Genomic DNA, 72,089 nt, shown 5'->3' with positions numbered 1-72,089 from the left:
GGCGACTGTGTGTTAATGCACATAAATTACTCTCTTCAAAACAGAGCCAGTGCCAAAACGCTTTGATACCAAGTCCTACCAGATATCTGCGGCACTGCTTAAGGCATTGTAGCGGATATGCGCTTGAGTATTTGTAGTGCTTCTTATGAACCTGCCATAGAAAAAAATTCTAATTGCATGCTCTTTAACAAAGACACGACATCACGAATGAAAGCGATGGACGAGAATAAATGAACGCGGCAGCGAAATAAAGTGAACAAAGGATATGCGCGGCCGCGATAACAGATCGGTACGAGACCTTGACGACGTTATTGTTTTTTCTCCCACATTCGGCAGATACCTTACCCGACTCGCTGCAATTCTCGCGGTCTTCCGAAAAGACGGCCTTCAACTGAACTCCACAATGTGTCAGTTCGGGCGCCGTCAGATTACCGTGTTGGGACACCTCGTTGACGCATCCGGTGTCCAACCAGATCCGGAAAAAAGTTCGCGCCGTACGCAGTGTCCCTGTGCCACGTTCTGCTTCTGACGTGCGCGGCTTCGTCGGCCTGTGTTCTTACTTTCGCCGTTTCGTCAAAAACTTCGCCGACGTTGCTCGGCCTTTGACAGATCTTCTAAAGAATAACGCGCAGAGCAGGCTCACGCGTTCGCCGCTCTCATCGGGTTTCTGACCACCCTTCCCATACTTGCCCACTTTGATCCAACTGCACCGACCGAAGTCCACACTGACGCAAGCGGCCATGGCATCGGCGCTGTAAGATCTCGCCCAACAACAGAATGGTACCGAGTGTGTGATAGCTTACGCCAGCCGCCTCCTGTCACCTGCCGAGAGAAATTACTCCATCACCGAACGGGAGCGCTTGGCTTTACTTTGGACTGTGGCCAAGTTCCGGCCATATTTGTATGGCCGCACGTTTTCGGTCGTCACAGACCATCACGCACTCTGCTGGCTGTCTTCCCTTCGGGACCCGACTGGACGGCTTGGTCGCTGGGCTTTGCGACTCCAGGAATTTTAATTTAGTGTCCATTACAAGACTGGACGCCTCCACAAGGACGTTGACTGCCTCTCGCGTCACCCTGTGGATCCTCCCGATCCTGTTGCGTATGATCCGGTGACCTGCGTGATGGCTTTGACTGACATGACCGACATGCGCGCTGAACAACAACGCGACGCATCCTTACAGTCCATCATGGCCGGAGTGCAATATGGCCGCACCGACGGCACGTGCCGCATGTTCATGCTGCATGACGGCATCCTCTACCGCCGCAATATCAACCTTGACGGCCCTGAGTTGCTCCTTGTCCTTCCTCGTCATTTGTGATGCGTCGTTCTCGAACAACTTCACTATGCACCGACGGCGGGACACCTTGGAGTTTCGCGTACATACGATCGTGTACGAGGCCGGTTCTCGTGGCCGGGTCTCTACCGCTCTGTGCGTCGTTATGTCGCAACTTGCGATATATGTCAGCGCAGGAAGAAACCTCCCCTGGCACCTGTCGGACGACTCCATCCAATTGAAGCTCCCTCTGAACTTTTCTTTCGCGTAGGCCTTGACCTGCTTGGCCCTTTTCCGACGACGACTAGAGGGAATAAGTGGATCGGCGTCGCTACTGATTACGCGACACGCTACGCGATAACAAAGGCGTTGCCGACTAGTTGCGCAACAGACGTCGCCGATTTTCTCCTCCACGACGTCATTCTCCATCACGGTGCACCTCGACAGTTACTGAGAGACCGCGTTCGCTCGTTCTTATCTAGAGTTGTCGACGACCTCCTCCACTCTTGTTCCACTGAGCACAAGCTGTCCACCGCCTACCACCCACAAACGAACGGTCTTACGGAACATCTCAACCGAACAATCACAGAGATGCTGTCGATGTACGTCACCAACGATCACCGCGACTGGGACGCCACGCAAGCTTACGTGATGTTCGTGTATATCTCGTCCCGACATGACACCGCGGGATATTCGCCCTTTTATCTCTTCTATGGTCGCGACCCCACATTGCCGTTAGACACCATCCTCCCTTCTGTGCCGCGTGTTGCAACTGAGTACGCTCGTGAAGTCATCGATCGCGCTCACATGGAACGTCAACTCGTCCAATCTCGTTTATTAGCTTCGCAGCATATACAAAAAGAGCGTCACGATCGCTGCCATCGCGATGTTAAGTTCGCGCCAGGTGCTTGGGTGGTCCTCTGGTCACCATGTCATCGGGTTGGCCTCTCCCAGAAGCTTCTCTCTCGCTTCACAGGGCCTTATGAAGTCCTACACAAAGTTAACTACGTAAATTACGAGATTTCGCCGCTACACTTTGATGCACCCTCAAGTCAGACGCCTGTTGACGTCGTGCAGGTTTCGCGGCTGAAGCCATATCTCGCTCGCCACTCTTCGCCTACCATGCGCCGAGACGGCGCTTCGCCAGCCGGGGGTCCTGTTACGGAAGGATGAAAAAAAGACAGGACGAAGAAGATCGGAGACGCTGGCTGCTGCCTGTTGTTGGTGGTCAGCCATCCTAACTACTCTGACTCAGCCTGTATATATATTGTAAATATAGTCTTTCTATACTCGCAACATCCCCGTAACAATATATCCGCAAGTCCCAATGTTCAACTTTCCTTGACACAACAGGAGTAAGGTTTTTCGCGGTCTCTACCCACGCCTGCCCTGGGGGCAGCATCCTCGCGCGTACCTCGCGCGTAGTCCACGTGCCACGAGCGTCCAGTAAAGCAGGCGAAGTTGCGCCTACATTTGCGAAGACGTCAGGACCAAGTTTTCGGTTCCAGCTGTGACGCACCGACGACGTTTAGCAGCTCCCACGGATCAGCGTATTCGAGAAGGCGAAGAAGCCGTCGGCTCATCTTCGCCACGGGCCGCAACCCGCACGAATAGGCAAAAAGAGGACCGCGCGCTCCTCGCTGGCCGCCTTAATCTCGGCCGCTGAGCTGGGCAGCGTTAGGCTTGTATCAGCCGCGCACCCGAGCGATGCTATATAACTGACCGCCGCCCGTCTGGCACAGTCAACAAGTAAACACGCTCCCTGCTCCTACGGCCGAAAGATGCGCGCCTTCGGCACCCTCCTGCTGCTGCTCCTAGCAGGTGAGCCGTGCCGCTCGCGGTAATTAAGGGTCGCGCCTACAAGTATGCGACAGTGTAGAGCACGTAAAGAAACATCTTTGGTAGCGTATGTGTCAATTCCTGTAGCACATCGCAGTAACACTACGCGAAAGCGTCTACACGGTGTCGCCCTTCACCTTCGTCACAAACGCGCCGATACTCGTTTCCGGCGAGTAGGCTTCACCGAAAACAAGCCCTTTTATCGATTCTTATCAAACGAGTCCTCTTATCCATAACAAGGCTCTTATCGCCCCGCTGACAGGCGCGTCAAAAAATTATTTGAGTAGGTTTGTCGTTCAAATGCCAATAATATTCTCTTTCATTTTCTCCCAGCTGCGGCGAGTGCCATCCTTTTAGGTATGTGCTCGAGCGCATAGGAACGCCCTGTCAGAATCTAATATCGAACAAGTATTATTCTAAGGAAACAAACGGTGCTCGCTTGATCCCACTGTAAAGTATCAGTAATGTGTAAGGCTATGACAGTGCACAACTGAGCAGGTTCATTTAAGTCTAGCTTGGACTGAACACACCTGCACGCGTCCCATACGGTCACGTGCTGTCAAGAGACAACCTACAAATGTGTCCAGCGTCACGCAGTATATTACATAAAGTGTCACACAAGCTTGCTAGATGAAACGCCTAACATGCTTCAACCTTTGAAGCAACAGTTCCAAATTGCATTTACATATTAAACATCAATCTATGCGTCAATCTGGACTGGATATATATAGCAAAAGAAAATGCGAGAAAAGTTTCATTCTTACGTTACTCGCCGCGACACCACGGCACCAGTGACGTCACCGACACTTCACACACTTCGAAGTTTTCTCAAGCTTTGCACCTTGGACTAAAATCAATCGAAGGTCCTCGGTCTCGTTTTCTAAATGCAGTTACTTTCTTCTCCGGCAATAAACGATTGACTGAACTTAGCCAGTGGTTCCTGTAACGTCACAGACAGCTCTGTCAAAATTTTAAAGGTCACGTCGACACATGCCTTTCAGCTTAACGCATTCGCCTGGCATGCAAAGACCTCTCGTCCCGGTGAGAACTGTTTCAAAAGTGTAATCCACAAGTATCCCATCAGCCAAACACGTTCCCTTGGTACCCGTTAACACCAGAGAGAGACAGCATGACCGCTAACAAGTGCCGCTGTTGTAGATCCGGTGCCTACGTACCAATCACCGGGCAACGTGGTTTACGAGGTTCGCGCCACCGTGTCCTTGGAAAGCCTCAAACCGAACGTGGCCAATGGCACGGGACTACAGTACGTGGGAGAGCTGGCTCTCTACCCGGTCGGACAGGACACGTATCAGGCGCGCTTCCTCAACTTCTCGGTGATCAAGCACGAGTCTCCAGCGAGAACAACCTGCCCACGTTGCAGACTGGAGACGCTGATCATCGCGCCGCCCGAAAGGCGTTACCCACCTGCGAATGCGGCCGAGGATCTTGACAGCCTGCAGGGGTCGGTGGTCAAGAATGAGTCTACACCATTAACCGCCTGCCCCGGTTGCAGCCTGGAGACGCTGATCATCGCGCCGCCCGAAAGGCGTTACCCCCCTGCGAATGCGGCCGAGGATCTCGACAGCCTGCAGGGGTCGGTGGTCAAGAATGAGTCTACACCATTAACCGCCTGCCCCGGTTGCAGCCTGGAGACGCTGATCATCGCGCCGCCCGAAAGGCGTTACCCACCTGCGAATGAGGCCGAGGATCTTGACAGCCTGCAGGGATCGGTGGTCAAGAATGAGTCTACACCATTAACGGCCTGCCCCGGTTGCAGCCTGGAGACGCTGATCATCGCGCCGCCCGAAAGGCATTACCCACCTGCGAATGCGGCCGAGGATCTTGACAGCCTGCAGGGGTCGGTGGTCAAGAATGAGTCTACACCATTAACGGCCTGCCCCGGTTGCAGCCTGGAGACTCTGATCATCACGCCGCCCCAAAGACTTCAACCGCTGGTGGACGCGGTCGGCGACATCGACTACTCGCAGGTGCTCAGCTACCCGGTTCAGTTCGTTCTCAGGTCTGGCAAGGTGAGAACGCGCATTCGTGTTAAAAAAATTACTGTTGGTTTTCGTTGGCATATGGTTGAGGACTTGCTGGCTTATACGCAAGCAGCATACAAGCACTGCGTCAATAACACTTTATCAACACATTAAAGTTCAACTGTACTTCGTCGAGAAGTGCGCGGCTATTTTCGACTCCGCTCATCACAACTGGCGTCGTAATTCAATGGACTTTCAATATACTTTCAATGTTGACGTTCATTACATTATCAATGATAAAACAGCAACTTACCAAACTGAAATGTCCCGATAGTATTTCAACTAAACTTAATGTGCAAATCTTCTACCTCTGCCAAAAATTTCAGGGGTATATTTTAATTCATTGTCAACATTCTTTCAATTCATTTTTTTAAAGATTGACAAGTAACGTTTCAATGACTTCTCAAGAAACAAATCCTTAAGTGTCAGGAGAACAGTGATAATCTAGGACACTCGGTTACTCATGCCGAGTATTCTCTGGCACTGACAGAAGGACACAATAAAACACACGAGGCACACGAGAACGACGTGGTGGACGTACACAAGGCAGGAGCATCGCGCCGATGACCTCCTGAGATTTGAAACCTTAGGGAAATAATGCATGCTATTCAATTGCATCTCACAATACATTCTATCGAAGAAAGTGAATAGAAAAACAACATTATTTCTTTCATACCTTTTGCAAGAGAAAGGCAATTCTCAGGGACATAATTGTTCTTCAAGTCGGTTTCTGTTACCGACTGATATATGTTAAGAATGTGAAAATGCCTTTTATTGTTAAAAACAAACAGTACAGGAATGCTCAATACAGCATCTCCTAAGGACACATATAAAGTAATCGTCTCCTCACGCCTGCTGCCGTAAAACCCACTCCTTCTTCGACTAAACCCGGAAGTGACGACGTAACGTCGTGCGGTGGCTCTGCATGTTGATGCGATATCCTGTATTTTTTACTTCATCTCCCGCTATCCTAACCGCACCTCACAGGTGGTATATCGTCGTCTGTGACGACACGACGGTCTAGGCAAAAATTAGCGCCAGTTTTCACGAAGGCTCACGACAAGGATGCGATTAAACCATTTCCACACACTTCCACGCACGCACCTGCAGACTTCATAATAGGGATGCCATTTCACGCAGGGTCTTCTCAGTTCATATTGAAAAAAAAAAGAAGGATTTGAGAGCAATGTGCTATACAACAAAGAAGGAGTTCCAGAAGAATTGTGTGAGATGACGCAAGGCATGACTTCTGGTTGTCCCTTACCCGCTGCTCATAGGGACAGGAAGTGAAGGCGGGAAGATTAGCTAGATGTACTTGCTGTTAAAATATGTAAATAAGAACGCGGATGAAGAGTGCAGAGAGAGAACGTTATAGGTGTTCGTACACGCGGAGTTGCACGTTAGGTCGCGGAGGTCAGTCGGCTTCAGAAATTGCCGCAGTGACCGCCATACTTTCTCAACCTGCGACGCACGAGGTCAGAAACTCGAGCTGACAACGGTCGAGTGGTTGTCTGGAGTAACCGGCTCCCAATATACATATTACAGGAACCAGGTAGACAGCACTGCTTTGTAGACTCTTTCTTTCTCACATGTAACGTGCGGTTAAGCGGTACCACAGAAGGTAACTTTAGTGATGATGTCAGAAAAAAACGCTCATTGATGGAAAAAAAAGTTTTCTAGCACCTGCATCCCCGAAAAGAAATAAGCTAACTTTTTTTTTACAAGCATATTATATGGCATGTAGCGCTGACGGTTATACGCGTAACAAAATATAGAACACATAGAAGTTCACACAAAAAGGCAGTTTCGCCCGAAAGACAAAGCATTTAATACGATAGCAAGGCTTAGTGCTTTGGAGGCGTTTTCAACAGTACGTGGGGGAGACATCCCACGTAGCACAAACAGCTTTAAAGAACGTCAAAAATAATTCTTCAAAGAATAATCAAAACATCTAAACGATATGTCTCAGTTTAAACTTTATTTGAATGCATACTTCTGGAAAACCTCCTGCAGCTGTGCCAATGCCACGTTACTAGTGGCCTAGAAAACTCCTTGAAGGAAGCTGAGAACTTTTCAGACTTTTATCCGTATTTGCGAACAGCTCAATGCCAATAATTTCAATGAACTTATATCAGAAATCAACGGCAATACGCGTTTATACAATAATTTAAAAAGGCAGGAAAATATTGGCTGCAGCGCAAAACTTGAACTTACACCCTCGTGAGCCAGATGTTCCAGTCACAAGAGCACGACAGATTTTTTCTTCTTTCTTGCATAAAAAGTTTGTCAGTAACGTAGGGCGAACATTATTTACATTTCCTAACACACAAGCCCAAAAATACGCACGCAATGCTACACAGTCATACGAAACTTGGGCAAAAAACACCAGCGCGCGGAAGCGGAAAGCCCTTTGCGAGAGGAATCAAATATTTCCACCACGCTACGCACTTGAGCAACAGCTTTTCGAAAGACGGACGTTATCCAACGGGTGGCTCAACGTGTACGCGTCGATCATGCAGCTCCTCTATAATCAATGAAGTCCAAGTAACGTAAACAAATTGTGGTATTTTTGAACTGGAGGAACCGGATACCATAAAATGTGAGAAAGTTATTTTGTGATGATTTGTTGTAAAATGCCCAAATAATAAAATGCGATACGAAAAAGATAGCCTCAGGTTGGTTGAAAGGTCTACACTTTACGTGCCAGTTACGCTTCACTGCACATTATAATGCTACTCCTTTTTCAAGAAGCCATGGTCTTGCCGTTAACCTTGAGCAAATAGAAACAAAACTGAAATGATCTCAAATGATTTATTCAAATGATTGAGTTGAAATAGGTAAACATCGACTCAGGGAAAAGGCTATGTACAAGTGCAGCATTTAGCGCCATTCGATCGACATTGAAAACAAAATTCTATAATGAACACACCTTTTAAAAATGAAACAGTGCCGTAGATTTCCTATAAGAAGCCGCATAACAGCGATTATTGAGCAAGGCATGCCGTGGCAGAAAGAAGAGGGAGGCGTAGCGCAAAACGTGTTCGAAGGGCAGCAGCAAGCGTAAACTGGCGATGGAGGTTTTTGAAGTAAATGAATCGCGTGACCAACTGTCGTGTGACCAAGTGTCGCACAAATAATTCCTTCTCAAGTGGAATAAGGTTGTCCACTCACATGGCCTCCCGTGATAAACACGAAACAAAATATGCATATACCTCATGAAATCCCTGAATATGTACACGACAGCAGTGCAACACCTGCAGAACATAAAGAACCTTTTGACGAAAGGAACACGTTGCATTAGCTATAGCAAATATGGAGAGGTCACGTCCCTGCCAGGTTGACACTTTTCAACGCATAGTTAAAAAAAATTACGACGTTTTACGTGCCAAAACCACGATATGATTATGAGGCCCGTTGTAGTGGCGTACTCGGGAAATTTAGACCACCTGGGCTTCGTTAACGTGCACCTAAATCTAAGCACACGGTTGTTTTCGCATTTCTCCCTGCTCGAAATGCGGCCGACGTGGCCGGAATTCGATCCCGCGACCTCACGCTTAGCCACCCAACACCGTAGCCACTAAGCAACCAAGACGGGTAGTTTTCGACGCATAGTGATTATCGCGGGCGTCCAGTGAAAGCAACTGTTAAGGAAGTTACCTAGGAACACAACCAATGTACGCAGCGGAAACTGATTCCAGTTTCGAGTATTTCAGTTTTAAATGGTCCACTTTTATCAAAATTTTCATCAGGTCATGCAGTTTCATAGAAACGCGAAGTGTCGAGCGTTTCTATGAAACAAACTGACGGTGTGGTGCTACAGAGATGTCATCGCTACATTCACTCAAAACTAAGGTAAAGAGACAGACGTGTCCAATAATTGCATTCATTCCGGAGAAAGTTTCTGTGCAGCACACTCACTTCTTACGTCGGCTGCAGTTCCACGAAGGAAGAACTGACTTTCGGCATGTCGATTGCACAGTCCAGATCTCCAGAGACTGTTGAAGCCCCGCAAAATTGTGTGTACAAGTGTTTTGAATGAGTGTGTAGCAATGTTATATCTGTAGTATATTTTCGGGCTTTCTCTTTTCCACCTATTAAACAAAGCAAAAATGCAGCGGATCCAACGAGTTGGAATCTATATACAGGATAGCTTTGTACACGAGTACGAGTAAACACGAGTACACAAACACGCATACAAACACGGAAGCACGAGCACACACAAGCGCACACGAATTATACCGAGCCTTTCGTAAAGCGGAGTTGCTGACTGCTATCAAGTATACGACGGACGCCTTGAACTCACCATGGTTTCAGAGGCAGCCTGTGCATACGCACGTAGCGCAAATCGAATCCATCCTATCCGTAAGAGGAGTTTACCTCCTCATTACCGTGCAGCCGCGGATTCGCGCGGGTGAGCTTTCTGGTTCTTTTTCCTCCACGGCCAGGGCCTCCGCTGGACAGATGGCCGGATGGATAAGGCTGAACCCTTTAAACCAGGTGGCGGCACACGTCTCCTAGCCGTAACTAATGATACATTTTATACTTAGTGGAGGGTGGAATTTCACTCCTGCCTCGATAGTAGCCACCAATCAGATAACCTCCGTTTTGTTATTTCTATCCGCGCTTAAAGTCAAATTTGCCTCCACTGTCCCTAAACCCTACTGCTTTGAACTTTAGGGCGAAGCCCTTTACAGAAAAGTATCCGGTGTTCAGTCGTTTCCTCTTCCTCTCCACACGCACCGCATGGCGTGTCTATTCCTTGGTACTTGACTCGGTACGTCTTAGTCGGCAATACTCCTGTACTGGCTTCAAACAACAAAGATCTTCCCCTAGAATTGTCGTACATATGTTCTTTATCAGTTTCCTGCTTGAAAGTTCGTGTGTTCTCAGTGCTGATTTCATTTGCGTTTTCCACAGACCCCCTCTCTGTTTCTTTAACATTTTTCTGAATCCATGTTTCTTGAATTGCTTCCTTGCTGTTGTCCAAATATTCGTGTGACAATTTTTTGGTTCGCTTCCTCCATTTTGTCTGTGGCATTTGCATAGCGTAGGATAAGTCGCCCTTCTGCCAGCTTTTGGTTGTCTCCCATCATTTTAGTCCGAAAAAAATGGTTCCGTGCGAATATGTCGATTAGCGAGCGCTCAATAAGATTGCGCGCAAGGATGTATACCCCATGTCTCACATTGGCGATGCCCTCGATTTCCTGCAAGGTGCCTAGTACTTCTCCAGTCTCGATGTGCGTTCTGGTTACGGGCAAATTCCCATGTACGAAGACTACGAGGAAAAAACAGCATTTGCGATAACAGATGGCCTTTTCGAGTTCGTCATGGCCTTCGGCCTCTGCAATGCTCCCGCCACTTGCGAGAGCATGATTGACGCCAGTCTGAGAGGACTGAAGTGGCAGACTTGCTTGCGCTATCTGGATGATATAGTTATTTTCTCATCGACGTTTACCCAGCACCTTCCACGCCTGGACGACGTTCTCGCGTGTCACGCCAACGCTGGTGTTCAGTTCAACACCAAAAAGTGCCATTTTGCAAGCAAGACAATCAAGATGTTAGTGTGAGCATTTATTATGTACTTCTTCCTCACCTGTATATTATCATCCTCACACATGCGCCTTTCTTCTTCATCCCACTTGTGGACGCATTATCAGTGTGGACTGTGCCTGACGCTCTTGGCCGTGTATATCGGGTTCAATAAAGGTCATTGATTGATTGATTGATTGATTGATTGATTGATTGATTGAAAACTATTATTCCACCGAGCTGAGGTGCCCGCGTCTTAACCTACACGTAGGTAGGGGGGAGGACGAAGCCGTAACCGCGCGTTGAGGACGGCGAGTCTTCACGGCCTCAACGGCCAGGCGGATTGCTCGACGCTGGTCGTGGTCAATAAAGGTCAGCCCTTACCGTGACGTCACACTTTCTTCTTCCTCTGACTCATCTCGCTGCTTTTGGCTGCTCCAGCGCGTCTCCAGTTATATATAGCCCGGCCATTGCTGTACGTGGCGCAGCTGAGCGGCGGCCGCACACGCGCCCTGTTTCGAAGGTAATCTTCGGCGGGTAAAATGACCACGCAAGCCGAGATGGCTTGTGGCTTCCTGTGGGCTCTGTTCTCGCACGCCTAGTTTTGGATTGCCGCTGCGAATGGCGCTCCGGTTTGTGCTCCGGTGACGTTAGCAGGAGGGGGGTGGGGGGTGGAAGACTCTTTTGTCTTCTGCTGCGCTCCCGCTAAATTAGCTGCATTTTCATGCATTTGCTTGCGCTGCGACTCGGCTCGCACACTAAGGCACTCTCCAATTACTATCTGTATTTCTTGCGTTAGTTTTAGAATGCCAGCATTAGCAGGACAACAATCGTTATGTACTTAATGCACACAACTACCCTACATGGAAGTCCCGTGGCTATGGCATTGCATGCGCTGCTAAGCTCAAGGTCGCCTATATTCGACCCCGGCAGCGGTGGCCGCATTTCTATGGGGGCGATATAATAAACAGCTCGCGTAAACTTAAATTTAGGTGCACGCTTTTGGTGAAACTTATGCTTCGCCTTTCGGGCGAAACTGCGACTTTTTTTTTTCTTAGGAAAGCATAATCGCAGCGGTATACTAGTGCAGGCTCCCCGAATACTATCAGTATTTCTGCAGTTCGGTGACCTTGCCAGGTTTGTGCAGGGAGTGATGGGACAGGCCCTTCCGTCCTTCCCCGATAGGTGGTGAAATACGAGATCAGCCTTGGTGCACCAGCCTGGATCCACTACGTGTACCAGTCCGTGCTAACGCTCCTCCAGAACCAGGTTGATACGCCGCGGGAGCTCCCAGCTGTGGCATCTTACTATGAGGTAAGGTGCTGATACAAGCCTGTTCCTTTGACTGGCCCGGTCTGCCAACTCCACGGCACGACGAATGCAAAAGGAGGCGTATGCGCTCTGACACCGTGAGAGGCCCAAATTGAACAAGATGGGAGCTGTGTACGCGAAGAGTGAGTTCGCGAAAAAAAGGAAACTAGTTTTATTTTCCTTAAGCTTATTATTTATAGCAATCAGACGGTGTTGTGCGTATGGTAGAGACGGAAGGGCATATACGGACGACTGATCAATCAAGAACCCCGCATATGCGCGCGCACGCACGCACACACAAAGCTAGCGACCTGCGGCACAAAGCAAACCAGATGCTGTGACTATCGATCAGGTTTTTTACATATACAGTGAGAAAGGCCATGTCTGTGGTACACTGGTGTGAGAGAGCGCATCGCGTGTGTATACGTACAATATACCATCACGGCGTGAACCTATATATATATATATATATATACTCTTTGAATGCAGACGAGAACTCTCACGCTTGCCCGCACTTGAAGATAGCACGACCGGTCCCGATTCCGTTTAGCAAGGCGGTACGATATTTAGTTTATGTAAGATGAAATCCTTCTAAGAGCAAATCAAACTCCTATGTGACATCATTTTTCTGCGTTGCTCATTTCTGGTCTTGAAGAGATTATCGTTGCCGAAACATATATAGTTGCCGAGACACAACAATCACTCACATTCTGCAGGATTTGTGTTTTACCCAACAGCAATGCGTGTGAGTGACGCTTCTGTGGTTTTCATAATGCAGAAAAGTAATTGCTGTACATTTTTTTTTTCTGTACATTCTTGTACAGCTGTTGAAGAAGCAGAGACGAATGAATGCGCGTGCTGCAGAATTCTGTCTCTTCTACATCTTCGTGCTGAGCAAAACTAGACCTGATCGTCCACAAAGTTGGGATCCCCAGCAGCCTTTAGAAATGCTATAATACAAGCAGCGTTAACTGTTGAGCGGCTCAAAACTTCGTCATGCCGCATGCACACAGGACGGACACCCTTGGAACCTTATGTAGCTGTTGACGGCTGTTTCGTTTCGCAGGATGGTGTGTCGGGATACTGTCGCGTCACCTACGAGGTGCACTCGCTGGCCAATCTGCACCACGAGCACAAGGTGTACAACATGACCAAGACCAAGCACCTGGACGACTGCCAGCCTCGTCGAACCGGAAACAGCACGAGCGGCGCTCAGACATACCGCGCCGACCACTCTGAGCGTCTATCCAACAACTTGCTACCGCTACCCCTGGATAACACTTCCACAGAACGTCCCGAAGATCTTGACACGGTGGGCATGCACATTTCGTTGGCCCATATTGCAACCTCCGCCTTAAGAATTTGTGCGAATGATGGATGCGAGTGCTAAGTAAGGCGATTTTTGCGGAAAACATTCGGGAGGGAAAGAACGTTTATTAACAGCAGAAGGCAGCCAGGTTGATCTGAATCTTACTGAATGTAGCTGGAGGGAGGATGCAGATTTGCGTTGGCGAAACAGGAAATAGAAAATTGGCAGGCGTGCCATATATGAGACGACAAGGATAGAATTCTGGAGTGAGAAGTATAAGCATTTAGCCGATGGATCTACTCACACTTCAAGTTCGGACTTGAGGGGGTGGGGGCGGGGGGCGGAGAGGCCATTCGGAAAGTGTCCATTTAGTGGACATGTCCATGTTGTCTGCTGCTCAAGTGCTGATTGGCTGGGGGCGCCTGTCTACTTCTGACAAGTACTCCAGCCCAACCAATCAGAACTCCAGCAGCAGACGAAATGGACATGTCCGCGAGGTGGACACTTGCAGAATGCCCCGCCTGTAGTTTGCAGAAAATGAAGGCTTGTATGGCACACCATGAACATACAGTTTCAGCAAGGGCTTATGCAAGTCTTTCAGAGCGGTGTAGTTCGTCGAAGTGAGCCAGAGAAGCGGCCGATAACTGCTGTTTACGCGTGTACTGGATTAAAGACTCGGTCCATGTGTTTCAAGCAAGTGGCACAAGTCCCATTCCGGAGGTTCCATGAGTCGTAAAAGATGTACATACGGTTATGTGAATACTACTCTGGACGACGCCAAAATTCCGAGTTGTTGGCGTTCTGAGTCAATCGGAAAAGGCATAGCCATCTTGTGAGCCAATCAGAGATGAGAAAGACGGCCGTTTTAACGTACGCGGAAAAGCATCGCATGACTTCTCTGGATGGCAGGTATAATACCGAACATTTATTTCATTCGCTCCTGTCAGGGCGACTCCGCGGTAACCGCGCACGAGGTCTCCTACTACAGGGTCAACGGCAGCCTCATCGAGAACGCCCTCTCTGAGAGTCTCGTCACGTTGCCCGTGCTCGGAGGCCCGGTCCTGGTGCGAACGCGCCTTCAGCTCGAGCTGGCCAGCCACGGAGCGCCACCAGCGGACACCGCGGTGCAGTTCGACGGAGAGCAGCGTACCTCGCTGAAGCTAAACTTGTCCGAGGTGGCCGAGCACTTCAACAGGTACGCCTACGGCTACCTCATTGGCAGCCCCGAGAAAGTCAAGCCTGAAGTGTTCGCCAAGCTCCTTGATGAGGTGGCCGACGAGCTCGCCAGTCTCGAGCTCAGCGTTGAGACGAAGAGAACTCCTGCGCTCATGCTGAAGCTCGTCAGCATGATCTCGCTCCTCAACACCGAGCAGCTGAAGCAGGCTATGCCGCCGTCCCTCCTCAGCAAGACCAGCGACCTGGAACCCAAGGAGCAGCTCCTCAGGTATACGGTTGCGCTCGTCCCGAGTATAGAAGCCTGAAACTGCCATTAATGTACAATGCTGCAATGTGTTAGTGCCTCTAGAGATGTGCGCGAAACGCTCACATAGGGTATAATTAGTGCTTACAAAGCAGAGTGGGGCATCAGCGATAGTATATAGCATGTTCAAATGCGCGCCCACTGCCATTGTGAATACAGATGCGAGATCTTCATTGCGACGAGATCTCGTGCCACTTGACCCAGCTCAGAGTAAAGCAGTCATTGGGAGCAAATGGAAATTGTAAAATGTAGTTACAGTGCTCAAGACGACGATGACAGGAACAGGAATATATTCCCGCTCATCAGTAAAGGGAGACCAAACCAAATGCACAGGACAGGCAGATAGCATAAATTGGCCTTACAGCATGAAAGGTACACCCGTGTTACGCATCTTTTTGCTCAAGTAATGGGAATCTCGGGCAGAGAAATGGCTAACTCGCGAATACCAAGTTCCTTCTGTGTATTTCTTCTGTGATGCAAAAAGAAAGAATAAATTGAACAAGAGGGTGCGTTGTGCGCGCACATGATGAGCGATACGATTTACATCATGTGACGTATTCTCGAATTTTGACGTGAGTGTGCCTTTCATGGATCTAATAATTTGTGCAGTAAAGTCAGCTGATGTCCAACGCCCGTTGATGTTGATGTTGGTTCCCTTTCAACATCGTACACAGGGCAACACAAGTGAGAAATTAAACGGGTGTCTATAAAAATTAAGACTTTCCTAGGCGTTCAGTTTTACTTCCTTCTTCTTAGTTCTATAACCGTGTTTCATAATGCCATCAACCAACTACAATTAACCAACTGATGCAAGGCGGAAGACTGAAGTTTCTGCGAATTGCTTCTACTTTAGCTTGCGGTGATTTCGGCTGTTAAGCTCGATGTTCAAGTATGGATACAGACCTCAAGCGCTGCTTTGCTCTCTTCTACAGGGCTCTGTACATCGATCTTCTGCGCAACGCCAGAAGTAGGTCCGCCGTCGAAATGGCCCTCCACCTCATGAATGAGCAGCTTCTGTCCCGCCAGGAAATCGCCCGTTTGTTTGGCGACCTGTCAGTATTCTTGGCGACCTTCGTTGACACAGACACCCGCGAGCTGCTCCGGGTGAGCACAATTAATCCTACATAGTATATTTCATGTGAAGGCTCATGTGAAGTGTGCACTCCACGATGCGGGTCCAGTTTGTTTGACATGTTTTTGTAAGGTGCGCAAGAAAAAAAAGCTATAAATAACAGACTTCAATACGAACAGTTTGAAGTGACAATCTGCGTATCTGTTTGTTTGAATATTAGCTCTGTACACATACTAAACACTCTTAACCGTCGAGGCTCATCTTGACCCACAACAATAATTGCCATCTGTCTTGCGCCTTTCCCTTTTTTTAATGCTGCGCGCCCGGTACTTCCAGGCCATGAGCGACATGCTCATCAGCGAGACATAGCGTTCTCGAAAGTAGCGATCGAGCGCAGAGTCTTCAAGAATGGAAACGCAAGCAACACAAATGACGATTCTTGTAGGGCAAGGTAAGCCTCAAAGGGTGCAAACCTTTTAAAAAGTTTGTGGTACAAATTACAGCAAGGAGGATTGGCGTGGTATAAAGTGAATTAAGCTTGGTACAATTTAGAGCAAGGTCGATTAAAGTGGATTCGTGAAGGTCACGTGGCAATGTACACATCACGTATCATGGACGTGACCAATTAATTAGTGAAGTTATGCTTTCGCATTCAGATCATGTAAGGAAACATAAGCGACTCAATTTTACTTGCTTGAAACGCTTGCGTCCTGCGCGTGCGCAGTACTGTGGCCCCAAGCGCCTAGGTGCCTCAACTTCTGCGTCCCCCTAATCTAAAACTCGCTAATTGTTGTGGGACAAGCCCCGAAGGGTTTCTGCCATTGCCGAGCCGGCGTTTCTGCTGTTGAATGATTCCGTAAAGCACGAGGAGGTTTTGGCAATAACGTGCCCTTTAAAGGAGCCCCAAGTTTGGGCATTACAAACAGACAAGCGCGGTGCGCAGATCACGCGCTGACGATAGTGTCGGCCAAGTATCAAACTGCTTCATTATGCAAACAGCTAAAAATTCAAGTGAACTTAACGAAAGCCCGCGCGTCCTTCCTGTTGAGGGCGCCTCGCTTCCTGCCAGAAAATCAAGGTCACACGCACAAACACCTCTGCGACATACGCAGTACCTGCAATGTCTCCGAGTATGGCACGTGACTTCGGTAAATTAATGCAGAAGGCGCAGGACAGCCACTGAAATGCGCCACGCGGCATTGACAAAGGGAAAGGAGGCGGGGCTTGTGACGTAAAAGTGGAGCGATACCTCGGCTCTGGTGTGCGGGAAGGCAGGGAACGATTGAGAGAGTGGTCGTGGAGAGGAAGAGGCGCCAGTATTTTCTGCAATCATTTAGGGAGCACGGCGCAGCCAGCGCCTTAAGGAGAGGAGGACGTTAATGGAAAAGAAGGAATGTTGTCGCGGTCACAGTTCGCTTGCAGAAAAAGCTACAGAAGTTCCAAGAATCGTCTACTAATGCGTAAGCATCGTTTGGCTCGGTTGTGACTTCGTGTTTGCTTAGTTTTGCTTGCTTTTCCTAGTTTATACAAGTCTACCCATGGTCTTTCCGGTGGCAAAGAATGCTTAGGCTTTAGGAGACAATGGTCCGATTTTCACTTCACGTCCGGCCCTTTCAAAGCGATCGTACCAAATGAGTCGGAACGCCGGGCACGAGCACGCCTCGACGGAGCAAGGCGGGCGAAAGGTAACACCAACTGCCGCCGTAGCGGGCGAGGTGTGTGAAGGAGAGTGCACCGCCGCGATGCCATGTCCCCCTCGCTGTCGCTCTGGCAAGCCTGTATTCTGCGCACGTTCCTTGTCCATGCAAGCTCTCGCCCGCACTCTGACTCTGCCTCGGCAAGGCCCAATCAAAACGCGCCAAGCGTCTCAACGCACTCGCTTGTCCGCGAGGTGTTCGTAACGCGAAGGACGCTCAGCAGCGTTCAAATGGAGATTGGGCCACCCCTATATCTGAAGTTGGCCCACACCCTAACTTCAAGTTCGCCCAACCTCACATTTACTTGTGCCATACCCAAATTTCATGTAGGCCGACCCCGAAATTGAAGTTGGCCCATCTCCCACCCCAAACTTCAGGTTGACCCACCCCTAAATTTAAGTAGGCCCAGATGTATACTTCAATTTGGCCCATCCCCAAATATTAAGTTGACCCATCCCCAAATTTCGGTTGGCACACGTACAAATTTCAAGGTGGTCCACCACCAAATTTAAGTTGGCCCATGTCAAATTTCAAGTTGGACCACCCTTACTGTAAGCTTCCCCATGCATATTCTAAGGAGCCCTATGTATCTCTATGGGCAGTCTCTCTTATTTTTTTTTTTTTTGCTCTAAATTGTTTCTTACCCTCCGTGGTTGCTCAGTGGCTATGGTGTTGGGCTGCTGAGCACGAGGTCGCGGGATCGAATCCCGGCCACGGCGGCCGCATTTCGATGGGGGTGGAATGCGAAGACACCCGTGTACTTAGATTTAGGTGCAGGTTAAAGAACCCCAGGTGGTCGAAATTTCCGGACTCCTCTACTACGGCGTCTCATAATCAGAAAGTTGTTTTGGCATGCAAAACCCCCTAATATGAATTTTAAAAAAATTTTTTCTTATCACTTAAAAGCTACCAATCGTCTACATTTACACTATCATAACGATTAAATGACTTAACTTTGCAAATCACACATTTTTGTGCAGACGCAAGGCATTACACTTTTTGCATGACAGGGCTGGGGAGCTCGCCAAAGAATGCTTACACGTTAAAAGGGCGGCTTATGTTGGCCTTAAAGTTTGCCTCCTGGCAGCATGACAACATTTCAGTTCCTCTCACCTCCTCAAATAATGAAGCAATTTGAAAAATTACCGCTATAAAGCAACCCCTGGTTATGCATTGGAACTTTACTAGTTCGGGTCCTTTGAGCAGATAGGCTGTTTTAAGCAATTGCCACCCTCGGTTCGGATGTAGCTGACCCTCCTTGGCGTTCCTCTTCCACAGGACCTGTGTAGGAGCACTGAGGGGTTTGTGGATATTCGTCTCAGAGCAGCCGCATGCAGCCATCTTGGAAATGCGGTGACTGGGGGTTGCTCACACGATGCCTGATACAGCTCAGTGACCGCGACGCCATATCTCAAAACTCTGCAAGTCTACCAAGAGGCGTGCGACTGGCCACACAACTTGTCTTGCACTTTGCTCATGGCATCTAGATGTTACAAACAATAGTTTAGATGATTTGCATTGCCCTGGCACGATGAGCAGGGCAAGTTAAGATTTTGGGAGAAAAAGACTATCACATGGCCTTGACTTGTGTTAAAAGTAAAATTCACTGAAGTGTTTCCAGTCTGCAACCCACAATCATGTTCTTTCTCTGGTTAGCTGTATCTGTTTGTGAAAATCAGGACACTAATAAATGACATGTAGCATATGAAGCTATACGACTGTTGTGAAAGCATTCATGTATGTATGTGTGTCATATACACTTACCTCTACCTTAGCAAGCTGTGGCCTTCACCTGTGCAAGGACTGAACTCATTACAATAAATTACACACATGTGCACACAAAACAACTGTTATTGTGTTAGTATTTCTGTACACTAGGAGCGGAGGCATATTTTGCAAGTTTCCCAAGTGGCCAGGATGATGAGCAAAATGAGAACAAGGCAAAAGCGGGAGCCAACATTTCGAGAAGTAGACTTGTCTTTTTCAAAGCGACATGTGCTTTCCTCAGCACAGTATATATAGGTAGGCTTCTAAAAGGGAGAGGGGGTAAGGCGGGTGGGCGAGGCAACGGCTGAGGGTGTGTTAGCGGCAAGGGTGTACAACTGAACATAAAGGAGTGCTATTCAGCGTCAGTGAAGGAATGTGCGGTAGTGCTGTGTGTCAGCCGACCATGTGTTTTTTCTTGGAAGGGGCCTGGACGACAGGGAGGGGGGATTATCTGCTTCACTGGAGGTCAGTGAGCTATCGTCTCTTTGAAAGAGAGAATAAAGGATGCGGCAGAAAATGTTGCTCGTGGAAAAAAATGTACTAAAATGGATTTAGTATATAAATAAAAGAAGAAACAAAGGGGGAAAAAAGAAGAAACAAAAAAGAATACACTAGGCAGCCCAATGAAACATAACTAAGTGCTGTTGCCTATAGCTTGAAATTTAGCACAGCGAATAGATTCTAAAGCTCCCTTTGAAAACATTTATGCCTATTTGCAATGTTTTTAACTTATGGATGAGGTATGATTATCTGTACTTTCTGTCTCGCACAGAATGGAAATTTGACTGTAGGATGTAGAGTTCAAGTTCATCAAAGTTAAGCCCTGGTTCGTTTAAATGCTCGGCGACAGCTTTGGGAAGCTTTTTAGCTGTGCCCGTGCAATGTCCATTTAACCTGACATTCACTGATTGTCCCGTTTCACTGATATATTGCTTCTTACAGAAGGAACATTCATGTATATAAATCGCATCAGAACTAATGCAAGTAAAGCTAGTTTTCACTTGGTGTGTATATCTATTTGTGGTGCTTTTAATTTTAATATCACCTTGAAGGTGCCTGCAGGTTTTGCGCCTGAGTGGACGACATGCTTTTATTACGGGGAAATGATGTTGGCTTACTTTTGCGTGCACTAACATGTCTTTAAAATTGCTAAAGACATGTTAGTGCAAGCAAAAGTCAGCCAACAAAGGCAACTATACTTCAACTGGCAAGAGAATGCCACATCAACACAAAACTATGCACATAAAATTTTAGAGTAAATCATAGGGCAATTAAAAAAGTGAATGCTCACTCTTGGAACATCAAACACTAACTATGGCTGCACATGGATCTAATGTTTGTCTATGAAAAATTTTCCAGGCGATCTGTACAGATGCTTGTTACTCAAACCTGTGACACACGGATACAGGCACTTGTTGAGCAAGGTTCACATGGCCAAGTCTGCAAATTTAATTGCAAAGAAAGCAACAATAAAGTGCTTCCTGCGAGTAGTAGCAAGTTGTGTGTTTTTGTACCCTCAGTAATGCTGCACTGGTTTGGCTTCACTTATGTAATAAGTTAGATACCCTCTTAGGCTGCCAGCAATACAGTAGGACCTTGTTGATACGGTCACATTAAAGGGGCCCTGAAACACTTTTTATTAAAGTGGTAAAAAGGCATTCGAAATGAAAATAGGCTATTTCAGAAATACTTTGTCGCAAAAAGTACTTTAATGCGTTCAGCAGAAGTGAAGTTATTGGCAATAAAACATGGCCTCCACTGTGTTTCTGTTCGTTGTTCAATGCCTTGCACTGTGAAGGCTACGGTGCAGTGGGGCATGGCCACAACAATCTGCCTTCTAATTGTTACTGGCGCACAGTTCAAATTTAATTTTGGATGTTAGCGTTAGATGCCACGACTTTTGCCTTTGGTGCGTACGATGCGCTAAACATAAGCTAAACACGGTTATCCTGAGTGAGCCGCAGTGCGCTTAGCCAGTGGATTCGTGGCGGCACCCTGCGGCGGCCGCATTATCTACGCCATGTAGCCGATCGCAGCTTGATGTAAGCAGTTGGCCAACAGCAGCCGTCTAAGGAAATGCAGAAATAAAGCATCCGATGACGAAATCAAGCTTCCAGAAGAGAGTGAGGACAGGGCCTTCCATTGAAAAGAGAGCGTTTGAGAGAAGGGTGACTTCGTGATCTGCTAGCGAGCTCCATGCACTGCATATGGAAGCAAAACTTGGCTGAGATGTTCACAGCAGCGTGTGTACCTGCAGACTATGTTATTTCACCAAGCCCAAGGGGTGGTTCAGGGCCCCTTAAAGTATGATTTCCTGGCGCGAACGTTCACAATTGAGAACACAAAGAATGACCTACAGTTACACTTCTTTGTTACCAGTCCCCAGAAAACACGATCTATCGGTACCAATGTTAAATACATTGCCGAATTGTGATTGTATGATCCGTCTTCCGGCCGCTAAATCCCATGTGAACAAGAAAATGGTTAGTAAGATTTTTTCTTACATTTTTTTTACAAAATATAGGAACAAGGTTTTACTGTACTTATTTGATACCTCTATACTAATGGAAGGCCTTGCATGTATCTCATAGCTATTTGGGGGATTTAGCAGGATAGCATCACTTTGATTATTGTAAAATTTGGCGTCAGTGCACCTATTTAAAAGTGCTGCAGCAGCTCACAGTCACACTCACAGTCAAGCACTCACAGTCAGCTGTCAGAGCTAGAGTGAATTTCAGCTTGACCCTGGCTGACCCTACAGAAGTCACACATCAATCCACAAGCACAAAGGACAGAACGATTGTACTCATAGGTGGATCGTGTCCTGGTGTAAATAGGGACATCGATACACAAACACAAGGGGCAGAAAGGTATATGGTGGACTGTGTCCTGGTGTAAGTTGGTATATCAGTACGCAAGCAGAACGGACAGAAAGAATGTACTACAGAAAGCAGATTGTGCCCCATGTTAGTTAGGGTATCAAGTCATTAGAAAGAAAAAAAAAAAGAAATCCGTGGGGTCAAAGGTGTGCGGGAAGATTCCCTGCCACATGCATGAAAATGAAGACAACACACACGCTGAACTAAACCTCTTGCTGCTCTTCAGGAAGCACCTGTTGCATTGAACACTGAATCAAAACTTAGGCACTATGCACTTCTGCCCCACAGTACTATCGGTGAGGCAAGTTGCAATGGGCAAAGTTCTGCTTAGATAAAAATAAAAGTTTATTTAACTGCACGGCAAACAGCATTCAATGTAAAGAGGGTAAAAACACCAGGACAGCAGTGTTAGAACATGTACAAACAGCAGTACACTGCTAGAGCATGGAATGTGACTGGATCACTGGGATGCAAACATGCTAAAAATGGACGGATGTAATGGAATGTCACGCACATGGCCACATGGCACTTGATAATACGGTGGTGTACGTCCACAGTCGAGCCTTGCTCCAGCATCACATGCTATATACCGAATATTGCTCGAAGTGGTGTAGCATCACAACACACGGCCACATGCAAGAGTTGTTTCCACTAAGAATGCCAGAAATTTATTAAGACATTGTAGTAGCGATCAGTATGCAAGAACTTTCTTGTGCTGCGTTATCTAAGGCAGTGGATGGTTTTTCTGCATTTCTTTAGTTTGTTTCTGGCTGTCTAAGACTGCTGCTTCTCTCGATGGGCCGCTTCTCTGTCAATGTTTATAGCGTTCTAGAGACTGAATAACTATACCCCTACACTTCTTTCTAATGTCACATTTCTGTGTGAACTGTGTACGCACTGTTGCATACTCATGTCACAGACCCCACCACATTTCTCAGATCACAATAGACCATCACTTGATGGAAAAATTGCCACTAATTCTTGTTTAGGGCATTTGTCACATACTTGAAACAATGACATCTTTGCTATAGTTGACACAAAAATTTAAACCAGATAACATGGGGGGGGGGGGGGGAGTCCATTACCTTTGCTCACGAACATACTTCATTGAATATAGTGATATTTTGCTTTGGCGTTACCCTCTCATATTTCCACCTCACTTCCAGCTTCCTATTTTCATGTTCCAATCTCTTCTTTGCTATACCTTCTCTCCTTCTCTCCATTCAGGCAAACAGACATTGTACACCTTCCAAAGACAGTTGCTAGCCAGTCTTCAAATAGTATTTTGTCAATGTTTGCACTAAACAATGATTACCACAGCAACACCTGAGTGCATCAGTCAACAGCTAATAAGTTAATTACCAAACTTTACACTAGAGATACCCTAATTAACCACTTAATTATTAACCTCAAGGCATGCATTGCAACTGATGAATTGATGACAGATTTTACAGTTATGTGATATATATGGGTGCAACACAGAAGCATCGCTACACATTCCATGGACGGATATTTTTGCACTGTTGCTAGTGCTATGATTTCTTGTAAATGAATGTGCTTTGAGCATTCGCTCGCATTGATTCAATAACTGCAATATGTGCCCAAGGGTAAACGAACGGTTCTTCAGCTAATTTCACAAAATTAATTGCTTTCTTTGCGACCATCACATGCTATTTAACGTTCACTGTCCTGAACATAGCACTGTTAAAAAGACTGCCTATCTGGATTTTGTCTTCAGAAAATTTAAAGCATCTTTGCAGAAACAACTCATGTCAAGTGAACATTACAAAACTTTCACCTCAAGAGCACAGGCATTTCAAATATGATATATCTTTCATAACACCACTAAAGCTTCTGTATCATACAGTGTACACATTAATGCACCCTTCAACAATGCACTAATATGTGCACAAAAGTAAATATGAGATTCCACTTAAGGTTGGACTCAACATGGGTTTTGAAAAACACTTCCATCATGCATGGTGAACCAAACATATTGTACACAGGACAAACATACTGTACAGATGTGTAAACACACAAATGCATTAAAAGAAACCTCTATTATGTTTAAATTTTTGTAGAAGGTGGAGAAAAGCAATGCGGTAACAAAAAAGAAAGATGTAAACAAAGAGAACACATGTAAACAATTATTACTATGATCTCAACAGCAAGCAGAGTTAGCAGTTTCAATGCTAACCGGTATGTCACAATCAACAATACTGCAGCCACACATGAAGGTACTATTACACAACGTCGATAATAATAATCTGACAGCCATGTTCATGGTCCCAATGATAAGAGACTGCTGCAGTCGGTACATTTAGACCTCAATATAACAAAGTCAGTATATTAGGTAACTTACGTTGTTATACCTAACTTCTGTGACATTCAGATTCAATTTTTTACGCAATAAGCAAAGTCGCCGACAGATTTTTCCTGCACAGAAGGGTCCGTAAAATATTTTGAATTACAGGGCAATAGGAAAAAAATGAATTTTAATGAGAAAAAAAAATTATTTCATTAATTTGAGAGTCAGCGACTAAAGATGTGCTTTCATGCCGTGTCGATGACATCTTTACATTGGCAGCACAAAGCGAAGCCTGCGCAAAGCCTGCGAAGCTTTCGTGGCAACTCTGCTGTTGCACGATAGTGTTGCACCCAGTGGGTTGACAATATCATGAAGAGTGCAGGCAGAGTTGAGCCAATGCTTCATCTGTCTCTTGCTAAAATGCATCTCCGGAACTTGAGATTAGGTGGCCTCGAGCTCTAAATGCACAGGAAGACACTCCCATCTTGGCTCGCCCAATCTTTGCACCCACTGCAAATTGTCTTCAACATAAGCTGTGCTGGACTCCCAGTCTCCCTTAGCGATCGCTTGAATCAAGTTGCCCCCCCCCCCCCCCCCCCCTACGCTTTTATCCCACCATCTGCTTGCACAGGAAGAGGGCACGCATCAAGCCACCATCCTTTTCGGTTCGCCCACGCACCCACAACGTACGGCGCATGGGACGCGATAGGATCTTATTGCTCGCGGACTTTATACAGAACACCGAGCGAGAGGGTCCCACTGCTATGCTGCTCCGCTTTGGCGACTGCTCTGTCATGCGGCGGGCAATTTGACAGGTGCGCTTCACCAGAAGCCGCTTGTAATTTAACCGTTTGAACATCTGTGTCTACAGCGGTTTCCATATATTGCCTCGGTATTCCTTCACAGTGGCAGTGAAATATTATTATATTGAATCCATGTTTAAACACACTTCATTATACTGAAGTTCAATATACTACATGGTGTTCTATGGACAAGTTAAAAAAAGTTGAATGCTTTGTTATATCGATGATTATGTTATATTGAGGTTTAACTGCATTAATAAGCAGTAGTAGTAGTCATCTAAACCCTAAAAAAGAATTTGAATGTAATGTACCATCAGATCAGAAAGAAGTACTATGGTACGTGGACAGAATGAAACCCATAAATACTTTCTGTCACTACTCGCATGCCTCATGCAACACCAACCCCCCTGTAACGTACTGCAGTTTCCCAGTTATTAGAGCAGACGGTTGGGCTAGCTGACGCTCATTCTAGGAGACATCGCAACTAGTATAGTGCGATTGATCAGGATCAGAGTGAGATGAGCACGGGACAAAATTTGGCTGCCCTGCAATGGCCTTGTTAGGATGATGACAGAGAGACAGAGGGAGCTTCCTGTATTCAAAGAGTAGGCCCAGCTATCTTTCACCTTTTGCCTGCCTAGCTAGAGAAAAGAAGTCTGCATGACAACATACAGCGACGGCTTATTGCTTTGAAATAAAACGAAATGTCACTTTGCATGTTTATTCTGCTTATCCCATGCCTTGCATGTTCTCAGCAAGATAGACAATGATATGACGTCTAGTGATGTGTTCTGCACACCTCCCCGTATGGTCCTGCACCTTTACCTTTTTGCACTGCACTTGATGTCTCAAGCCAAAATGCCAGTGACAACACAGTAAATAAAGACAACCCCTCAAGCAGCTTGTTTTTGTCAGCATGCTCTTTTGATAGTTGCCATTTCTGCAAAGGCCATTATCACCAGAGCCATTAACTTTCTGCTGCAACAGAGGAGCACTAAGGGACCATTACATAGTTCAATAAAACAAGTGTCATGCATCACTTCATGTGAGATTACAAAAAGAAAAGGGAGAGAGAAATAACAAGAACATGCATCAAAAAGACCTGCACTGTAAGCTAGCCACATGATAAAAAAACAATGGACAGTGGTGTAAAAAGCCACAAGCATTTCAATTTCTTCACTGTTGCCTTGTTAAGCAACTGGAATGCTTTTTCAATAGATGTAACACTAACACTTGTTCTCACACACCTTGCTTACCGAAAAACAAGCACCTGTTCCCCATATCACAATTAAACTGCGGCCAATGGAGAGTTTTGTCACCAAGTTAAAGAGTATCAACATGTTGCACGTTTGTTTTAGCCTTACCCAAACTTAAATCAGTTGTTAGTAATCCTGACACTCAAGTCAGCTTAGTCTGAGGCCCTCTGTATGGAATACGACAGAACAGATTGTTGATTAAAACTTCTCGTACTGGACTACAACCATATTTTACATATTGTAGTCCAGCTATAAGTGCTCAAATGCGAACTTAAGTCACTATGAAGATAGCTACTCTTGCAGAGATGGCACGGAAAAAAAAGAAAGAGAGAGAGAGAGAGAGAGAGAGAGAGAGAGAGAGAGAGAGAGAGAGAGAGAGAGAGAGAGAGATCAAGCTTACTCAACTGGGGAGGTATTCTGCAGGGTCCAGCTAGTGGACTATCTGTTTCGGCCACTACTGATTGGCTGGGGCCGCTCGTCTCCCCCTCGCTCGTACAGCTGCATCCAATCAAGAGTGGCCGAAATGGGCAGTCCACTAGGTGGACTCTTACAGAATACCCCCCCCCCCCCCTCCTGGTCCCACTTATTTCACCCCACTTCCACCATGGTATAGGCTGCTCGTAGTCGTAATTTCAGTGGACTGAATGATTTGATTGATTATATTTTGATTGACAACATGATTGATTGATTTATGTGGGTTTACACAACAAGGCAGCGCTTGAACTAGTACATAGACGACAGCAGTCAAAATTATGTCAACATGAGACTCGATAGCACACACGAGATGCACAGATACTTTTACTTTCCCTACCAACAAAATGTAGCTGCCCATGGATACATAACAAGCTTACGACCTTATGCTCGGTGGCAGCAAGCCGTAACCCCTGAGCTGCCACGGCAACTGACCGAACAATTTTAATGACAGATTTTTCAGGTTCTTCATCATAACGCTGAAACTAGAAAATGAGGGACCCTGTCGTAAATTGTTGCAGGTTAAATTTCGACTACTTTGAAGCTTTGTAGTAAGCACCAGAGATCTGCTACACGGTTGCAGGTTCGATGGCAAATTCAGGAGGTCTACTTCTACTTCTATTTGAACATTAATGTGCGAGGACAGAGAGCAAGTGACCTCCCTATACTCGGTGACAACCTAAGAATTCAGCACAAGCCCTGCCCACAGAGCCCCACTGCAACTGCTTTCTGTGCCTTCGTGCTCGAAAACGCACTGTATCATGTAAGGCCAGCCTTGGTGTAAGGCCTGTAGCCCCACTTTGGAGTGCTTAAATTTGGAAAAAGAAAGAGTGACTAAGCGTACCTATTACTATATAACTACTGTTGTAGCTTCTTTTGTTATTGCTCATGTTGTTCTGATATGTCAAACATGCTTTGTGCAAGACCACAGGTACGGAAGCCTTTGTCAAGTGCATGAAGCACGTTTTCCTTCTGTCCCTTTGTGCATGTACGCAAGAAAGAAAATCTACTACTACTACTATTACTACTACTACCAGCCATGTGCATGGCCTCTGAGCCATGCTCATGTGCTGGTTATTTCTGCAAACTACTACTAGACGGCACTAGTTGCTGTCCTGGTGACGATAAATCGTCGTCGTCACTATATCCCTGCTTCAGCGGTACAGTATCAAAAGTATTGGCTCTGTTGGGGCACACTGTTTGGTAGGCTTAGCTGCAGCATTATGCTTTCGAGCAAACTAAGAGGGCACCATTACAAGAAGTGTGTGCTGTTATCCAAGACTACTGTCCAAAGTTTCGTGGTGACATGAATCTCAAATAGTAAGGGACAGCACAGAGGACAACCACTTTTAGGAGAGCACCAATGATGCTAGCTGGTGAAACGAAGACAACAAAAGTGGCGAGGACGACTGAATAAAATTGATCATAGCTGGCTAATAGTGGTTGCATTATTCTGCATAGCAGTTTGAGCACAGTTCCAGGCTTCAGTGAGTAGGCTGCCTCGTGTAAGACCTGCAGCCTATGAAAAATCAGCAAAAAGTGCGGGCATTGTGTGAGTAAATACGGTAGTTGCCAAGAGATACTGATGTTGAAAAATGCTCAGCTCCAGCGTGACGTCATGAAGATAAGTAAACAAATGTGTCTGATACACTCATACAATTTCGCCTTGTGCTGGACAGCAATGTATTTACCACTGCTTTCTTAGGCTGTCACTGACTATAGACACATCGTAGTTATGCCCCGAGAACACCGTTTAAATCACATTGTGGCTAGCTTTAAGGCTCAAGGATACTTTGCACCTAAACAGCACAAGGTGAAAGAAACTAGCTGGCACTGCAGCATTGAGACCATATGCGTGCCCTAATACATTGCGGAGATGACATTTCAAGCTATCCCAGGTGGTAAACTCAATTCAAACTAGATTTCTACCTCCAACACGCCAGCCACAGGTGTTTAGGGCACTTTTCAGGTGCACGGGACAGACAACATACCGTACGCATGACATGGACATATCTTACAGTCTTAAGTCTTGAGCCTCTTCAGATCCACAGCATATAATCCTTGCTCTATCAGCTGCTTCGCAGTCACAACAAGGAGCGCAGACATACCAGAAGCATAAGCTGTACGAGTGATACGTGGCTCGTGAGGCTAGTTGCCGAGCCCATCAGAATTGCCGCCTGCTCGGCAATCTGCTGATACGGATTGGATCCGTCATCGAAGTACATCGGGCAGTCATCATCTGAAATGTAAAGACAGCAAAATAAGTACACACTCGACTCGTGTTAGCTGGCTGAGACTCATACTTGAAGTAAATTTTGACCACCTATAGTCTTTTTTCAACATGGACATAACTGATGAAAAAAAACGAACATTTTCGTATTCTTTCCCGACTGAAATGCTGCTAGGAATTGAAACTGCAACCTTGTGCTTAGTAACAGAGCACTATAATCATGAAGCCATTCAGGCATTTCAACTGCATCCTATGCGAGTGACACACCACTGCCTGCTGAAATCACCATAGACCATGCCGCAATCATAACGTCAAAATCCAAGTACAGTCGTCGACTGATTTTTCGGACTCCAAAAATTCGGACATGCTCGATTATTCGGCCTGCTTCGCGGCACCACCATTCTCCCCATAGACCATAATGTATCACAACTGCCGAAAGTTCGGACACCTTGCAACCTCTCATCTGATTTTTCGGACACTCCTTGAGCCAACTCGATCGAGAGCACCATGCACAGACTCTGACCGGTGCATGGTTCGACTTGCTGAACGCCATTTTTGTTATGAACGGAGCCTCCTTGCTGCTCCACGAAGTGGCGCTACTGCAAATCCCCACTCATCATCATCGTTTCTGCCTGGTTCATAGCTACAGCAGTTCCGGTCTCAGCTTAGTAAGCCATGTCAAGACAATCCAGCAGCTGATTTGTTTCTTTCGCGCACGACGCTGCGAGCAGGCCACGTTTTTCGTTTGTGCGACTGGTGTCGGGCACGGTGGTGTTTGCTTTGTGTGCTGTGTCGAGGTTTCGGTGATCCAATGCAGCGTACGGAAACATCGCATCAAGTGTCTAATGGTGCCGACAGTGCCCGCGCAGACTGCGCTGGGGAATGCCGGCAAGCAGGTGCCGGGAGGGCTAAGATTTGTCGCCTTCCGATGTGCTCCCTACTGACGTGGAAAATGTTCTGCCGAAGCCTGCGCAGTGGTTGCATTGCGATTCCGGACACCGTCTCATTTGACAGTTTCACAGGTGCCGACACTGCTTTACTGACATGCGCAGAACTCGACGACGGCTAGATCATTCGTCAGGTTTCTGCTGCACCGCCGGACGATGACTCCGAATCAAAAGATGACGCACCATGTGCTACGCCGCCGTCGCATGCGGAGCGTGCACAAGCAGTGACTGTGCTTTCAGCTGCCTATAATGACCCTACGACCCTCTCCGAGATTCAGGCTTATCTGATTACGCATAAACGGAACAGCGTGTAACGGCGCACTCACGATTTCTTCAAGCCTACTGCCGAGCCCGAATAAGTGCGTGGAAATAAAGGATTTCATTTTTTTTTTTCTTAATCTGCTTTTTCAGACACCTGTTTACTCGGACATTTCCGCAGTCCCCGTGAGGTCCGAATAAACGGTTGGCGACTGTACCTAATAAAACAAGGAAATATGACTTTCCTCTCAGTGCTCTTTTAAAGCACACTGACCCCCAACAAGACAAGCAAGTACTTTGTGCATATTATTTATTCAGGTGCTTTGAGAGACGCTGCATTCAGTGAGAAAACTGCGAAGAGTAACACGTTAGGACTGCAGTCATATACAGCTTGCCAGTAAATCGGAAAGTTTGTAAAATCGAGAAAGGAAGTTTTCGGGCCTTCAAAATCTGAAATCGTAACGTAGTGACACGCAAAGGCTACTGTGGCATTGTATTTGCCATTTTTCCAGCCATTTGTCGTATAAACGATTAAATAATGAAAGCAATCAGCGCCACCCCTACCGAGGTGGTGTTGAGTCGGCTGTTCCGTGCATGGGCGCGGTGTGCAGCCTCGTCACAATAAAGCTAGGGATGTGATCATGGCACCTAGACATTTTAACGTGATAGCTTTAGAGCACATGCTTAAAGAAGAACCCGTCTGTGTCAAAATTAAAAAGTAATCGCCGCTTTTTCACTCACTTACTTCAGGAAAAACTTCACTACATCGAGTTTGGCCAAGTTTGTTTCGTTAATTTGGATGGATGATAACATTGAACCCTGTGGGCACCTGCTAGGAAATGTAAATTTCTTCGTTAGATTAGTAACATCGTAAAAGCGGGTTTCATTACATCGAGCTTTAACTGTGTCACAGAAAGTGAACCACAGAGGAGCAGGGTCTCTATAATGTTACTTACGTTCACGCTCATATTCGACCATGTCCAGGGCAACTTCAGCGCCTTCAGTGTAGTTGTTGGAGGTGACATCTTGCAGGACGTGGCAAAATGCCCCCACAGACTGGGACATGAGGACACGGTTTAGGTCAGCTCGTTGGTACACCTGCCAAGCAAGGTTCCAAGGTTACCATTACAGTCCAAACCAGGCTGTCAACTAAAATACAAAACGCACTATAGTGTTAAGATGAATGTACGAGCCAAGCACTCTCATTAGTTGAGCAAGAAGCGGAATAAAGTGTTGCTACCATCTGAATGAAATGAAGCGACGGAGTACGCATTCTTGCAATCACCGCTCAGAGAAAAAGGAATCAACAGCAGAGGTGCTTTTTGCTTATCCATTATTGCATTCTGCACCACGCATCGCACTACACCAGCCACAAGCCTAGCGAGCTCTGTGGTCACTGTTGCTGCAAGAACGGAATTTTCTGTAATATTTGCAACAGCAGCTGGCTTCTGCAAGCAGTCGTTTTATTTTCGTTTAGCACAAGGCATGCAAAATGACAAACTGCAGAACCTTTCAGGGATTAAAAACAATTCTACTGCTGGCATCAAGCTCACCGGATACATCAAAATCGATGATCAGCCACAGGCTAGCTCGCTGGTATTAAAATAACTGGGATGTGCACACGGTAGTGGAAAACGCATCCATTTATACAAAGACACCTGTGCTGCACCACTGTCCCATTACAAAGGAAAGCACTAAGCCCTCGCTCAGCCCGGCAAGCACTTATCATTGTCATGAGGTGACGAATAGTGCAGTTTCTGCGCTGCCTTTGTGCGAAATTGAGACTATGGTAATGCATACCTTTAGTATATAAAGGGGTGCTGATACAGTAAAGACTTATTGTTTTCTTGGTCCATCCAATAACCTAAGACGTATATTTTTTTACATTTCTTCCAGCCTCATGAAACCTGAATCAACAGGATTTGAACATACACGCGGGCATTTCTCGTGATTTTGGTGCGAATTAAGTTTTAGGAACCCTGCGCAGTCAATATTACTCCATAAATCTTTATTGCCTCCTTTCTCGTAGCCCGGCTGTCACTTTGGAACACCTAACTACGCTAGCTTTCTATTCAGGCCTGAAACTTATGCTCAGACACAGGACAGCACCACTTTTAGCCACCGTGGCTTTGAGAGTGTACAGAGGAATGGCCCCAACAATGTAGACATGGAACTACAAGGCAACCTTACCCAGCACCGATATTTGCTGTAAGCATCCTCCTCGTTGTAGGTGATGAGGTATGAGCGTAAGTTTTCTTTCCAGAAGGCAATACACTTGAGCTCGTAGTCAGGTTCACCTGGGCAGAAGAAGTACAGCACCCACATTAGTTAACATGAACTTTACAGATGTCTCACACTTTAAGAAAAGAAGCAAGGTGAGACTCCTTAATGCGCAACTATAATTACAAGATCATTTTACAGTCGACTTCTATGAATTTGACCCTCATGGGACTGACAAAACTGACTGAATTATCCAGCAAGTCGAATTAAAGATGAAGGAAAAAAGTCAAAACAGAATGCTGATTCGTTTGGCAATATTTGCCAGTTTCTAACATGCTTCCGAATCAAATGCATGCCCGCTTTCCATGTGCCCAAAGTAGAAGAGTAATGTAAAAACTGACACTAAAGCTCGTGAACAATGCACATATCTAACGCACACCTGATATACAGTTAAGATATAACGGAGTAGGTAAAATTGGCAAATTGCTTTGCTATATCGAAACTTTGTTCTACTGAAATTCAACCTTTTATGCAAATAAGTACAGTCGTCAATCAGTTTCTCTTGCATGGAAAGGGGCGTCAGAATTTTTCGAAATATTGGGCAATCAAACAAAGCAAATTTGAATGAGGAAACAAGTCATTTGATGAATTTGGGAGTCAGCCACGAATGATACGGTTTCATGCCGTGCCGATGATATCTTCACATCGGCGGTACGAAGTAAACAAGACGTCAGCCATGCTTTTGCGTGCACTCAGCCCCCGTGGCTGATAGCGTCGCTCGCACTGCGACGACGCTATCATGGAAAGCGCTGGCAGCGGGGAACCAATGTTTGATCTGCCTCACGCTCCAACATGTCACGGTAACTTGAGATTTACAGAACCTTCAATACTAAATGTGCAAGGAAGGCAGCTTACACGATGCCACACCGTTTCAGCGCGCTCGCTCTTTACAGACGCGGCAGATTGCCTCTAAAGCAGGGTGCCCATCTTTCTTGCCTCACCCTCGCACACTTTCACTCGCATCTAAAGCACAAAGTGCACGGGGTACAATAGTTTCTGATCGCACTTGGACTTTATGAGGAAGATGATGCGGCTCCACTTTGGCAGTTGTTCTTATTTGTGTGCGTTTGCAAGCAGCCACTTGTAATTCAATTATTTGACCATCTGTGTCTGCGGAAGTTTCCATTTATTGTCTCGGCATTCCTTTGCGGCATAAGAGAAATTTCGTTATATTGAAATTGCATAGAAACACACTTTGTTATATTGAGGTTCTAAATACATGGTGTTCTATAGACAAGAGGTTCTGAAAAGTTAAGTACTTCTTTATATTGAAGTTCCTTATATCGAAGTTTAACTGTATTGGCAAGAAAAATAGACACCGGGGTTTCACTATGATGGCCAGTTTCCTAAAGCCAGCTTCACTGAAATACATTCATGTTGGGCAGTAGCAGACAAACGGCATGAAGGCGATTTTGGTTTCGTATCCGACTGCAAAGACAGGCAATAATCGGCCAAATTCTCCAGAAAACAAAAAAGTGTGCATTAGAAACGGGTGAGTACCGTAATCAGGCAATGTGAGCTATGGTATCACTAGAAAATCTTCCCAGAGCAGGACGGAAATAGGCGTCTTTAATGGCAGGTTACCCAGCAAAGGTCAAGTTTAGGATTGAAGTAACAAAAGTTTGGGATCATAGAAAAGCATAGGCACTGGCAGGGACTTTCCCTCAGGATCACATTAATGTAAGTCTACTGTACTGCCAGACATCGAATCATGAAAGGTCAGTTCTGAACTTTGCTTACATCAGTGTTAATTCAGAGCCACATATTGTGGCATTAGAATGACATGCTGGATTGTAACTCTGAAAGGATTCCCAGCTCACACACTCATAGGTATAGCTAGCGGATTCACAGCTGTTAAAATAAAGTACAAATCCACTCCAACTTGCCTTAATTTTACAGGATGCCAGCAGTGAAATCAGAATAAAAATTCATAAAATCCTAGAGAAATTTGCAATAACAGCACTAAATAAAAAAAAAGCAGTAATTCAGGTAATTACATTTCATGCAGACCCAACAAAGTTGTGAAGCAGTGTGCCAACCCTAAGTCAACATTAGTCAAGAAATTTCGAAGCATTGAGTGAAGTTTGAGGGACTTTCTTCACTTCAAGCTCATTGCCATTTTTCCAAAGTGCTCAACAAGTTATTAATGGTGCACTTCATATTACAGTACCTCAACGACAATGTCTGAGCAATAAAAGGATACATTGTTATTTTAAGTAACTTCACTTCCAGAGGACAGTCCTCGTGGAAATACTCGTGACAACAGATAGGCAGACAGATGAAGAACGAGAATTTAAAACAAAGTGCTTACGGCAGAAGGAAAGGGAAAAAAGTCGAACGTACAGGAATATGATCGTCGGAACAAGCTGGACATCAAGATTTTCAAGGTCTAAACATATTAGGTACAATAATTAAGCTTTAATTACAAGCTTGTTCTAGTTACACATAACCTAAACTGGCTGCAGTGTGAAACACACAAAGCAACTAAATATTAAGCAATATTTTATAGTAAACAGGTATTAAGGGCTAGTTGCTTGGGTTTTAGATAGCCTTCTTAAGCATGACAAACACCACTACCTTTGGGATCAGCCAATGCCAGAGAGGAAGTAAAGGATGCAAAGAAGGTATATTACAGATGCATATTGACGGCAAAATTCTTTTCCAGAGTTCATGCACTTTAGACCAATTGCGAATACTGAAAAAAAAAAAAATCTTCCCCAATGGTAGGCAAGCAAGCGGAGAGGATACAGTTGTTTTATACTAGTACATAGCATAGTGGAGCATGATGGCTTTAGCTCCTTGCACGAATGCATAAAATTTTGAAAGCTTTTGCAAAATAATGCACGTTCCCGGTGCAGATCTTCGTGCACTAGTACGATTTGAACCAACTGATTGGAACAGCTTTATGCGTGCTTAATGTACGGAACCCTGTTCTAAATCTACGCCACGCTGCTGCAACATCCCTTCTTGTGCCTCCAAATGCATTCAAATGAGAAACACAATGCAATAGGCACAAGATGAAGAACAGGAAAGGAAGAAAATGAACACTCCGTCTGTTTTTCAATTTTTTCCTTTCACACCCATTGTGTCACACAGCCCACCTGAATGACAGTGAGGGCATGGTGATGACAGCGCCATCCATTTACACCAAGTGCTGCACCAGAACAGACAGCCAAAGAAACCGAAGCTACTAATTTGCTAAATGGTCAAAGGCGAAATGATGCCTTCGCAGTAACTCACTGTAGATGTCCACAGGCCGGCCGTAGTAGTCAACAGAAATGCAGTAGTTGGCATCGATGAGGATGATCTTCTGATCCTTGTCGCACACGGAGAAGTCAGAGATGTTCTCCTTGCAGTATACATTGGGCCGCGGAATCTGGGTGACCCCTCCGCGGATTCGCGTCTCGAAAGGTATGTCGCCCGTCTGGTCGAACCGGAACTTTCCTGCCACCGGGCACTTGATGGAGACCGGCTCTCTCGCTGCAAACAGAAGCACCTCAAACATTCAGAAGGTTGCGTGAACTGAATGAGTTATTGATTCGTTCATGAGGTTTAACTCCGAAAACGTCAATGGAGGGCTATGGAAGGCACCGAAGTAAAGACCTCCAGACCAATTTTGGTCAACTGGAGGATCTTAACGTGCACTTAAATCTACATACATGAGCACTTTTCCATTTCACCCCCCCGTCAAAATGTGGCTGCTGAGGCCGGAAACGAAATCCATGATTAGCAGCAGAATGCCACAGCCACTAAGCCACTACGGCACGTTCTAATGACTGATGCAGAACAGAACAATGCAGATTAGAAAATCATACTATGGTTGTCCTAAAGGTTGCAGGAATTTACTCAAATTTAGATAAAGAAATTGGGCTAGCCAAGGGAACAAGGTGTATGCGAAGAATGTCACACTATTTCTCCAGAATGTAGCTCACAGTGACCTCGTGAAAGCATCAAAATACATGAACTTTCTTGCAATACCATTATGTTAGCAAAGGCTATTACCACTCTGATCATTAAGTGCCAGATTTTCGAAAAACTTTGCATAGTACTACAGCTGCTTAGTAATAAGTAAGAATTCACTATTATATCCTGAAAACTTGAAACAGTTGTTCTTGAAGGCACACTAAATGTGGCAAAAAAAGAAAAGGCATTTTTAACCTTCTACTTTGCAACACCAGGAACTGACTTAAGCCCTGCATCTCTCACACCTGATTATTCACGACCACACGTATTACCAAACTCTCTACAACTGCTTCATATGATTGGCTTTCTGATATCTTACAGTCGTATAGTTTCTCTAATGCGTTTTTTTACTCCATAGCTCTAGATATATTTTTTATCTCTGCTTGCTATCTTATGCTGCACGAACTTCACCTATTCACTCGATGTTAGATTGTCACACTAAATACAGAACAGAGGGCGTTCATGCAGCCCAGATAATGGCACCATGGTGTAAATACTATGGGTATGTGAATATTAAAAGTTTTCAAATAATGAATCGAATAATACCATATTAGCTTTGGTAACTGAATCAAATAATCCCTATGTATAAATACAAATAACTTTTGAATAGTTTCCGAATATTTCAGATCACCAAACACGTACGATAAAGCATAATATTGCAGCAAGAATGCAATAAATTCATCCTTGTGGCCAATGTAGCTATGAAATACAGAAAGTTTTGTAGCAGAGCATGCAAGGTTGCTCAGGAAGCCAGACTTTTCCGCATGAAAGCACTACCATTTACATTCATCAATGAGTCCCAACTATGCAAATAAACTCCTCAGTTTATCATAATGCTCCATTTATGCTTTTAATAAACAACGCTCCATAATGTGCAACGTGATGACCGAAACTTCAATGCGATGACTCTCACACATCTTTATATTTGCTCTGGCTGTGAATGCTATGACCCGAAAACTTCTGGCAACATACAGCATGCATCACAAGGAATAAGCAATTTGGCATCCAGATGATTAAAGCTTGGAGCTACAAGAGCAGTTTATTATTAGAAAGTTACTTTATTAATTGAGCAGTTGATAATGTGAGGGCACGTTAACAACTCAAAGCACATGAACATTGGTTAATGAAATTAATACTGCAGAAGCCCCCCAGCACGGAGCAAGAGGTTCATGGAAAGGAAAGGTTTACATCCACCTGAAAGCAGACCGAAGCTACAATCCATCCTGAGAATTTCTGCATGACTAAATATAGAGTTGCTGTTTTAGAATATAGAGCACCTGTGTACACTACAATTACTAGGGGTGTGCAAATATTCAAAACTTTCGAATAGTGAATCGAATAATGTCCTATTCGATTCGATCTTCGAACCGAATAGTCACAGTTCGTAAATGCGAATATTTTTCAAGCTGTTTTCTAATTTTTCTAAACATCAACTGCCCCCAAATAAACATAACACTGGAGTAAATGTACAGTAAATGTTCACCCCTGCAGGCATAGTACAGACATAAAGCATGAGAACTTGTGTAATGGAGCAGGCTACGTCACTTATGTAGCCATACTTTACAGTCTGTAGAGCGATCATTTGCACTCTCCGAAGAGCCATGTGAATGTGAAGAACCTACTTGTTTGCTCCTTATGCTCCATTTGTGCTTTTAATAAACAATGCGTCATAGTGTACTATGTGATGACATAAGCTTGCTAACCTTAAGAAAACTGGAATGGGAACGTTGTTTTATATTAATTTTGATAACGGTTATTCATTATTCAAAAACTATTTGAAAAGTATATTATATCTGATTTGCTTCTGGCACTATTCAATTCATATTTGATCCAGTCTCAGAAATCACCATTCGCACACCTCTAACAGTTACTTAGTACCTTTCCGATTAGAATCTCACTAAGCTCATTAATTGCAAAGGAAGAGCTGACCAGTGATATTTCTTGTTTTCAGTGGAGATTTCAAATGCAAACACATACATGAAGTGCAACTGAGGTGCATAGTACCTACTTGAGAGCTATGAAATCAACTTAAACTATATGTACACTTTTTGTCACATCCATCCCGCATAAAACCTGGGAACACGAAAAGAACGCGTGATTGCGATTTCATAGTCGGAAGGAAAAAAGAAAATGGTGGCTCACAGATGAGGATGTCATAGCGCCATTGCTGTTTGTCAGGGAACATGGTCCATGAGCAGACAGTTGAGAACTCATCTGTGATCATTTCCTTGCCTGTTGTAGTAAACAATGAAGCAAAGTGTTAAGTACTTTGTAAAGTAAAGTAAAGGACAGATGCAAAGAGTATGAGGCACAGAAAAACAAAGAAAAAAGAAAGCAAGAACTAAACACAATGTACAATTTCTTGCAACTAAAAAACAACAGTGTCCGGAATAACGGTACTGCATCACATTTCAATGCATTACCCCTTGCATTAACTGCACGTACCAACGCTTCTATGCGTGAATGCTACACAAGAAAAAGTATCATAGCTGACGCTGAAGTTAAGACTGCATTGCTGGGTTCAGTTCATCAACTGTACAGAATATCACCCGCCAACTTTCATAATCGAAAACACAAAAAATGACCCAATAGAGGTACGCTCATGTTTTACCAGTTCATACATTCCCGGAAAGCACAATTTTTCGGCACCAACATTCAATATGTCGGCAAACTGTGATCATATGATACGTTTTCCGGCCGCTAAAGCCCACGTTAGCAAGAAAATGTGCGAGGCGAGGGTGATAGAGAACACTGTATAGCCACCCGTCTCACGTGAAAATGATGGCGCGGCACAGTTTCTTATTCCGGCACCAGCATATCTCCGCCCGGGTCGTCGTACACCGCATCCGCAGATCGTTGCCAAACTTATTGCGATAGGCATCTTCACCTATCTGCTTTACAGCTCGTAGTGCAGTGTACTGCAAGCTTTTAGTAGGCGATAGTCCAAATGTGTTGCCGTTCCCTGCTGCAGGCGGTGCGACGTGGGCACCACATTTCGCTTCGGCAGCATCCGGTGTCGCCCACCAGCTAGATGTCGTTTTGGTATCCCATCACCCTCTTAAAACACCACACAATAGGAAAACAACAAAATGGGTCTCGGGCCGCCGGAGCACCACCAGCTCAATGCACGTCGGCGGCTCGTGCCGCACTGATTCCCGCGAAGCATCGGATTATGCAGATGTCAATAATGGTTGAGTCAAATATTATCTTCTTCGGATCGTACGTTTTTCTTGCGGTTTCTTTGAAAACGTATGAACGAGGTTCTATTGTATTGTCGTGTAATCAAGCAACAGTCCACCTTCATTCCTACTGCGTTAGGTTCCATGTTGGGTGATCAAGCAACAATATGCTAATGTTTCAATCCCGAAATCACATTTTCTAACAGTGCTCCTGCTCAGTACACATTTTACAAATGGGCTGCCACTTGATAGCATTATTACACAATATTTCTTATCAGGCAGCAGATAATGATGCTTGATGATGATGGTGGTGATCATTAATGGCATCCCCTTTGAACTACAGTGGCGACAAATAGCGACACAATCTATCATCCCGACTCTAATCCATCTAAGGCTCAAACTTGTCTATTCAAGGCTCTAAGCCCCATGAAAACTAGGCTAGCACATGCAGCTCCTTCTATTGGAGGGCCGAACAGTACTTGAAGCATGTTAGTCTACGTTGGGATTGTGATTTTATGTAGGAAAAGTATGGTCACTCTATTACTTTGCCTCATAACCCAGTACTTAATATAGTAACTCAAGCGCAGTTTAGATAGAAATAATAATGTTACGGAACCAGCCTACGAGGCAAGATCATGTTTCAATGACATACTAAGGTATCCCCTGTGCAGCAGTAATGCGGCTCCTACCACGTAAATGTACTAGGCACGCACACAGAAAGGTAAAGGATGACAGATTTCAAAATATTTCCAGTTTGAGTCCGAACAAAAGAAGGCATTTGTAGCAGGGCGTTGTGACTGAGTAGGAATCCCTGACCTATGAATTTCCGTCTGCATATTAAATAATAGTACTACGTACAATGTCCAGAATACAAAGACCTAGAATACCCTACCTTTCCTGTAACGGATGACACTGTGGTGCCGCGGCACAAAGTTGAAGCAAACAAAGTCCCTCTGGCTGAAAAATAATCAAAAGGGTCCCTGCATCAACATGTGTTCAACACAAACGAAGCAAGCTCCAATGAAGCTTGACGGCTTGAAGGCCATGTAGTCACACGGACACTCATGCATGGTAGAAAAAAGTCATCATAACCATAAATGCATGAAAGAAGTTTCCAAGTATAATCACTATTAAATAGAGCCATGCATATATTGAACATAATGGACTTCAAGTCGAATATCAAATTGAATCAAGAAAAGAAAAGCCAAATATAAAATCCAATATCATGAAATGTAACACAAAGTTTTATGCTTAGAAATTTTATGCAAGAAAACACATTGCTACACATACTCTGGAGCTTACCACTAGTCAAGCTATCAGTAATTTAGGTACTTAGGAATCAAGACATACAGTACGGCTTACTCTTATTAAAGGGGCCAACAAATTACTACTTATTATTGCACCAGCACTGATTACAGCTCAGTTCTATATGAAGGTCTTGAAAATATTTTACCAGTAGAACATCTGTTCAAATAACCAATTGCTTTTTTTCCCCTCTGAAGCTGAAAAAGCAGTGACGTTATGTAGTACCATATTTACTCGCATAATGATCGCACTCTTTTGTCGGAAAAATTGACGCAAATTCAGGGGTGCGATCATTACGCGGGTTAAATTTCCAGCGAAAAAAAAAAATCGTTTTTTCGTCCCGCGTTTGCTGCGGGATGCTGGTGTCCCGCGTTGGTGCGGGACACCAAAACAAATATGGCGGCCGGCGGCGAAAGCCGAACGCGCCGAACGCGATTGTTTTTTTTCTCGTGAGTACATTACGTGCATTGAAACAGTTTCTTCCGTATCAGTAATGAATAATATCGTTAATATCGGCAAGTTTGTGGCAATAATGTAGCCATGTCCACTTTGAGGGGACAGAAACAGATGGGCGTGCTTAGCTGCCAGTTAGAAACACATGGCCGGCATATTGCTGAACCTGCGGCATCTGTCTTCACTGCTATCCTAATACGGCATGTTTCCGCTAAGGGTGGGTGAATATCTTAGCTGTGTTACAAGCGTCGGTGTATGAAGAGGGTACACGTTTAACGTATCAGTGTAAACGCGATTTGTTGCATGCTCACGAGTGCAGATGAAAAGAATTGAAAGATGCCTTTTTTGTTGTTGACCACAACCATTATAAAGCCTACACATAATAAAGGCAAGTTTGGTTGTACCTCTTTTTGTCGTGGAAGTGCGGAAAGTGATGAAAAGAGGCATCTACTTAAGAATGTTTGGTGCGTGTAGACCGCTTGGTTGTCTTGGAGAGTCGTTCGCGTAGCATATGACAGACGGTAAGCGCGATCATTATTAGCTAGACTTGGCACACGACATATCGCTGCAGCAAGTTTGGGGTGCGATCATTACATGAGAAATAAAAAAAATTGAATTTTAACGACAAAATTCAAGGGTGCAATCATTATGCGAGTAAATACGGTACATGCTGAATATTTTATGAGATTTTAAATTTAATAATGGACCTGTGTTTTACGGCAATTTTTTATTTCGTTGACAGTCTTCCTTTCCAGTACCCCTCCAAAATAGAGAAGGGTTTTCCTAGATATACGGGCAGTTGGGTTTCGCGGTTTATCGTCAGCTCAGGAATGTCAATTTGTGCAACAGACGAAAATCACTCATAACATGGCTCGATCCCCACTTTGCATGTAGTCATCGCTGGTGCTGTGTGGGTTGACCACGGTCATGCTGATGGCAAAGAGCGCAGTCTTTTTTATTGTCACATTCAGCGTCATTTACTACCTGCCAAAGGTTCTGAAAGTGTGAGGGCCATGGCAAATTCCTGCGAGGCACCGCCCCCAAGTGGACACAAAACAGTGCTGCATGTCTAATTAAGCATCATCAACAAGTCCAACTTTGCATTCTCTCGGACTACACCCTCAAGAATAGGTTACAAATGAATGTACCTAAATGCACAAGTATCGGGCAAGCCGGTCAGAACTGCAGCTTAAACAGGCAAAACACCGCAACCTGCCAGCACGTGACATGCCGAGGCTGTGGATTTGGCTCCCTACGACGACTACATTGTATTTTCCTCCTACTTTCTCGACCCTTCCCTTCATACCTGACTATGAATTGAGATATAAAATGTAGGGGTGTTCGAAATGCTAAATTTCCTAATCTAATTTAGTTATCTGTTTACTTATTCAATTACCCTCAAGGCCCTTAGGACATTAGAGAGGGGAGTGGGCAAAATGCTAATGAATACAATAGAAGAGCAGCAACAGCAAAAAAGAAATACAATACAGTATTTGAGCACGAATATTGGAGAAGAATTACCACACCTGGAAGACTTTTTTTTTTTCACAACTGAAAAAAAGACTTATTTATACCATTTTACGCATGCATTAGTGCTATATTACCAACAGCCAAATTTGGAGCTTGGAAAATAGAAATAATCACTTTTAGCAAACAACAAATAACCACTTTCAGTTACCTGGTACACCATCGCTATTACAGTATACAAGAAAAGAAGGAAACAGCACATCGCCAAATGTACTTGAACACTGTGCTCGTTCAAGGAGACTAGTGTAATAGTACTACAGTACCACACATTGCTTTCATGGGATGCTAACAGGGTTAAATAATAAACTGATTTGCCCAACTCCAAACAACAGACCCTGTAAGCTGCCTAAAGCGAGGCATGCTTATTGAACAACTGGAAATTATCGTACAGTAGTTATCTGCCCTGTATGTTCACTGAAGAAGCGGTACCTGTGCAAAGCAAAAGTGACTGACCTGTGGCAGAATCCTTCGGCACAGTCCCACTTACACCGGTCTTTCTTCCCCAAGACTAGCGATTGTTGTTACCCCTTATATTCTGACAGAAACTGTACTGTTGACAAATTCGAACAGCGAATTCTCAAATCGAATATGAATCGAACAACTAAGTACATTTGATTTGCATTTGAAGCTACAACTATTCACACAACCTGAATAAAGTGACTCCCCTTGCACTCAACGCACTTCGATCAAGTCATGGGCTTCTGTGGCTAGTGGCCTTTGTCGTATCCGAATTCATCGTACAAGCGCCTTCTTACCACCTTTAGACTCACCATCTTTAGGTACTTACGGATAGAAACGCGTGCATTACTAGACGACAACAAACACTTGGACTGTGTTTGTGCAGACTCACCAGCCGTGAATGCCATGACGAGCCATGAGGTATCTGTTCTCCCGTGCTTCAACGCACACGTAGATCTGCTCCTTGATCCGACCGGTATCCGGCTTCCAGGTTTCGACTATGTGCGTTTTGTTAATAATGACCTGTGCGTCAAAGTTGGCCGTGTTGAGCCACATGCCGGTGAAGTTGTCGGGCAGCGTGCAGCTTGGCTGCACGATCTCGGTTTTCACTGGAAAAAGTGGGACAAGTCGCACGTCAGTGCGAAAAAAAATGCACAAGCCTTTGCATGCAGGTTTGCCAGCTTTTGCACTCTGGCTCATTTACATAGAAGTAGTACAATGCCTACTCCAGCCAAGATAAACAAGCAAGTACATAAGGGTATTTTCTGAGACCTAGATGGTACCTTTTCCAGGCATAATACGAGGTTAATTGTGCAGCAATGGTTTCCTGCAACTGTGGACTTTTTGTTGCCGTTTTTGCTATGTCACGTGTGACACGTGGTACGAACGTTCGTAATTTTTGGTGCCTTCCTGTCCCATGTGCTTACATTTACCAACGTGCTTTGAGAGAACTCTGATTTGCGAAAGAGCAATAATCTACTTTCAGACAGTGCTTTGCTAGAGAAGCAGAAGTAGCTTCAAGTTGTCACCCCACATATGTGTTGCAGGAATCTCTTGACAATGTCCTCAGCAGTGTACTACCAGAACACTCGAACCTCGTTACAACAAAGTTGAGCAGGAAGCTGAAATTACTTCACTAATCCGTTACTTTGTTATAAGGTTAAACCCTGACACACAAACTTCCATACATAACGAAATTCTCGATATAACGGAGCATTTAACTTTTCGAACCTCTTGTCGTAGAACATGTGTTTAGAACCTCAATATAACGAAGTGTGTTTGTACGCAATTTCAATATAACGAAATTTCGCTTGCGATTGCACTCCACTGACTGTGCCAGGCACATCATGGCGCTGTGCCAGGAGTGCTGTTACCTGTAGCTGCCGATGCATCCGGTGTAGGGTCATGTAACTGTACCACCAATAATGACAGCTCAAGAATACCACTTCAGTAATTGTTCAAGGGTTTAGGAAGGTTGAACCTTTACTTACAAAAAGAAAAAAGGAAGAAGTAAGAGTTGACAACTTAATGTCAGTGCTTTTTTAACACCACAGTTGGATGTGGCAGTAGAAGAAATAAAGTAGTATGCACTGCTTTAATCACCAGTGCCTGCTCTGCAAGCACTACTTGGGAATAACCACTGGCCTTACCTTGTTCCATGCGGTAGCGCTCAGGCGACTCCTGAGGTGTTTTGAGAGATGAACACTCAGGTTCAATAGAGACACCGAGGTAGATGTCATCATCTCTGTTTGCGAGCTGCAAGAGATTCGAGACGACATGGTGGAGTCAAACTAGTGTCAGGTTAGAAGCATGTGCATATTCTATGCAACCATCACCTGTCACTATTAATCTTGAGAAGACTTTAGTAAGGAAACTTGCCAAGGTTGACGACTGGGCGTGTTGGTATAGCATATTAGAGGTTTGATTGCGCAACATTTTTACGAGACACACAGAAGAGACACACACCACAGAGCGCTACTAGCAACTATCGTTTTATTCCCTTGTCAGTGGAATAAATACAGGAAGATACTCAGGGGGGAGGGCGGTAGGGACCAAAAATTAAACAAGAAACAAAAATAGTTTTGACGAACATTGCCATCTACCAATGCCAAGCCGGCTTTGTCACGTGATCGTTTTTGATGCACTCGACATCACACAAAAAGACCAGGATACGAAATTTAAGATTAGCGCTTGAGGAAATCTGAGATTGCGCGTTTGGGAAGTATGTGCGTGAGCACGCCTTCAGTATCCCTTAGTGCAAAGGAATTAGATTTCCTCAAGCGCTAATCTTAAATTTCGTATCCTGGTCTTTTTGTGTGATGTCGAGTGCATCAAAAACCATCACGTGACAAAGCCGGCTTGGCATTGGTAGATGGCAATGTTCGTCAAAACTATTTTTGTTTCTTGTTTAATTTTTGGTCCCTACCGCCCTCCCCCCTGAGTATCTTCCTGTATTTATTCCACTGACAAGGGAATAAAACGATAGTTGCAAGTAGCGCTCTGTGGTGTGTGTCTCTTCTGTGTGTCTCGTAAAAATGTTGCGCAATCAAACCTCTAATTTAGTAAGGAATATTTTATGGCATTATGACCATACATAGCAGAAATCATTCACTGACATTCACTGACTGATAGATGGTGTTCTTTGTTCCAAAGCTAGACCTTAGCTTTAAGGAAGGCTACAGCAAAATAAACCCAATTAATTTTTGACTACATTGGCATCTTAAATATGCCCATTCGTATTTCACACTAATGCATACTTTGCCTTCTACTCTGAGACTTCATGCTCCGCAGCAGAAAACTGCGGCCCAAGAAGCACTTCTCTGTATATAGGGAAAACACGGGGAATGCAGGAGATGGAAATTCAAGACGACGAGCAAAACGAGAACAAGGTGAAAGCAGGAGCCAACGGTTCGACAAGTGGACTTGTCTTCTTCAAGGCGACGTATGCTTTCCTCGCCACAGTATATATAGGTGGGGTTCTTATAAAGGGGAGAGGGTGTAAGGCGGGTGGGTGCGGCAACGAGGGAAGGTGTGTTAGCGTGTCGAATTGAGAATAAAGGAATGCTGTGCGCAAGGCCAAGGCGCCCCCCCCCCCCCCCCCCGTCTGTTGACCACGTGTCAACGCACGCATGTTAGCCGGCGTGTCAACGGCGTCTGACACGCCAGCTGAAAAAAAATTTTAAAAAAAGGAAAAGGAGGAAATGCAAGGAAAAAACAAAAAGGGATATGCTAAGAAACCAAACTAAGTGTTGCTGCCTATAGTTTCTCTGAACACTTTTCTGACCTGTTTGATGGTTCTACAAGCATCGAGTCAATGCTTCTAGGGGATGTTGTTTGTAGTTATGAGTCAGGGAGTAGCAGATGAAGTAGGGGACCCAAACTCCATTTCCAAGATTTTTGTGCACAATCCCAAGATTTACCCTCAAAGCATTTACAAAAACACATCATTTTCCCATCCAATTACATGATAGTATTTACAGTCGCAGATTGATTTTTCGGACTCCAAAAATTCGGACATGCTCGATTATTCGGTCTTCTTCGTGGCACCGCCATTCTCCCCATTGACCATAATGTATAACAACTGCCGAAAGTTCGGACACCTTGCAACCTCTCGTCTGATTTTTCGGAAGCTCCGTGAGCCAACTTGATCGAGAGCACCATGCACTAACTCTGGCCGGTGCATGGTTCGACTTGCTCAACGCCATTTTTGTTTTGAACGGAGCCTCCTTGCTGCCCCACGAAGTGGCGCTACTGCAAATCCCCGCTCATCATCATCATTTCTTCCTGGTCGATAGAGTGGCTACAGCAGTTCCGGTCTCAGCTTAGTAAGCCATGTCAAGACAAAAGACAATCCAGCAGCGTCGATGTGACAGAGTGGTGGTGTTTGCTTTGTGTGCTGTGTCGAGGTTGCAGTGATCATCACGTCAAGTGTCTAATGGCGCCGACAGTGCCTGTGCAGACTGCGCTGGGGAATACCGGCCAGCGGGTGCCAGGAGGCCTAGGATTTGTCGCCTTCCGATGTGCTCCCTACTGACGCCGAAAATGTTCTGTTGAGACCTGCGCAGTGGTTGCATTGCGATTCCGGGCACCGTCTCATTTGACAGTTTTACAGGTGCTGACACTGCTGTACTGACATGTGCACAACTCGACGATGGCGAGATCATTCGTCAGGTTTCTGCTGCACAGCCGGATGATGACTCTGAGTCGGAAGATGGCGCACCATGTGCTATGCTACCGTCGCATGCGGAGCATGTACAAGCAGTGACTGCGCTTTCAGCCATCTAAAGTGACCGTACGATCCTCCCCGAGATTCAGGCTTATCTGATTGCACGTAAACGAAGCAGTGTGCAAAGGCGCATTCACGATTTTTTCAAGCCTACTAATACGTGGGTGGAAATAAACCGAATAAGCTGAATAAGTGCTGAATTCAAGGCGAATAATTGTGTGGAAAGAAAGGATTTCTTTTTCTTTATCTGCTTTTTCAGACACCTGTTTATTCAGACATTTCCGCAGTCCCCGTGAGGTCGGAATAAACAGTCGGCGACTGTACACTGAAAAGCTGTTCCAGTTAACACATTTCTGGACAGTACCTTTTCACGGTGCCAAGAAGTGTTCATTGTAGCACGAGCATATTTCACGGCACAATTCATGTACATATGTCTCGGAAATGGCGCTAGGCATAGCATTTCAAACAAATGGCCATGATCATGAAAACATGTCGATTAAAAATTGACCTCTATTAGTAATTACCACCGAGATCTGACGCTCACAACCACTAATCCCAAGTGACGCTCTGGTGAAAACATAATCTTTTGATCTTTGCTACACTGTGTTTACTAGTCGTAAAACATTTGCAACATCATGGCATTATTAGACTTGCAAAGAGGCAACGCTTCTGTAAATTCGCTTGCCTTCTATGGCTTGTACGACAGACACAAAATACAGAGGAGTAATAAAGTTTAGAGAACTTACAAAGCAGCGATACTTTGCATCAATACGACTCTCACGAGTGTTCATGACAGCGAAGTAGTGGTTCTTGCCAACGTACCAGTCCCCCAGGCACTTGTACTGAACCTCTGAAAAGTAGTTGAACACGCACGGTTACTTTGCAACCATACCAAACAATGTGAACGAAGCGCAAGCTCGAGAGCTCCTGGGAAAAAAGTGACACTAGTTTAACACTTGTAAGACAAACTCCACATTCTTGTTTGAAGGTCAGACACATTCAACTTTACACTGACAACCCGTCGCATCAGAGTGAAGCAGAGTGACGCAACCAAGTAGCTGAGGTGTTCAGTCATTCTCACTGCCAAAACTATTGCTGAAGTTGGGCTGAAGAGGTGAGCTTCCAGCACACAAATACAAAGAAACAAGACAACCATGCCGCAGCAACGATATAATAGAAAAAGAAAGGGGCTCCATCAATTCATTCAGATGCAAAAACTTCACATGTCACATTCATGTTCACATTCACATGTCAAAACATTTGAGGCCTTTCCAACAGTGGGCTGGCATGCAATCTAAAATGCCCACCTATACCTGCCAACCTGTGAAGTTGAAAGTTTTGTAGCAAACCCACAGACACAACACATGAGGAGGGGGTGGGGGGGGGAGGCAGGGGTAGCAGGCGAACGGCACTCATCTTTCTTTAAATGTGACATACATGTATATGTATCCCACCGATCTTCTATGGGATACATACACACTTCATTAAGAATGATTTATCTTTACACGCAGCCCACAAGCAGTAGCGAACATGGAACAGCAAGGACTGACAAGCAACATTGCTTTTATTTTCAAATCGTCAATTGTGCACGATCGAACATCAAATTGAAGCAAAAAGACGATAAATTTCATCCCTGATGCCATAGCATGCGAAAGACGCTGTGAAGTTGGCTACGCCACTTCAGTAGCCAGACGTTACCGTTTAGACAGCTATCATCCGCACTCTTCGAGAAGTCCTGTGTTGGCGAACAAACTGCTTCATTGTTAAATCTGAGTATAAGTAGGTCTGAGTGTACTTCTTTCTGTCTAATTAAAATGTTTCGATCCTTGTTCTCCCTGTATTTTTTGGGGCAATCTGGTCACAACAACGAAATATTCTTGGCACTTGAATGTTGCTACAAGTGAGCTTGACTGTATATGTGGGTGCAACATGCTGGCACAACGCAGCACACAAAAGCAATTGCTGCCACGCAGCAGAGACAGCGCTTTGGCAGCTACCACAATGCCGGCTTGATTAGGAGCGCCGCCAGCATCGCAACTGGATGGTGCCCAAGAGGAGACCGAAAGAATACTGTCGGCATGTGTCAGTGCCCAATGAAAGGACTAGATAGCTTGATGGTCACTGCTCGTTCCACTCGGGCCAGTGCATGCATGCAGCTGCTCAGCAGGAGTGCTAGGTATGCATGCGCAAACACTCATGGCTAGTGTGCCTATGCAAACACTCGTGGCAGCAGCAGAAGGCAGAACGCTGCCGTGGCTCGGTTGCCAAGCTGATTGAGCTAAGTGTGAAGGTGCTTCCACTTAGCGTGACCATTTCTGCAGTGAAATGTACTGCGCATTCACCACACCTCTGAAAGCCTTCAAACCCTCCTTGCGCAGAACACGTATGCGACGTCGACAGCGTGACGGCGGTGTGAGCGCGTCATGCCCTGTACAACTGAGCGCCTGCACAACTGAGTACCTGTACAACTGTTATTGCAACAAAGGTCAAGTAAAGCAAGGCTTACCTCCCTCCTCGGTCTCCAGCATGCCCTCACACTGCTTGTAGTTAATGGTGAACTGCTGGTTGACGACGAAGAACTGGGTGCCCGGCATCTGACAGGCTGTTATGTTGGCATCTGGATGCTTACACTCGCCTGTGAACTTGTACGTGTTTTGGTACGCAAACTTCCACACGCCTTCCAGGCTTGAACGGCAGTTCTTCGCCGTCGGGTTGGTTGCTGGAAATTCCCAGGGTGTATAGGAGGACAGTGAAATGAGTGACAGAATGAGCAGATATTTTTGGCTTCAATCATGTGAAAGAAGTGGAGTTTGGCAATAGACATTACACGTGGCTGGTAACTAAAACCCAAACCGTGACTATGTCAATGGAACATGATGGAAAGTCTTCAGACCCAAATATAATATGAGAAAGAAAATATGCGTGTTAAAGTTTTTGCAGAATAGGTGTTAGTACAATACGTAAGGGTAAGTAAGTGAAATGTAAGTGAAACGTAAGTAAGTGAAATGAATTAAGAAAAGATTGGATAGATTGACAATGTCACAGTGTTCATAGCTATAGGGAGGGCGTGGTCAGCACCAGAATTTGAAGGTCGGTGTGAGGCACCCTTTCTTTTTTTTTGTGAGAGGTGTGTAACCTACCCCAACTTTTGCCCAGATGTGGATTTTGTTTTACTGACAATAATGACAATGATGATTGCCAACGAGTCAATGAAAGAGGTGTCACTAGGCCATGAAACAGGTAACCATACAAATCCCGAACAACTGGGGAAAGGGCATTTTCATCGGTAGTGGTGGCATAATATGAAATTTCATGGCAGGCATAAAGAAACGCCACACTTTTAAATGTGGCGCATCTTTGTGAGGTCATGCAATGCTCACAGAAAAGGGTGATCCTCTCCTGCTTGACATCAAGGGAGCGGCACACAGTCTTCACATCAGGTGTTTCACCATCATTCAGGTTGACGCATCCAGCTACATGGAGAGAGAAAGTGGCATAACCAAGTTGATAAACACAAACACAGTGACAAACAACTGCATGTCAAGCATGAATTTTAACATCTGAAAGCCAAGAAAGCATTGGCGCTATCTTGACCTGACCGAAGCCTTTTGTGCACTCAGTGCAAGCGGAATCACCATTTCATTCTATAAACTGCCCCTTGCAGCAGTGCCTGCATAGCAGTTCAGTTGCAAAAACACTAGCATTAGAATTTGCTACATCCTTTTAAACAGTTGCTGAATGTCTGCCTGTCTAGACTTAATGCCCACCTATGAAAAATCAAGGCAAATCTACTTTCGATACCCTTGCCTCATTTAGTAGGCAATTATGGTTCAGTATTATCATGCCTCTTGCGCCTTTAGTTTTGTACCAGTATTGTTAGTGGAAATTAATTACACGCCAACTAGTACAGCAAAAAGTATGAGACACAAAATCTTGCTCAAAGCTCGGCAATCTTCTGATATGACAACGCTGACACTATAGCATGAAAGGGTTGAGCAATGTTGTGTCCAGTGTTATGACAACTATTTTATTTATTCATTTATTTTCACATACTGCTGCCCCTGGTGGGGCTATAGCAAGAGTGGATAATACAATACAATACAAAACAAAATACAACAAGCAACAAAGAAATATAGCAACAAGAGTTAAGTGCAATGCTGAGGAAGCAAAGACAAGAATTTCTTTAATGGGAGAGAACGGTTGGTACTTGGTAGTGAATTCCAAGTTTCGATTGTTTGAGGGAAAAAGCTATATTTGAAAGTATAAGTGCGTGCATAAAAGGGTGTGATGTTAAGTGCATGATGTCTCCTATTAGTAGAGCATTTAGTAAAGGTGATATACATATGTTACTGGAGAGGCAACAGGACGAATGAATAATGACGGGAAAAATTTTTGCAGAATTGATGAGTTGCTGTTTAGCGAGAGACGTCGGATTAAGTAAGGGCATGACTGACAACGGTGAGAACTGGTGGTCGTAACGACGGTAGATAAGTCTAATGCCTTTCCTTTGGACAGCCTCAACTCTGGCTATTTCATACTGCTTGTAGGGATTTCAAACAACAGCACCATACTCAAGTATAGGGCGGGCAATGGTTTTATATAAACGTAAATAGCCAAAATTTTTTAGAGCTTTAGTCGTAATGGAATCAAAGTGCTTTGACCAGGGCAGGTTAGTGGTGAAAGTGAGACCAAGATATTTATATTCGGAAATGCATTAAATAGAATTATTATTAAATTTGTAGCTGAAAAAGAACAGGCAAGTTTTATTAGAGAAGGACATAAGGAGGACAGTCTTACGGAAGGTAATATTCATTTGCCATGTTTCATACCACTTGGGAAGTCTGACGAATGATCCATTAAGGCAAACATAATCAACGGGAGATAAAATTATGTCACATAACACACAGTCATTAGCACACATTCGAATTTTAGATAATATCTCATGCGGTAAATCATAATATATAGTAAGAAGAGGACCAAGGACCGATCCTTGAGGGATGCCTGATGACACATCCACCACCGAGGAATTCATTGAGTTAAAGCTTACAAATTGAGAGCGGTGAGACAAAAGCCTCTCTATCCCGTTCACTAAATGAGGGTTGTTAAGAATGGCATTTAATTTGGAAAATAGTTCTGAATGAAGTACGGTATCGAAAGCTTTGGAAAAATCTATGAATATAGCGTCAATTTGAAATCCCTTATCCAGGTTAGAAGCTATGTCGTACGAGAACTCATGGAAAAAAAAAAAAATTTAAGAGCATGAAAATGCCCACGCCACCAAGCTATGACATGCAGAGGCCAAGAATTGCCAGAAGACTAAGTAAGGTAACTCACTTTCTATCTTTTCCAGAACGTTCAGGGTCCGTACAAATATGCGAACACAGTAGTAGCAGGCACTAGAAAGAACAGAATGGTTCACATAAAAAATTTAGCAGAGCTTACAGAAGAAAACCGGCAAAAGGGCATCTGCTAACCTGCTACCTTAAGGGCACTTGCCTTTTGATTCCCACTTGTGTCGTCTTTTGCACTATTAAGGCAATGATGCGTATCTACAATCTAACCTTAATTTCAGTCCTTATAAGGAAAGGACACGTCGACATGGGTGCAGGTTGACCCATACCCGAACAATGTAAAGCATGGGGGTACGCGTATTGCTCGAATGGCAAAATCTCCTTCATTATTTTCTCGGAGCATTAAAAAATAGTGCCACCAACTCAAATGAATGAGCATTCTGGACAAAGCTTGAGCATTGCAGCTCACACTGAACTCACGCGATAGTACATTCACAGTGAGGAGTACTGTCGAGACAAGTATTTTGCACATGCTAGGCGATGCCAGACTCTCTTGGACAGACACCCCAAAAGACATGCACCTTCTCGTGGGCATGGGAAGAAACTCGGAAGTCCTATCACTTCCAGGTGGGAACCGCTTTCAAACTCAGTCCTGGACCTCAGCTTGCTGCTGTTCCCACACCACTTTCCTAGCCAACATCCTCTCCGCGCACATATTTGCCTGCACTATCTTTGCACCATCTCCAAGTTTGTTTATAAACTCCACAACGCATTCAAGAACATCATGCACATCATCACAAACAGCTACAGCTAGCCCACAGTTCCCCCGAGAATCGCCTGCACCATGGCGTGGCACTCGAAATACAGCACACTTGGGATGCAGCAGGTTTGTGTCTATACTACATGTATGCACACCCAAGCTAAAAATGAAACAGGCCACCAAGTTTGTAAACAACTAGGGGTCCACATGGCTTCGACACTGGGAATACAGTAAACGGCATTTGAAAAAGCTGTGTCAGAAAGTGTCGTGGCATCAGCACGCGGAAGTGCAGTCCAATACGAAGGTTTACGGACCATGGGAGTTGAGAAAAAGCTGAGTGTCTCCACTACCTCGAAGGCAGCCTGGTACTACATTCATATTTCCAGCATGTACAAGGGTCAGTCGGATCAAAACGTTTAGTTACCTTTTAAAATAACTTATTGAGGAAATAAGAAACCCTTTAGCATCACTTTTGCACATAATCTCCCCCTATGCTCAACACAAGTTTCCAACACTTGCAAACTGGTTCAGTTCCTGTAGAAAAATGTTTGTCTGGCTGCGCAACCAGCAATGCTTTGCTTGGTGTACCTCTTTACCTGATCAAACTTCCTTCCTTCGGTGCCTCCTTGACTGATCTGAACATGTATTACCTCTGAATATGGTGATGAGGGTTCCCTCAAAATTTACCATGAGGCAACCCCCCAGTCATCAGCACCTATCCAAAAGTCGATACAGCCCTGTCACTGACTGTTGACAGGTCAACAAAAGACCCTTTTACCTGCACCTGACAGGCTGGCCTAATTGATGAAAAGGGCTGACATCGAATGCTACTGTGGGAACAAATTGACCTCCGATTCCCAGATTGCTATGCACTTGCGCCATATGCGGGGGCGAAGGTGCAACATAAAAGGTGGAGTTTGGCAGAACGGTGCGATATCATGGGTGGGATATTGCGACCAATTCGACGATTACGGTTGGCCAAGATAGAGTCATCAGATTCCCTAGTCTAGTCACCCGGAGAAGACGACAGAACTAAAAGTGGAGACCTTTGATGCAATGGGGCTGACGTGTCCTGATGTGAACTCAGTCGTTTAATATGTTCCTACATGGAGTGGACTTCCATATCTGTATCCGCATCTGGAGTGGACTTCCGTATCTAAATATTGTAAAATAAACCCCTTTTCCTTCATTCCTACTACCGGATGTACTCGTCGATGGGCTTGGTGTATTCATGGCCCGAATGCGACCTCGAGCCGCAACAAGGGATAATGCGACATTGAAATTCAAAATTTGATATCAAATTTAACGTTCTAATTTGATTGGCCCTTCGATATGTTTTACTAGTTATGCTCACAAAACGGTAGGAAATTGAATATTTTCTTGGATCTTACAATCTGTCAACTTTCGTTGTACATGCTGAAAGCACTGCGTGCTCTTCAAGCTACAGTAATCGTGTCTCAATAAGATCGATACTTGGGCGAGTTGGTCGGGTAACATAATTCTGTTGCAGCATGAAAGGCTGAATATGTAGATGAGGTAAGCTTGTCCTGTGTATCTCGTCAACATCTTCATTGTTTCGTGCTGCAACAAAATTATGCAATCGTGTCTCATTTTTGGCAGTACATACTAAACGTAAAACTTAATGTTGAACGTGTTGGGCAACACCATACCTGATAGCAGCGACTGCTACAAAGCTGCCAATAAAAAATGCACTAAATGAAACGTGACTGAACTGCAGGGAGGTTCACTGATAAACCAGCTGCAAAAAGTGACATTTAAAAAGTCCCTCTGCATTACATTTGGCGTTACCTGTATTCAAATATGATGGTAAAGATGTCGTTAGATTGTTTGACGAGGTGAAGGCAGTCACCCCGGTTCGACATGCGGTTGTTGTCGATGGTCGTATAGGTGTCATCGCCACGCTCCTTGGAATACCACTCTCCCTGTAGTGTTTGAGGTATTGAGCACCTTTCACGAGGCCCCTGGTAGTAGCCGTGTGCTGAAATAAGGATATAGAACAATAATGGCTTGATCACTCAGAAGCATGACCACAATAAACATTTGGGCAGAAACAATAGACAATGACTGTCAATGTAAGTGAACAGCCAAATGCTTCAAGGAAGTTATTTATTTCGTTAAGAGAATGGTAGGTTGGATGACCTATTTTTGTTGCAGTGGGAATATTTACGTAGCATTTGTTGTTTCATTTTGAAATTCCATAGAGAACAGAGCCATTAACCAGCACATCTCTAGCAGAGATATAGGTGGACGGCACATGTTCCTCTATGAACGCTCGTGTTCAAAAATGAACGTACCCCGCAATCTAAGCAGGCACACCCTCTCTTTGTTCCAACCTTTGACAACAACAAAAACCACCAACCACGAAAACGGGTGGAAAAGCCAAAGAAAGCTATTAGCTATAAAAAGCTGCATGTGTAAAGATGCCCCAAGAAACATATTACACTTTCTGAATAAATAGAATAGTAAGCGGATAAATTGCAAGGCTGCGGGTTGGCATCAGCAGGTTGTATGCGGGCAGATGCAGGGCCACGTTTTGCACAGGCCTGATTACAAGGAAGCTTTACGCTGGGAGCTTGCACATAAATGCAGTGGAATGGAGATTTTCTGCATTCAAAGGAAACAGTTAAAATCTACCAAATGACTAAAGTCGACTTTTGTTTAAGGCCATTTTTTTTAACAGAAATACCCAAAATATGAAAATAAAGGAAATTAAAGGGTACTATACAAAACTGTTTCAACATGGTAAGAAAACATTTGTGATCTCGCATAATGGATTTCTTGCTCTCTCCTGCAGGCCCCCTCCCTTTTTGCCATTGTCAATGACATCATAGACAGCATTAGAGCATAGAGACCAGCCACGGGGTATTGTTCATGACCAATGGATTACCATGGAGCAAAAGCTCACGCACTCATGCAAACCCCTGCAACCTTCTTGCAAACCCGGTCACCATTAATTTGTCGATCTCTGGCACCTTAGCCAAATACTAACTTTAAAGGGTTGCAATAATATCCCCACGGAAAGAAGGAAAAGTAAGAAAGGAGTGATAGGCAGGAGATTGCTATTGACACCATCCCAGGTGAAAGAAAACGTTGCACAAAAAGGGGATGGGGAAAGTAAACATTGTGCTGTTTATATGTCCGTCCTTATTAGGTCTTTCTGAAAAATTTCTTTAGGAATAATATTCACTGAAAGGCAGCGCAGTTATACCAGTGTGTTTCTCGGGATGGAAGAAAAAGTGCTGCGGGACCCATTCGAGTGCAGAGGCTAAACCTTGCATAAAAGAGGCAAGTACTGCATGCAGACATGATTCTAAACATGTCAAACAATACTGTCAAATGCTAGCTTGGAATCTCTGGCAGAATCTAAGCAGCAGTTCAGCGAGGAGAACCATTTGACACGGCATTCCCAAAGAACGAAACATTCACTGCATTTGTACGAAGGTGTGCAGCATTGTTTCTAAGAACAAACAGCTGAGAAATGGTTGGACTGCACATTGGTGGCCAGTGACACTTTGTAACACAGAAGTTCACAACCTTACTTGCCCAGTCCACGCGTGAAAAGTGTCATCACAGCGATACCAATGTGCAGGTTGTTGCACGAGATTGACAGGATGGCTGACTGTATGCAAGTGTTTGATTGGATATCAATAGCGAAGGCACTAAGTGCAACCTTTGGCACTGCAACTATCTGGACTGTGCATGATACAGTGCACTTAAACCACAATGTAGACTGAAGTATGATATGCACAAGAGGTTATTGCAGTGGATTGTGCTAGTAACTTTAAGCAAGAAAGAAAATGTTTTAACCCAAGAGCCCCTGTTTACATAATTAAAACATTAATTAGGGTCTTAACATGCCAAAAGCACAATCTAATTATGAGGCACGCTGTAGTGGCACAATCCGAATTAATTTTTGACCATTTGGGGTTCTTTAACGTGCACCCAACGCACGGTACAGGAATTATTATTAGGATGCGGCTGCCGAGGCGTGGATCGAACCCACGACATCGTGCATAGCAGCGCAATGCCCTAGCCATCGAGCTACCACTGCGGGTTCTACGTGTGTTTACAGGAATGAGTACAAACCGCCAACAGGTATGCAGTGGCTCGCAAATGCAGCTAACAGCACAAACCGTTAAGGTTCTATCAAGCACTGTGACCCGAGCTACCAGAAGGCATGGTAGGATGCATTTCAACGCATTACTCGATGCACACGCAAGGAACCCTTGGCATAGCACTCGTGGTTCGGGGATGAGTCACACGTTGACGCAGAAAACGCAGCGGGCATGCTGCCAACAACGATTTGGCGCACCGATCGCAATATGAGGACACTTCCAAGTGTCAAATGGAGTAAAATACGAGTCGCAAAGATGTCAAAGCTCGATGAACATAATGTCGCGCAAACTAAAGGGCATCATTAGGGAGCAAGAGACTGCGATAAGTAATTAGGCGGCAGTTTATAAACAGTACGCGAATTTTTTTGAACTATGAATAGTGCCGGCGACACCGGGAACGGCCTCATTTGCGCAGTGCATCATTCTAGGTCAGCAGGCAAGAATATGACTGTGCCTGAAAGCAACTAAATAATTCCTAACACATGAATACTCTGACAAGAGCATAAAACAGAAGTAAACATACGGCACAAGTATAAAATTTCCCCGTGGCTCGTCGTAAAAAGACAGCCATCACCCAATTTTATGGTCTATTATACTCTAATACTTCACATTTTAAAGAGAGAGATTGACTGATGACAGCGAAGCAAACAGGAATAACGGCTCAACAAAAGTATCAACGGTTAAACGGTTGACTACTCCGGACAACGCCTATCTTTCAAGCGATCACCGTACGGACGTCTTTCCGTGCCCGAAGTGAAAGAACCCTAACGTTGCAATAAACTCTGAAATAGATAGGTTATGCGGTACTCACCAACAGATAAGAGTGAAGATAACAATAAAAGTTTAAGAAAGTTTGTGTAGTAGCCACCTCCCAAAGGAAGACATTCCGAGGGAGGCGCCATGTTTACTAGTTTACAGCGATGTTGTTGCCAACGTCCCACTTTTCGGTAACTTGCTGAAAGCGGCAGTGCTGAACTTCGACGGCGTACTTGGCCGTATACCGTTGCTTTGCTAGGAAAATCTGCGCTCTAGGCACAATTGTGTGGTTGTTTTGTTGGCGCCCATGCAATGGCTCTATCAAAGTTAGAGTAATGAAAATTCCGCGTGTGCAACACTTTTGCATGGCCTCTAAGATTTAAACGAACGAGTGTCAAAATCTTGGAGGCCATGTTTCTGGCGTACAGTGTTACCTCTAGCTCATCTAAGGACAAGCGGAACCTCTGCGCATAAGCTGGAATGCACTGATAATGTCGAGTAGCTTTCTAATGCAATGTATTTAGATCGTCAGAGGCGTGGATGATCAACAACCAATGAAGGTCGGGCCATTTCAACACTCGTGTTCCCCGTGATTTCCATCGTGTGCCTCGTATTCCCAGTGATGTATCTGTCCCTTGTATGTATGTATTGTATTAGGACTTGAAAAAGACGAGTCCGCGTGTCGAAATGTAGGCTCTGGCTTTCACCCTGTTCTCGTTTTGCTCATCGTCTTAAATTTACGTCTCCCGCCTGGCAGGTGCACCTGCGCGCGGGTTTTCACCTTTATGCACGGCCTCTCTCGCCGTCCTCCGTTATTCTGGGAGCTTTCGAGTTTGCGTACCCAAAGTCAGGGGACGCAAGCCGCCCAGGGTACAGGAGAACTCGAGACGTTACACAATATTTATTTAATTTATTTGTTTATACAATACTGCGGACAAGAAGTCCAAGTAGGGTGAGCAAAATTCAAAGATGATATACACAGAAGAACAAGATGAAACAAGTGTGTAACACGTTTTTCACACAGATTGTTTGGTCGTAAGGTAGACGATTAAGAAATTTTTTAACTTGATTACAATACAACTATAATTAATACACGAAATAACAAGATTATTTACACAAGTGATATACAGCTCACGGGCGCGGGGGGTATGCTTCAGTTAGTTTATTCCAGTCATCTATTGTATGTGGAAAAAAAAGAGTACCGAAAAGTGTCAGTCCTTGCGAAAATAGGTGTTAGAGAATGAGGATAGTGGTGTCGAGTGGGTCTGCTTATCAACGGGGATAGGTATTTTGCGGTGTAAGGATATCCTATGATTAATTAATTTTGAAAGAAACTCTAGTCTACTTTCCTTTCTTCGAATTTGTAATAGTTCAATGACGTTATCAGATAGTAATGCAGTGGGGGAGTCAGCAGCCTTAAATTTACTGTAAATAAATCGTACCGCTTTTCTTTGAATTCTTTCTAGGTTCTTAGTGTTAATTTTTGTGTGAGGGTCCCAAACTGTGGAAGCATGCTCAAGTTTTGGCCTAATTAATAGAACCCTGAAGCTGTACAAAAGAACGCAAGCAGGGTGCAGCGCTCTCTACTGTTATTATTATTGATACACACACGGAGGCAGAGCTCAAGGTGGACGCGGCCCAGGGTTTCATGCTGAAGGTCAGGAAATGGACGCAACCACCCTCAGCGACGAAATTCAATTTTAGCGTGAATCTCTGGGGAAGAATCTCTGCAGAGGCCGAAATTGACGCGGCCGGCGAACCTACAGCATATATGGAAGAAGCAAAGAGAATAAATAATCTTTTATTTAGCGCAAAACGTTCATAGCGTAGTAATTTGGGCATTTATACGGCAAAAGGGAATTCGAGGAAGAGGCGAAAATTCCTGTGGCGGCTAAAAGCTGGACGTGGTCTGCATAAAACTCGGGCACAGGCCGTGATCATCTTAATTGCTATATTTTTCGAGCTTGTATGCCCGTTGACTGCTATTACTATGCGTTCGAATGCTTTTGTTAATCTCAGCGCACTTAAAAAGGTCCTACGCACGGCTTTATATAATCAGCAAGGGGATAATGAAGAACCAAATGCCATATATTTATTTTATGTCTAGAAAGTATTTATTAACAAACCTTAATTAACTGTGCGCACCACTAAAAAATGGGCCTTCTGACCTTTGGTGGAGCACAGAGGAATCACGTGATTACAGGATAACAAAAACTGTGGTGCGAAAACTACTTTACTGCCAGTTCTTTTTTTTTTTTCTTGTAATTCGATCGAGAGACTATAAGTTTGCGGCTGCAATATTAAAAAGAACAGTTGCAAATGCGAAAGGCATCTTCGACTGCAGGCATATCGACTTTATTTCAAAGGCCCCCCAACAGAAAAGCCCTCTTTCGATTCCTGAGAAATAACAAAATAATTCCTGCGCAAATGAACGTCTACTCTGTGGTTCCAACTGCCTTCGAATTGGCTAAATTACTGCAATATATTGCTGAAGGCCTAGAAAGTCGCTTTAAGCCTATTTTGCCCTATCACGCTATGCCACCTACTCATGGTGAAAACTTTGAAGAAGTTACAGTTTCAGAGCTGACAAATGTAGCAAGCCAGCTGCCCAATTCAGCGCCGTGAATTGATGGCATTACTAGGCCAATGATAAAAAATTGAAGATATTGCCTCACTCATTGCTTACCACGGTAAAACATTCTAATAAATATTCGTGGATTCCTGCCGAATGGAGACTAAACAATTTCATTATTAGTAATTCTATTATTAAATAAGCAATGTGCTGGTTACGACTTAAATAACATTAGGTCAATATCTCTCTCTTACATCCAACCTAGTAAAACTCATCGAAATCACCTTACACGGCCGCATAGATAATTGGCCGATGTAGAACATGATTTTGAGCCCATGCCAAGTTGGCTTCAGACGCGTGTTCTCCATTTGGTGTGACCATGTTATCTTAGAAAGTCAAATTCAGCTTGCTCAATGCAAGAAAAAAAATTTGCTACCTTAGTCACTTTGGACTACAAAAGTTTATGACAGTGTATAGCACTTAAGTCTAATAAACGCACTTCAGAATGCGGGTCTGCCAAATTATTTTGTCACGTGGGTTTATGTATGCTTAAACAGCAGGGAATTTTACTGTTCTTTACAGGTCTCCACCAAGGATCAGCCCTACCGACAATGCTGTTTAATGTATTGCTAAGTAGTGTCTCTTTGTAACAGCATGTGCACGTATACGTATACGCCGACGACATCGCATATTTCGCTGCATCGGTAGATGCATGCATACATTGTGCCAAACGCTACAGTCCTATAAGAGTAGCCTCGAATTGTGGCTTGATGGCATTAAACTCTCTCTCAATATCAGAAAAAGCGCCATCCTATAGCGTTCCCTCAAAGCGTTCCTGTGCAAGTTTCCACCCCGACAATACAGTAGCCCACGGGTGAATTTGCATAAATATTCAGGCGTGATATACACGCCGAAAATCTTAAATGGAGTCCGCATATTAAGCACATTACCTCCAAGGGAGCACGCGCAGTAGGAATGCTGCATATATAGACACAGCCAAGAGCCGATCAGGATTTCGTCGGCATATGCCCCCGTTATGATCTATTGTATGTATGTTCACCCGATAATAGAGTTCGGCTGCGTTCTGTTTTTCTGGCGGACCTGCTATACGAAATTCGGCCTCTTGTTCTGCTAGAACGGGGAGGCATTACGTTTATCATTTAGGCCTCCTAAATTTGTCGCGAAGCATATATGTCATATCAAGAAGCACGCCTGCCTTCTCATGCGGTTTCCTATCCTAACAGCACAAACTTTCCTAAGGATTTGTATATCTCCACAGAGGAGGTCACAATATGTTGTCCTCATTGAGTCGGCCTCATTTTTAACCATCAATGGCTCGTTACATTGCCCTCGAGTTGTTTGCCTACAAAACGTATAGGACCCATTAAATGCTCACCCATATGCGACGTGGTCTTACTAAACTCCTCTGTTCCAGTCGTATAAATTGAATTTGATATTTTTCCATACGATGCGACACATTTGCCCTATCAATACTTGCATGGCATTTTGGAATACCACCTTACACACCTATATACAAAAACCATGATAGCTACTGAGGCTTCCATCTTTGAAGAGAAGGCAGGCGTGGGCATTGTATCACCATATCTAAACTGGCCGTTTCCCAGTCGTCGACCTGACTTCACGCCTATCTTTCAGGCTGAATTACTAGCAACGTTTTTTATCTTTACGCAAATTGCCATCATGTCTGTCATCAGCCGTAACATATCGACCGATTGTTGATTCAAATCACTTCTACAAGTTCCTATATGGGAATTTATTATTACATGTATTTTAACATGACAGATGAAAGCTGAAACTTCCTCTTAAATATAACTGCTGGGTTTCATGCTTGCTGACGCTCCCTGGGCATAGCACAGTGACCTTATAAGACGTTGACGGAAAGACAGTGAACAGCCACACGACGCATGAAATAGTTTTGAATTTGAGGGCAGTTTGGCGATGGGCTTTTAGACTGCCAAATTGTGACTTTTTGATTGCAATAGCAGTTATGTGGACACTCCAGGCACATTTCTGCCGTCGGCGTCGGCGTCGCCGTGCTATTTCTTATAAAGTCCAAGGGCAACTGCATCATCTCCACGCGCCGCATGCTACACGTGCGAGTGAAAGCGTGCGAGGTGAACCGACTGTAGCTCAAACTCGTGCATGCAAGGGGGGAAAGCGGGGAGGAAACGCGTCGTCTTCGGTCGCGCGCAAGGAACCGGGGGGAGGGAGAAGAGGGGGGGGGGGCGTTCTACTCCAGCGGCGGCCGCCCGGGCCACGTATTTGCAATTGCTAGTAGGTACAGCGTGGCGTGTCGCTTGCGGAGACGACGGACGTTTGCGCGCATGCGCGAGTAAGAGCGGGTGCGAGAGAGGAAATGTGGGGACTTTTGCTCCTTGAATATACGACTCTGCCTAGGCACTACGGAGGAGTTTCTTAGCGCGTGTTGTATGCGCTTGTCCCTAGGCGTGCCGGCAGAAGTCGCGGGGCGCGGTAGTGCTCATCGCAAGTCGGCGGCTCGACGCAATTATATTTATTCAATTTAAACAACGTGTCATTGTTTCGCATTATTGGCGGCGCCTCCAGGACACCAAAGCGGCAATGGGGACATCAAAGCTAGAACCCGGACTGGTCCGTAGGTTGGGGCTCGCAGAGGCCTGCGCGTGCCAGGGGGCGTTCGCATAAAAAATTCGCTTTCCGCGATAGCGGACAGCCGATCTTCCTTGGCACGTGCAGGCCTCTGCGGCCCCAACCCACGGGCCGCCCTGCTTCCAGCTTTGATCCCCCCGCTACCGCTTGGGTGCCCTGGAGATACTGCGCCGCCTACTTTAATATAACCTCATGAGATTATATTAAAGCAGGCGGCGCAGTATCTCCAGGACACCCAAGCGGTAGCGGGGGGATCAATTGTGCTCTCCTGAAGCCTCCGTTTGCCGGTTACATATGGCCTCCCGGAGCAGTGCTTGTAAAAAATGCAATGTATCGTAGCAACTAAAAAAGCGACTCGCGACTTATACAACACCAGTCAGAACATTTTCCTTTCAGACACAGCGATCACAAAATGGGGCGTCCGTGCCCACTGCCTGACCGCACGGACAGCCAGCGGCGGAGCGTAAACAAACTGGACCGCACTCCGCAATGCCGGCATGCCTAGGGGACAAACGCATACAACACGCGTTAAGAAACCTCCTCCGTTGTGCCTAGGCAGACTCACATATTCAAGGAGCAAAGGCCCCCAGATTTTCTCACGGGCACCCGCTCGCGCCTGCGCAGAAACGTCGCGCGCCGTCAAAAGCGCCACGTCCCGCTGTACATACTAGCAATTATGAAAACGCGTCCGGGCCCTATCTTGAACGCGATCTGCGATGAGTACACAATCTATAGGTGCACCGAAGGCTAATAGATTCGTGTGCGCTCTCCTCTCACCGCTCAGTTCGCGTTGAAGCCAGAGGCAGCACAAAGGTCAATTCGCTCACTGCTGCTGCCGTGCTTTCTCAAAAATCCGGCGTTTTGACGGCGAGTGTGCGCGGTCATCGAGTGAGATGCGTTCATGTTTGCGTGTGCGCGCGTGACACCATGCTTGTTAATCTATTTAGAAAGCGAATGTTTACAAGTTTACACGGCGGATAAAGCTAATATACTTTGTATAGCAGTCTCCTAATTTGCTATCGCAATCGATGCTTCACCTTTCAGGCGAAACTGCGACTTTTTTCATTAGATTTTTTGCTTCGTCTCCCGGGATCCTTCAGAAGCCCTCACAACCAGCACAAGCAACACGACAAATGGAGCCCCGTATGACCCAGACAGAGCTCTGAGAGCAGCAGCCAACCGACGCAAGAGGGAACTCCGTGCGAGTGTGCCCTCAGACCCAGACCCACTTCCAGCGGGTCTTCCCAGGTCGGGGCAGGTGCTGCTGCATAGGCTCCGTTCCGGCTTCGTCCTCACACCAGATGTGCTGGAGCGGTGGCGACAGTACCGGCCACGCCGGGAAAGACGCCCTCCATCTCCATCTCCGAACTCCCTTCCATCGCAGGAACCCGGCCATCCCACAGCCTCCGCGGACCAAGAAGCGCTCCAGACGCCACACAGGTGCCCTGACTGCGACATGGCCACGCGGCCATCCGCAGCCCATCTGTTTTGGGAGTGCCAGCGACACGCTCAACAGCGGGACCACCACCTGAGGGCGGTGCGAGTGTCGTCCTACGAGGAGTGGATTAGACCGGCAACTGGCTCGATGGATTCAGACAGGGCCATTCTGGACTCACTCTCGGCTTTCGCCAAGGACGCGCAGCTTCTAGGACGGCTCTGAATACGCCTCCCCCCTCCTCTTCCTATTCCCCATTATAGGCCTTCGCGCCATCCCTTAATAAATACATTTTGTCATCATCATTTAGAAATGATGCATTGCCTTATAGCACTTGGAATTCGGAGTCTTACCTGTTATTAAAGGCGATGGGACATATACTACTACAGGGTTTGGTGCGAGGAGCTTTGTCCTGCTGCAGAGCGCGTTTAATAAAACCGCGTGCTCTGGAGATAAGTGCGTATGTGCGTTTACCGCCGGGTAGTTCCACAGCCGTTTCCTGTTTTCCGAGTTTCGTTGCAAACGGAATAGAACTGTATACGCAGATACACGCGAGTTCTGAACTGAACCTGGACGACAACAGATTGGCCAGATAAGGGACTGGAACGTTCCCGATAGCTGCGGGCTCACTTACATATTATGGCACGCAAGAAAGGGAGGAAGAGAGAGAGAGAGATAACTCTCTTTCAAGCATCCTTCCCAAGAAACGTTCGTGTTTGAATCCACGAATGCATGCTGGCAGCCGAAAAGCGCGGACGTCGTTTTCCTGTTCGGCTCGTTCACTTGCAAAACATATTTGTGACAGCCGCAACAACTCAGAACGCTGCGCCTCCTACGAGATACGACACGATGTATTAGAGTTAGATGTAGCGGGCTCGGAGTGGCTTCGTGGAAAGAAGGCAGTTCTGCGAACTTCTCCCATAAGTGTTTTTTTTTTTTCCTCGAGTGTCGCATCGGGACATCTTATAGCCGTCTTCATCTTTCAGTGCACTATTGGCGCCTTTGCGATTGAGCGAGCCTGCGATTCACAAACTGAAACCACACTGGAAGAAGGTGGATAAAATGTACGAGCAGCTATCGTAAGCATTTTGTGTATACGCACGGAAGAAATGTGCCTCCGCAGGCGTTAACGATAAAGAAGAGCGCACTTTTTATACTCGTTTAAAAACCGTCTCGGAAGCGCTGTCGCACTTATCTTGTATGTTTACGTGCCGACTTCGCTTAAAGCAGAGAAAATTCGTCGTGAAAAGCCGATGATACACCAGGAATCCGTTCACAGTTCACCGCAAGGGAAGTCAAGAGCTCTTCCGTTGAATGCATCTCTCCGCGATAAATGGTGCGCTCAGGCTTATTGCCGCGGTTTCTTAATGGCAACATCGAATAGCAAACGTCTTCTGAGTTCTTTACAACTTGGATACGCTGCTGTTCTCTTGCGACATACGACTAGCGCACTTTGTACATGTGCCTGAAGCTTATCGTTTGAACTGAAATGCCCACGCATGGAAGGAATGAGTTAAAAAGCAAAACCTTTATCGAGAAACGGGACTGACAACGAGGGACGAAAAAAAAAAAAAAACACGCAGTTCCAACGCGTTGTGGAGATCTATGTTAAGTGATGGCATATGAATGACGGCGTTTCGAATTGCAATTAAGATAAATAAAAGCACCGCTAGCTCTCTAAGTATGCTATCGCATACATAGAGAGCGGTGCTAAGTTCTGGCTCAGTGTTTTACTTAGGCTAACTGATCACAGAGGACAAGCTGCCCACGAGAAGGGAATTTCCGGGCGTACTAAAAGGGGATACGAACCCCTATAACAGGAACTCTCAGAGCATGGCTGGCAGCTTACTGATACCTTGTGAAGGAAAGTACACGTGCAATCTGTGCATTTTATGAGTACTGACTTACGGGGAGGAAACTGAAAGGATAACAAGAAGCTTGGTCATAGCTAAGGAACGCTTCATAAATGATGAAACAAAAAATAGTAAACGTTTAGAATTAAAAGACAATAAACTGGCATGATGCATGAATCAGAGGGGAAACAAATGTAACTATAGCTGAGGTTATAAGGAAGGAGCAGAGTACCAGGGAAGGTCATGTAACGGCTATACTAGAGCGGGTTACCGGTGGTCTATAATAACATAACGTATAAGGAAAGTGTGGTAGACGTGGGTGGTGGGATGAAGCCTGGAAGTTCGTAGGCATAAGATGGAGTCGGTTTACGCAAGGCAGTGGTAACCGATTACAACGAAGGCGCCAAATAACACAACGGACAAAGGAAGGTGACACGCGACAACCACGTAGGCTGGTTGTCGCCTTCCTTCGTCCGTTGTGTTATTTGGCGCCTTCGTTGTAATCAAGTATAACCAACTCGCCCGTCAACACGTGCTCAGTGGTAACCGGATGTCTCTGGTAGAGAATTTTTGTCCTGCAGGCAGTGAATGTGAAAAAAAAAATGCGGGTTATTGACAGCCTCATATGAGGCACTTTCATCTGTGACGAAACTGTCGCATACCATTCCTGTCTCCTGCCGCACTAAAGCGCGGAGAGGTAAGTGCTAGGCAACGCGGCCGACAGACCACGCAGTTACTCCCAACGCTCCCAAGGGAAAGACTTGCGCAACTACATTGCTCGCTGCGGGCGATCTGTTGCGATGTGGCTGTCAAGGCGTCGCCAAGTCGAGTTCGTGCTGTTTGACTGACGTGGAACGTCGCAAGCAGCTATTGCAAGGTAGAGTATACTCGACTACGATATTCACTATATCAGCATCGATAAGGAACTCAGGCGAGCAATAATTTCTGAAGGCACACAACTTCGGTCTGCGGCTTAGTTTTCTTCACAGACTAACGTTATACCTGATCCTGCCAAGAAGAAGCCTACGGGGAACTCACTCGTTCTTGATTCGTTCTTCTTTTTTTTTTCTACTTCGAGGACTTCAGACCGAGTGCCTAATTCCCTAACGCAGATCCACGGACAGCCAAGATGTGCCTTCTCAAATAAGTAAGTCGCTCGGCTCACCTGATCGGATTAAGCGCAGCGAAGGAAATCACGTATTCAATGCAACGATCGCAGCCCAATCCGGTTAACGACGCTTTCGCTCACGTCAATGAGAGAATTCAATATAGAGTTCCATATGTGCACACCCTATTACTGTCGGCTGCAAGGTGGTGAGCTGATTCTTGCGACGAGATTACGTCGGAACGTAACGAAAGGCGATATCCTTCGAGAACCTGGAGGCTCCTTCATCCCCACTATACATGCCGCCCCTTCTCCCCACCCCCCTTCTTTTTATGCGATCCTTTAGTTTAATTATTTATTTTGTGATTATATACATACATACATACATACATATATATATATATATATATATATATATATATATATATATATATATATATATATATATATATATATATATACAGAGGAACAAAGATTCGGCAGCACGGGATGTTCTCATGAGTGCAAAACGACGTTGAAGGGCGCGCCTGAACCGTTATGAGATCGCATACGTTGGTGAGCCTTTTCTTTCTCGCGTTTGCTGCTCTTCCCATGGGAGGTCTCTCCTTCTCGCTGCGCACACGTCTAGTAGACACGGAGATGCTACGTCAGCGACTGACGTCACGTTGACAGTCAGGTTGTTTGAAAACACCATTAACTTAATAGGACTTCGCGCTTTTCGGCTCTACACCTTGTTGCTGCTATGCGCGCACTGCAGAACACGCTGCACGAGGTGAAATGAATAATTTGTGAACGAACGACGCGCAAGTGAAGCGACGAAGAGGAGCGGGCAAACGACGGCATGGCAAAGGCGTTCCAGCAGGCGAATTGGATCTGACGTCCTTTGCACGTAGAACAATCAATAGTTTTTTACCGTGGTGACATCACATCCTGTTGGCGTCATAACGTGTGAAGAAGTGACCGGAAAAACGCAGAGAGGAGAATGCGATTGTTTTTGAATTATCAGAGGTGGTTTAGAGGCTATTTTAAAGTTTTAAGGGCTCACCATGCGCCCCCAGTAAAAGAAAACCACATCAGACCAACTTAAGCACTCGTATGATTATGAAGTGTTCATCACCGATTCGTGAACGTTCACGGAGGGCATTACTCACGTCAGACAAGCATAGAGTTTGAACCTTGTTTGTACGATACGTTGTAACCATCAACATATCAGGGCCTCTACTTTAAGGGGAACGTGAAATGCGGAGTTTTGCGTTACACCAGTGAAAGACACAGCACTCAGTGGTCGCGCTGTGGTATGCATGCGCGACTGATCTGTCGCATGCATCGTTAGAGCAAGGAAAGACATGTTATCCTTGACGTTGAGGGTGTTTTGGGAATTGCCCATACAGAAGAAGTATTCTCGTTTTCTTGTTTGCAAATTTACTGATTTCCATGATGACATGGAGCCGCATTAAGTGAATCTCGGGAAACGATGTAAAAGCTGAGACAATAGAAAATCGAGTTATAGTTCTGGGTTTGTTGCGCGTGCTGTGGCGAGGGAGAGCGCTGTATGCCAGATATACCGAAGTCGGATAGATGCTGTCAGAACGCTAAATAATTTTTTTTTAACATTGTGCCTCTGGTTAAACGAGTTACCCAAACACAATAACCGTTAAGTCGCGAAACACTCCCACGTTTATGAAAGTCGCCAATAGAAACAGAACAAATGAACGTTTTGTTCAACGAGTGCTTGGCGAACTGCTTGGTTCTCCACGTGGTCAGGTTCCTTGCGTTATATCCTAGGCTAATAACGAGTATCTCTTTGATCGTACGGAATCTGCGCAAAACCGTAGTGCGTGCTTTATGCTATGTGACTATTCTGGCCTTTCAAGTGTGTCGTTTACGAAAACATTCTTACACTTGCCTAACCCTCTGTTACGCAAAATATTCCTCCGTTTATCGTTGTTTCATACACTCTTAAAAACGTTTGCACCCTTGCATCTTGCCCATGTCGCATCTTGCCCCACAACGATAATCGCCATCTGTCTTGCTTGCGTTTCCGTTCTTGAAAACTCTGCGCTAGCTACTTTCCTGTCGAGAATGCTATGCCACGCTGAAAACGCGCGTGCTGTTCGTGACCTGGAAGAACCGGGTTCGCAGCGTTCAAGAAAAGAAATGCGGGAAATATAGATGACGATTATTGCTGTGGGACGAGATACGCATCAAAGGGTTCAAACTTCTTTTTAAGAGTGTAAAATCATTCATAATGCAGGCCTGAGAGATGAACTACTAGGTGAGCCATGGTAACTCAGTTCCGCGGAAGCCCGCAAGGTGAAAGAAAGTACATGAAAGGAAAAAAAATGTCATCCACCATCCAGCGCGAAGCTACAAAAAAAAAAAAAAAAAAAAAAACACCATGTTTCTCAGGAAGAAAGCCTCTTCTAGTCTTTCCAGAAATAAAGCCCACCTAGTCCGGGATTCCGGACCAGATACCGGGCCAGGACATATTTTACTTCAACTGTGAGGCTTTCCTTTTGAAGAAACCCATGTGGGTTTCCTTTTTAGCTACGTGCTACAATTCAGGTGGATGACGATTTTACCCTTTCGTAAGTGAGCCATCATATGTTTCGCTACGTGCAGGCCACAGCAAGAAAGTAGCTAGGCCTTTCTTTTTGTAAAGCTAAATTGTGTTTTCACTCGTTCGTCCCGAAGACAGTAACCGATTGGAACCACTAAGGTTGGTAATATCGATGAACGATTAATCGATGAATCTTATAAAAGTATCCCGCAAAACGATTAACATTCATCGATCACCACTTTTCGTTTGATCGACTTAATCGGTTAGACATGTTCAATCAATTGTTTTCGAGAATTTGAAAGGAATGGCGCGAAAATGTTGAAATCGTGCTAGAATGGCGGACCACGGGTCATGACTGCGCGGCTGTGGTAAAGCGACTCCCGGCTGTTCCAGAGCGCCGCTTCTGCAGGCGCTCGCTGCTGTGGCGAGCGTCGGCGTAACCGAGCGAACGAGCACAGCGGAGGATGATAGAGCGAACGCGGTGGGCAGTGGGGGATTAAATACGCGAGGAGGAAAGTGGAGGAGGAGGGCGCAGCGGAACCATTAGACGGAAAGCGGGGGAGGAGGGTATGACGAATGCGTGAGAAGAAAAGCGCACTGCGGCGACGATGACAACGAGATGGCGACAGAGTGGCGCGCGTTGCCTGTGAGGTCTGTCTGCGGCGGTTGCTGTGAATCGCGGCCACGCTTCCCCCACGCCCTGCCTCTCGCGATCTCCAGATTAGCGAGGCAGTCGCGCCACCCTTCGCTTCGTTTGCAATGTGTCGCACGAGACAGATTGTCTCGGAGCCAGCCAATATACCGCGAAATAAAAACATGCATAGAGCTGCGCTCAAAGTTTCCGTTAGGGAGTATGATAATCGTCGATGAATTTTTCTGCTGAGTCCCGACAGATGCCGCGGGCCAAGCGCTTTTCCTCTTTTCCTTTCACCGCACACACCACAACGCCACCTGAAGCCGGAGGCTCGAAACGCCCTCGCAGCTCAAGGCAGGCTATAGCAACCCAGTCGTTGATCGTCGTGTCAATGCCAATTCACTAAATACGAGGCACATCATACGCGCCGATTTTGCGCATGTACTTGAGACAGCGATGGAGTTCACACCGA

The 72,089-nt window shown here is 45.3% G+C and overlaps 1 protein-coding gene across 2 annotated transcripts; it reads right to left on the bottom strand.

Annotated features, from left to right (window-relative positions):
- Positions 1 to 14,373: 14,373 nt before the first annotated feature.
- udt (protein undicht) lies at positions 14,374 to 55,887 on the bottom strand. 2 transcript variants are annotated; one of them, XM_072285337.1, is made up of 14 exons: positions 55,727 to 55,887; positions 53,201 to 53,262; positions 51,247 to 51,339; positions 50,373 to 50,585; positions 48,613 to 48,716; positions 45,291 to 45,396; positions 44,033 to 44,249; positions 40,790 to 40,854; positions 38,861 to 38,950; positions 35,996 to 36,235; positions 32,666 to 32,772; positions 31,432 to 31,573; positions 29,149 to 29,279; positions 14,374 to 14,725 (listed from the first exon to the last, which is right to left on the bottom strand). In XM_072285337.1, the coding sequence occupies exons 1-14, from the start codon at positions 55,798 to 55,800 to the stop codon at positions 14,468 to 14,470; spliced, it is 1,902 nt and encodes a 633-aa protein (XP_072141438.1). In that variant the 5' UTR covers positions 55,801 to 55,887; the 3' UTR covers positions 14,374 to 14,467. The 2 variants fall into 2 exon arrangements, 1 of the variants encoding a protein (XP_072141438.1); XR_008609699.2 differs by having other exon boundaries at positions 14,634 to 14,725; positions 29,059 to 29,279.
- Between the last annotated feature and the right edge of the window lie 16,202 nt (positions 55,888 to 72,089).

Source organism: Dermacentor andersoni, chromosome 11 (genome assembly GCF_023375885.2).
Source record: "Dermacentor andersoni chromosome 11, qqDerAnde1_hic_scaffold, whole genome shotgun sequence".
Classification (NCBI taxonomy): domain Eukaryota; kingdom Metazoa; phylum Arthropoda; class Arachnida; order Ixodida; family Ixodidae; genus Dermacentor; species Dermacentor andersoni.
Note: the sequence above shows the minus strand (reverse complement) of the source record. Positions and strands in the feature narration are given on the sequence as shown.

Coding starts and splice junctions, on each gene's coding strand:
- udt (XM_072285337.1), bottom strand. CDS start 55,800: ATGTCGAACCGGGGTGACTGCCTTCACCTCGTCAAACAATCTAACGAC. Junction 45,397..48,612: donor ATGCAAAGTATCGCTGCTTT/GTAAGTTCTCTA, acceptor AATCTCTTGCAG/CTCGCAAACAGAGATGATGA. Junction 29,280..31,431: donor GGTCGAATATGAGCGTGAAC/GTAAGTAACATT, acceptor TTTACATTTCAG/ATGATGACTGCCCGATGTAC.